This window comes from Capsicum annuum, chromosome 2 (genome assembly GCF_002878395.1).
Source record: "Capsicum annuum cultivar UCD-10X-F1 chromosome 2, UCD10Xv1.1, whole genome shotgun sequence".
Taxonomy (NCBI): Eukaryota; Viridiplantae; Streptophyta; class Magnoliopsida; order Solanales; family Solanaceae; genus Capsicum; species Capsicum annuum.
Genome location: NC_061112.1, coordinates 90,523,246 through 90,595,334, shown reverse-complemented (window position 1 = coordinate 90,595,334; position 72,089 = coordinate 90,523,246). Strand labels below are relative to the sequence as shown.

The 72,089-nt window shown below is 34.3% G+C and overlaps 1 protein-coding gene across 1 annotated transcript; it reads right to left on the bottom strand.

Moving 5' to 3' along the window:
* Positions 1–16,434: 16,434 nt before the first annotated feature.
* LOC107858711 lies at positions 16,435–34,635 on the bottom strand. The gene is made up of 8 exons (XM_016703473.2): positions 34,361–34,635; positions 34,105–34,253; positions 22,198–22,331; positions 20,711–20,852; positions 19,342–19,479; positions 18,691–19,257; positions 18,323–18,502; positions 16,435–16,932 (listed from the first exon to the last, which is right to left on the bottom strand). Exons 1-8 carry the CDS (start codon positions 34,602–34,604, stop codon positions 16,756–16,758), a joined length of 1,731 nt encoding a protein of 576 aa, XP_016558959.2. The 5' UTR covers positions 34,605–34,635; the 3' UTR covers positions 16,435–16,755.
* Between the last annotated feature and the right edge of the window lie 37,454 nt (positions 34,636–72,089).

Genomic DNA, 72,089 nt, shown 5'->3' with positions numbered 1-72,089 from the left:
TTGACTTAGTCAAATAAAAATCCACGACTGTTCATATCCCTTAATTAAATAAAACTGGTGACTTTTCAAATATGTAAATTAAAAAAAATGGATCTAAATACAATATTTTATCTTTTTATTATATTTCTAAAAGAGACAGACTGGTAATCTATTGCAAAATATATTCCACCTGTTAGATAACTTACAACATATGGACAATCTGTTGCAACAGATGGATACATCAGTTTGCTTTTCCATCAGCTGTGGCGTCTATTGCAACTTGCTAGTCATCTATTTATTCAATTTCATCGAGAGCAATAGATTTTTCTAAACACTTCATGGCCAAACTCAATTTTTGCTTTTGGATTGCTTCTTTTTTTTTTCTTTCAATCCTTCAAGCTGGCCTCCAAATTCAATTTTTGCCATCAATCCAAGACCAAAATTTTAATTTGATTGAAGGATGCAAAGAAAAAAAGAGAAGCAATCCAAGAGCAAAAATTGAGTTTGGCCAAGAAGTGTTCAGAAAAATTGATTGCTCTCGATGAAATTGAATAAACAAATGACTAGTAAGTGCAACAGATGCCACGGCTGATGGAAAAGCAAACTGATATATCCATCTGTTGCAACATATTGTCCATATATTGTAAGTTATCTGAAAAGTAGAATATATTTTGCAACAGCTTACCAATCTGTCTCTTTTCGAAATACAATAAAAAGATAAAATGTTTTATTTCGATCCAATATTTTTTAATTTACATATTCAAAAAGACACCGGTTTTATTTAATTAAGAGATATGAACAGTCGTGGCTTTTTGTTTGACTAAGTCCAGTCCCTTCCAATTCAATTATTTTATAAATAGGTCCCTCCGGCCTCCTCTCACTCTCACTCACTCACTCACTCGTTCATTCTACTATACTTACAATACTAATATGGCTGATCCAAATTCGTACAAGAAGGTTCATATCGAGTCTTTGCAGGAACTTCAAAGGCAGTTTGATGAACTCCAGAGGGATTTGACCGACTTCGGAGTAAGGCTGAGGAGGGCCCAGCTGCTGCCGGATGAAAATTGTCAGGTTGACAATAATAATAGTAATAATAATAGTAATAATAATAATAATAATAATAATAATTATGTTATGTTTTTACTTTCTTTTATGTATGTATTTTTCTTTTTTATATCTGATCTACCTATAAGGGATTCAAAAAAATTCATGTATATGTTTGGTTTGATTTGATCGACTTTGAATTTTTAGTTCTTATTCAATATTTAATTATCATTCTATTTATTGTGTATCCTCAAAATATTGACGGTTGGAGGTACGGATTGAGCACTTGTGACAACAGATGGTGGTGAAAAGAGTCATGATGAGAAATTCTCCTAAAAATAGTTTGTTAATAAATAATAAGTAACTAAATAATATTATAATCGTAAAAGGAAGATTATTTAATTTAAAAAAAGTCACAACATTCGATTAATTTAATTAAGATATATGATGATATGATTTTTAAGAAAAAAAGTTAATGAATAGTTGTGACTGTGACTTTTGTCTAAACACATTCAATAAATAAAAATAAAAAATGCTTCTGATGCATCAAATTCCTCATCTGTTACGACTGATGAATCAGTTACAAGAAATCAAAAAAGCTCTTTAAATAGATGGTCGATTTATAGCAACAGATGGTATATTTATTGAAACAGATGGGTTATCTGATGCAACAGATATACAATCTGTTGCCACAACTCAATTAATAAAAATGGTTATTAAAGAAATGGAACGGTTATTGAAAACCAGGTGTTTCGATTTTTAAATTGAGAAAAAGGTTATTTAAATTTAATAAGCTGAAAAGTCATGACTTGTCACAATAATAAAAAAACTCACCAGCTTGATTTAATTAAGTCATTTCTTTTCACAGAAAAGAATCAGGAAATAAATGATAAACGTAATTTAAACCGTAAAAACTCACCAGAAATATTCTTGTTTTTTAATCTTCTTTATTAATTTATATAATTAAAAAGTCAAAAAATTTGGATGTTATGAAGATTATTTATTTTTTAAAATATATATATATATATATATATATATATTATATGTTGCAACAGATATATTATCTGATGCAACAGGTTGTTTATTTGTTACAACGGATGATATATCTATTGTAACAGATGATTTATCTGATGCAACAGATATATAATCTGTTGTCCAACTCAGTGTACAAAAAATAATTCCTGGAAAGAACTAATTATTTTAATAATTATAAAGTTGAAAAGTCATGACTTATCACAATATTGCTTAATTTAATTAAGTCATAACTTTTTATAGTAATCAAGTATATCATTAATAAATTGAGGTGAACAGTTGTGCCTTTAAATCTGCTTTATTAATTTATATAATTAAAAAGTCAGAAAATTTGAATGTCATGAAGATAATTTATTTTTAAGAAAATATATATATATATATATATATATATATATATATATATTATATGTTGCAACAGATATATTATCTAATGCAACAGGTTATCTATTTGTTGAAACGGATGATATATCTGTTGTAACAGATGATTTATCTGATGCAATAGATATATTATCTGTTTTCCAACTCAGTGTAAAAAAATGGTTCATGAAAAGAACTAATTATTTTAATAAAATGGTGTATTCTTACCTAAAATCCGTAGTAAAATCAAGAAATAGATATTAATCTAGCCTCCCAAACTCGCGTAACTTTTACTTTTAAGCTCCCATACTATTTTAGGGTTTAACTCTCAAGAGATGAAAAATAAACAAAATGGGCCAAAAAGAGTGAAAAAGCTACATTTATTACAGATTTTTTGCGACATTTTGGTGCAGATTTTTCTCTAAAGTCAAAACGGACTTCAACGATGTGTCCGAAAATCATTTAGAGTTCGATATACACAAACGAACTATGCAATCATACTAAATTCGATGTTTTAAATGCGTTTGCAATATCAAATTTTCAAAAAAAATATTATTTTCACAAAGTTGACCTCCGAAATCTGAAATTACAACTTTCCAAATCGAGGGTCGAAATGAGATTTAAAAGTTATAAAGTCATACCAAACAAGCTAACACCCTAAAATCGGCATTCCGCATCAGCTGGCGAAGTTGGATTTTTCATCCAAGGTCGTTTCAATCAAATATAGATTTCACACCTATATTTTCAATTTTTCAAATTTTCGATCAATAGGTCAAAATGAGCTCGGGTGCACCAGGAATCGAACCAAAGATCTACTGTAACACCCCAAAAATGGGTTTTGAGATGTCACACGGTGCTCAAGGCTACAAGTAGCCCCCAAGCTAACTTTTAGAGCCTGCTACTACCTCTAAATACTTAACTCAAGATACTGAGGCACCATAATGAAACATATCACATCCTGTCTAACTGAAATATGAAAGAGTACTATGAAAGTAACAAAATACTAAATGTCTAAATATACTGACAATCTAGTCTGACAATAGCCTCTACTACTTAATGAACTAGAGAGTCATTGGGACAGATCCCCAACTGACTCGAACTGAACTGAAAGCAATAAAATATCTATTAGAAATACTGAAATGTATGGAGATAGGTCCTCGAACCATGAGGACTCACCACTGTGGAGATGTATACAAGGTACTCAAAAATCACTGACGAGGTTGGGACTGAGCACCTAAACCTACATTATGAGGAAATGTAGCACACAGACGAGTATGTGGATCAGTATGTGGGAATGTACTGAGTATATGGGGGTGCATGAAATATATATATATATCTATATATATATATATATATATATATATATATATATATATATAACAATAATATCACAAGTTTTTAAATTATACATGTCAATTGTAAATGGCTCATATAGCTCGATGAAAACTAAAATCTGAGATCATACATAATGAATAGCAAAGCATAAAATATGAATATCATGAACCATTACACTTAATTTAAATATCAATGTTCTTCTCTTGTTGTCAAATCAAATGAGCTAAGTGAAATCTGGAACATAGTCTACATAGTAAATTTGCATATAAATTCTTTTAAATCAGTAAATTGTTTTAGGAATGAGGGACATCTATTTGGAAGGTTCTTCTAGCCGACATGTACACCATGGTAGAATCCATGATGTCCCACGACTTTCTCTCGTAAGGTTAGGGCTGTTCTACCCTTGCTATCGGAATAGAACAATCTTATCTCAATGATCACTATCTCAGTTATCCACGTAGAGTGGAAATAAATATCTCAACCTACGGTGGCACATAGTTCTGGGGTATGAAATCGTAGTAACGTACCCAACTCAGTGCTAAATACAACTCCCAATACTATACTAAAAAATCTCAAGAAAATTCACTTTAAAGAAATCTCATATGTCATAAAGAAATCAATTATAAAGCAATCTCTTTCCTAAAGTGGATTTTTAACTCTATGATGACCAAAAGGTCAAATCTTTCTAAATTGTTTCTAAATAGTCAAGACGTGGGTGCATATAGCATATCGAATCTCAAAACATCAATCTCGATGAGGGTTCCATGACCCATATAACAATACTTGATCAAAATATTTCAAGATTCGTGCTTTATATCATAAACATGCATAATTTATATGGAAATCTAGAAATTTCAGCTTTAAGTATAATAATAACATCAAACTCATTGAATTTATCTTCTAGGCATTAAAAAATATCATAATCTCTTGAACAACAACATAGTATATAAATTAATATTTAAAATTCATAGTAAAACATGTAAAATCATGTATCTTCGTAAACACATACAAATTTTGGGCACAAGAACGAAATAAGTGTTCTTGTTCAAACCCCACATACCTTGAAATTGAAGCTTTGGATGAACTCTTAACTTCGAGACTCTATTCGTGAAACTAATGGGTGCTTCTTGTAGCCCTTGTAATGGGGATTCCGAATCTCAATAAATTATTGACAATCTACGGTTGAATCTTAAGATATTTGGACCTTTAGGTTGAAACCCTAATGAATGTTCTTGAGCAATTTTAAATGAAAGTATCAATAGAATGGTGATTTGGGGGCTTGATTTCGTGTTTAAGAGGAAAAAGGGATAGAAAGTACCAACTTTTCCCTTAATAAGATGGAGAAAAGAAGCTAAAAACAGGGCACAAAGGTTGTCCAAAAGGCGGTGCCCACACTAGAGCCTTGGGGAACCAAGGCGGCGCCTTTGCCAAACTGGGTGGCGTCTCACCAGCGCCTTTAGCTACTGGTTTGGCACCCCAAACATTCCCTAAATGGATTCCAAAAATTTTGAAATTCATCCGAGATACATTACGACCTTGCCCCATCACAATGCAATAAAAAAATCAAGAAATGGAGGTCGGTAAGGTCGTAAAACAATTCATCAAATTTTGAAGGCTCAAAAATGAACTAAGTGTTGAACACTTAGCTAAAATTCTAAGTGTTAAGATTCTTTTGAATTGTTTCGAAGACCTTAATGAAGAGGAAAATTTATGGGGTCTTACAATATCTCCCCTTGGAAACATTATTCCTCAAATGTCGTTACATAGTCTAAGAAAGCAGAGAAAACTAAGGATACATAGCTGAAACATCTTGTTGTACTGACTCTACTTTATTCTAAACTTCTGGATACTTCATAGAATGCATAAACTCATAATAAGAATGGATATATAGCTACAACCTTGATTAGAAAGGAACTGCATTAAGAATAATGAATAGTACCTTCGGATTGGTCTGAACTTGCGAAGAAGAGGTGCGGGTATTTGGACCTCATATCTGCTTCGGCTTCCTAAGTAGCTGATAACGCTCAAACTACACCTCTCTAATGAGAATGTAAGCGATCATTGCCAATATAAAACTCAACTAGGTTGGGGTCGAATCTCACAGGGAATATGGTGTAAACGTAAGTCGTTTCCGATTTAATCAACTGATAGTTGGCTATTTCCAGAAAATGGAGGGTTTTTAGTTTAACAAGTAATTGTTAGTCTCTTTGGTTTTAATGTTTGTAATCAGGAGTTTATGAAAAAACCAGAATTATGTTCACTAGGGTTTTTGGTACTTGACAGATGCTATTAATGATTCAGGATTCTCACGGTAGGTAGGACAACAAGTTATCTTTATTGAAGTTATTCTTAAATGTATCTCGACCTCCTTAAGCATTTAATCTCCTAATCCTCTCGGACTTAGGAAATTTATATTCAATACCCAGATTTTACCTTAGGTTAACCAACCTTGTTACAACGCTGATTATTAAACGGAATAATAAAGTTGAAAAGTCATGACTTATCACGATATTACTTAATTTAATTAAGTCATAACTTTTTACAGTAATCAAGAATGTCATTAATAAATTGAGGTGAACAGTTGCGCCTTCAAATCTACTTTATTAATTTATATAATTAAAAAGTCAGAAAACTTGGATGTCATGAAGATAATTTTTAAAAAAAAAATATATAGATTATATGTTGTAACAGATATATCATCTGATGCAACAGGTTATCTATTTGTTGCAATGGATTATATATCTGTTGTCACGGATGATTTGTCTAATGCAACAGATATATATAATCTGTTGTCCAACTCAGTTTAAAAACGGTTCCTGGAAAGAACTAATTATTAATGATAATAAAGCTGAAAAGTCATGACTTATCATAATATTGCTTAATTTAATTAAGTCATAAATTTTTACAGTAATCAAGAATGTCATTCATAAATGGAGGTGAACAGTTGTGATTTTTGCCTATCTTATTCAAGTTCAATCCTCTATAAATAGGTCCCTCCTTGCTCAGTCGTTAGTTCTACTACACACTATTTATTCCTTGCTCTTTTTACACCTTCAACTACTTTCTCTTCAAGGACTTGATAGCTTTTTCCTGTCTCTGGTAAGTTTTTTTCTTGATTTTTGTGTAAATATTCGTTGTATATTACATTACATTCGAATTATTTCTTTTCTTTACTTTTATTTTTACGTGTATTTTGTCAACTTATACATTTTCTAGATATGGCTAATCCTGTGTGAGATGTCGCTATTTTATGAGACGTCATGCAGGAACTGCAGAAGAAGGTTCATGACTTGCATTGGGAGTTGGCCGTCGTAAGAGTAAGGATGTTGCGGGAGATTCGCAGGCTGGGGAAGGCGCTGCTGCTGCCTGTTGAAGATTGGTCGGCTGGTCATACAAATAATAATGATGATAATAATAATTAAGCTTTTTCTTTTCTTTTATCTATGTATTTTTTTTTTGTTTTATAAAAATTTATGTTTGATGCACTTAATTTTTTATTTCTTATTTAATTTTCGTGTTGTCTATTTCTATTTCTTAACGAATGACATGTCTACAATTAAGGAATAATTTGATTCTAGTATCAATAGCAAGAACATATGAGTTATCTGTTAGGTTTGTAACATGAGTTGCATTTTGTTGTTCGAAACAGATTAGTAATCTAGTGAAACAGATTATTTATCTGTTGAAACATATTACTAATCTGGTGCAACAGAATACCCATCTATTCGATTCATATTACGGGCACCTAGAATCATAAACGTGAATCTAATATGAGTCTACTGTTATAACAGAACATTTATCTGGTGCCGCAGTTAATGGATCTGTTTCAACAAATTGCTCTTGTATTGCATTCAGGTTCGCGTGCTAACTATTGTTGAAAAAATAACACACTAGCAGTTACCCAGATTCAACTAAAAAGCATAATCTAACTTACCAAAGTCTCCTCTCAAGTAAATTCCAAAGTTGAAACTGATTTATGAAAAAAAATTGACATAAAAATTTGGTCAAAGAGCAGCAGTTAGGGTAACAACAACAACAACAATGGTCAACAAGAAAAATATGAAGATGATAATGAAGTATAAGATGATGAGAATGAATCAAAAGATGATGAATAAAGCAGCAGGAACAATGAACAACAAATATCGCAAAGAGGAAAATAACAACGGATAAGGAGAGAGAAAAAGGCGTCTTTTTCCCTTCGTTACCCGTTATAAACTAACATTTGGATCAAAGTATAAATTTTAAAAATTGTGGGTTATTTTAAAATTTTCCAAACTTTCTTAATCCATAATTAAGTAATTGTTACCTCTACTCAATTATTAAGGTTTATGTCACATACACCTCATTTTAATTCTCTTTTGTCACCTGTGGCCCAAAGCCCCCAGTTACATAGGCAACTCAAGCCACTTTGGTAATAGTGGTGGGGAAAAAAAACACTTTCTTTACGAGGGAAAAATTATGAAAAAATTTCACAAAAGCACAACTTTAGTTTTAAAATTACTAAAAATCCCTTCAGTTTAAAAAAATTACAAATATCCCAACTTTTATTAATTTAGGTTAAAAATTGAGATACATCCTAAAACACTTTTTTTTTTCAATTTTAACTTTACCAACCCTTCGTACATTAATGGCTACATTAACGTTAAAACTTTGGTCATGATTTTATCCCATAATTTTTTCCTCTTTTTCTTCTTCACATTTTTTAATTAAGGTATTATTTCCCATAAATTCATCTTCACTTTCTTCTTATTATGTTCAATGGTTTTTCTCAAAAATCAAATTAAACAACATCATATCCCTTAGCTCACCCGATTGATCGTTTGAAGTTTCATGTTAAAGATGATGATGTTTTTGGTGCTCGAGTTATGGGTAAAGTTAATATTTCGGTGAAGAAAATTATCCCTGGTGAGGTTATTTTCGACTGATTTTCGTTATCGGTACTTCAAGTAAACCTTCTAATCCAATAATATTTCGCTGTGCGAAGCAAAAAATCAATTGGAACCTTCAACAAAAGATGATACGATGACCAACGGATTTAAAGTCATTCATCTTTTCAAGGAAGAAAAAATCCAACTACACTCACCTTGGAAATACTCTCTAATCATCAAGTTACTGAGGAAAAAATTGTGCATCATTATCTCAAAACAAAAATTTAAGATCTATGGAGACCTTCAGAGCAATTTCTTGTATATGTTATTTTCTATATTTGTTGTTATATGTATCTCTTATTTTTTAAGTTTTAGTGAAATAAACATATTAAAGATACATGTTAGTAAACGTAAAGATATATGTTGTGTACGATTTCTCTTTGTATGTATCTCACACTGTTTTTTATTTTGATTCAAATATTTATACAAAATATACATATTCTGTAAAACAACAGATACATTTTAAGCTTTTTGTATATCTGATTTTGTGTTATTGTACATTTATGTATCTCTTGTTATTTTGGATCTGGATAATTCGGGCTTAGATACATATTTACACATACATGATACTTTTTTTCAATATTTTGTCTGTATAGTTATCTTTTTAATTCTTGTTTAAAGTTTTAGTAAAATCAGCACACTAAAGATACTTGTTAGTAAGGTTAAAGATACATATAGTGTATGAGGGTATGTTATATGTATCTCGCATTATTTATTTATTTTTAATTCAATAATTTTTTTTTTGAATTCAATTATTTAGCCCTCGTACGTTATATCGTTAATCTAAATGTCGGAATAACATAACAACACTAAAATATTCATTGCAATTACTTCAAACAAAATCAAGAAAAAATAATAAAAATGTCGTAGGAATCGTTTATAACTAAAAACGAAATATGAAAGAAATTTTGTTTAAAAATGTGGAATAACAAACAAATTACCTATTTTCGTGGAATTTTATTTAGTTTTTATCATTATTAGTTAGGTTAATTGCTAAATTAAAGAAAATTTAACCGTTACAACCCTTAAATTATGCAAATTAGTTTAAATATTAAATGTATCTGTAGGATGTATTACACGTTAGTTATATGTATCTTCAATGGTAATATGTTAAAAAATTAAGATGTATTTTATTGTATAGAAAAATTAACAAGAGATACCTATATGTACTATCATGAACATTATGTATATTTAACGCTACTAATATGTATCTTTGGTATGTTTATAGCACTAAAACTAAAACATCAAGAGATACGTATATATAAACAACCCAAACGAGATATACGTATCTAATTAGACCAAATATGTATCTCGGCCTACTAAAAATAACAAAAACAAAATTAAGTAAAACAACAATCAATTTTACGTTACATGCATAATTGAATAGTCAAAAGACAAATAACTAATTTTGAAACGTTAAACAAGATACAACTCTTTTTTTTTTGTATCTTTTTGCATAGAAACTGAAGCAATACTCAATGACATTCCATGTCATAACTAAAATAAGAGTACACTTGTCCATCGCTAACAACGATTTCATCGCTCTTATAGCCCTCGTACTTTATATCATTAATTCAAAAAGGCCGTAGGAATCGTTTATAACTGGAAACAAAATATAGAAGAATTTTTGTTTAAAAATGTGGAATAATAAGAGATACATTTATATACACCTAATTTATATACAAAAGTGTTTTGTTACATATATATATATATATATATATATATATATGTATATATGCAAGAGTGTTTTGGAGAATAAGACTCCAAAGTCATTCCTGCTAAGAACTCCTAATTTAAAACAACTGCACCACTCATTCAAGCTAAGTCCTAATAATAAACAACTATATACAAATAAACATTTGCTCGAACACCTACGTTACATTATCCTTACATAAAGTATATCACCAATAAAGGCAGAAAAAAGTTATTTGGTTAGTGTCTTTACTGAGATTCTTGATGTCACTCATCTATTTGTTCATAGGTCGAAAACAACTAGAAATAATACATGAAATTTAGCGTCTATTTGTATCTATTCAACATTCTTCTTTCCTTTTTTTTTAAACGAGAATAATATTAAGGAAAAATAATCTAAAAGAATCTATACGATGTATCTCACGTTAGTTATATGTAATTTCAACGACAGTATGTTAAAAAATTAAGATGTATTTTATCGTACAGAAAAAATTAACAAGAAATATATATATATGTAATCGCGCACAATATGTATCTTTAACACTATTAATATGTACTAGTTTAGGTGTACGTGCTTCGCGCGTGTACCTTACTTTACTGAGTTCAAATGTTACACTAAATAGGATATTTGTTTAAATAATAAAGATGAATACAATAATTAAATTCAACATCTTTTGGAGAATTTATTTAATTAAACCTAACCTTTACTAATAAAAATTTCTCAAAGCCGATCGACATTCATCTACCACCTGTAAACTGCAACAAAACAATACGATGATAGAGACATCAAAACAATATAATTAATAAATCTAACCTTTACACAATAATATCCTCAAAGTCGTCTGACACTCATCTACCACCTTTAAACTACAACAAAATAATACGACAATAAAGATATCAAAATAATACAACTAAACTTTATCTTTACACACAAAAAAATTCTCATAACAGAGATATAAAATAATACAATTAAACATAACCTTTACCTAAAAGAAAATTCTCAAAGCCGAACCGACATTCGTCTACCACCTGTAAATTCATCTACGACATTTAAACCACAATAAAATAATACAATAATGGTCACAAAGTTTCTGTTTTGATGAAAAGAATTCTTGTCTGAGTGAAAATTTTGACATAAAGAATGCTTGAATGAAAACAAAGAAGATATATATATCATTCATTGAATTCTATTATGTTTGACAAAAATAGTGAAGAAGTTGCGGGTTAGAAAACTAAACATCCATCAATCTAGACATGCAATCGAATTAAGTTAGATGAGCATCAATCATATTTTCGCATCTCAATATTTATAGAAGTATTTCCTTAATAGAGTCTTATTTTAAGAATATTTTTGTATGCTATTTTAGGAGTATTTTTCTAATTGATCAATACAAAGAAAAATATTAATTGATTCTCCTTCCATATATTTTAGGAGTCTCATATATTTTAGGAGTCTTAATATAATAAAAATAATTAAATAATAAATTGAAGAAAATTGTGAAAAGACAGTTTTGTCTAAAAGGAAGTTTTTTAATAAAGGGCAAAAAGTTCAAATCACTTTTATAAGGGTCTTCACACTTTTAATATATTATAGATTTTTGGTATGCTGATATCACTAAAATTAAAACGCCCAAGAGATACATATATATACATAACCCAAACCAGAGATACAGGATAATGAGAAAATGTATCTAGTTAGATCAAATATGTATCTCAACCTACTAAAAGTAGCAAAAAACAAAACTACGTAAAACAACAATCAATTTTACGTTAAATGCATAATTGAATAAACAAGAGACAAATAACTACTTTTGAAACGTTAAACAAGATACAAAATTTTTTTGTCAAATCTTTTTTCGCATAAACAAGATATAGATCTTTTTTGTCAGATCAATTGCAAGGAATGCTCAATGGCATACCATGCCATAACTGAAATAATGGTACACTTGTCCTTGTAGATTTGCCCAATCTTAACTTAACTGTTTTTGCAACTTGTAATGATCTTGTTTCCCTTCTTATCAAACAACGACAACGAAAGGCGTTTAGGTGATTATGGTATAATATCATTAATCCAAACGTCAAAATGACACTAAAATATTCATTGTAATTGATGCTAAAATATTCATTGCAATTGATGAAAGAAAATCAACAAATAAAAAAAAAAGAGGTCCTATGAATTTTTTTGGATGAAACGTATGAACTTTCATTGCAATTAATGAAAGAAAATCAACAAATCTAAAAAAAAGAGGTCGTATGAATTTATTTTGATGGAATGTATGAACTTTTTGCAACCTGAAAATCGATTATGGAAAGGTTCTTGTTTAAAATGATGGAATAACAAACTAATCACCGTATATCGTGAGATATTATTTAGTTTTTACCATAATTAATTAGGTTAATTGCTATATTAATGCTAGTTTAGCTGTTACACCCCTTAAAACATGCTAGTTAGTTTAACTAATCCCTTAAAACATGCCAATTAGTTTAACTAATATATGTATCTGTAGGACGTATCTAACTTAAGTTATATGTATCTTTAAAGGCTAAATATTGGAATTTAATAAAATTTTGAAAATAATTAGAATTTTTAGTAAATATTAATAAACATATCATTATATATGTCACTCAACTGACGTTTTTTAACCTTCAAACTTTTTCTAAAATATATCTTTCTTATGTTTGCACACACTGTCTAAATAAGATGTGTAGTGGTAAATACAATGATATTCTGTATTCCACCGACTTAAATGAAATTCTCGATAAATAGAGGAAATGGTGATGATGTTGCCACCTAAGCACTTAACTTTTATGGCGTACGCCACTCGCCAAGATGTCACATTTCAAAGAATTCAAACCATAGTTGTCAAGACTTAAGAAAAACAAATTAGTAATTGCTATAAATATATTATCATGCAGGGAATATTTATTTTATCATATATAGTAAATATTTATTTATAAAAAAGTTAAAAATTTCAAGATTTTCCCTTATATTGTAATTCACCTATCAAGAAACTCTCAAGAGAAATAAGAATTATCTCTCCTCTCTTTTTATTCTTCTTCTTCTTTGTTTTATATTTCATAACACGTTATTAGTATGAGACTTTATCAAATAAAATGAGATTATAAATCTAACGGTAATTTCAAGGTTAGTAACTTATGTATCTTCTGCTACTAATGATATAATTATTATTGAATTTGAGAAAAAATAATTAGTTTGGAACCACTTATGCTTTTAAATTTTTTCATGAAAAACAATGTTGTTAAAACATATAATGATGAATTTAAATCTCATCTCATTAAGAGGGTAAGACATTGGGTTAAAAATTTCAATGCACCATGATGATAAGATGTTGGGTTCAAGTCCCTTTGAGTTATGGTCTAAGACGCTTTTTTATATGGATAAGATATTGAGTTTGAATCTCAATACACTATATTGATAATATTATGATGGCTAAGACAAAATAATGGGTGTTTGTGAAAAGTCATGATACATGTCCCATTGAATATGCTTTATTCTTTGAAGTGAATATGGTAGTAGTGCATAATATGTCTAAAAGAATACAACTGATTGAATTTACGACTATAAGCGTGAAGAGACAATATGATAATAATCATCAAAAGTAATAATATATTCACACACTTATTATGACTATGAGATATGTTAGAGAAAATTTCTCTACAACTATATGTATGCCTCGATTTGCTCTCGAAGTAGCAATATCTTAAAAGAGGCTATAAGCTATCATAATTTGATAGGCTTAAGGCACGATTATTCCATTCCTGAGGAATAAGAAGCTTATTAATGCAAACGTGCACCTGATTGTGATGATATTACAACTCACTTTCGAAAGAGACTGAATAATTGAGAAGAGTTATTTTGAAATCTACTTCTAAAATAGTAAATCTACAATTTATTCATCTAATAGTAAATTTGAAATTTACTAAAGTAAAAGGTACATGTCATGGTAAACTTGGAGTTTGCTAGAATAAAAGTTTATAAATTGACATGAACGATTGCCAAAGATGTTCATACTGAGTATTGAACAAATATTGAAGAATTAGAAAATTCTTTATTAACTTTTAATATTGCGTGTTCTCATGATAAGTTGATTGGACCAACTAATACTGGGTTTGATCCCTCAAAATCTGAAAATATAAAAGGTGAATATGGGCCTGTTCATGTGTCATATGATCTATTAAGATACATCAATATAAGATGATCACATGTAAGTTTATTGTCAATCTGCAGTTTGACATTTATAAAGTTGTTTGCTCAATATAAATTGAGTTAAGAGCATAATTTTTAGATTATTTAATAAAGACAATTCATCTTGATAATGCTGATTTGGTATTGAATACTTCGATAAATAGCTAAATCACTGCTTATGAGAACAAAGCCATATGTGTTGGTATGGAGTATAATATATTGTACACAATAACATTTGTTTGCTTTAGATAAAAAAAATTATGATTAATTTCTCCCTCTCAATTGGTTCAAGATCACAAATCAATTGTTCCATCTAGTAATTTTGATGTGTGGCATTTGATAAATGGATATACCATGATGCATAAAGATGGATTATCTAAAGTAAATTGAGATGTATGTTAGTGAGGTTCTATGTTAGTTTTCCTAACACGAGGGAGAGATAATAAATAATTAAGTAATATATTGTGAATTATCCTCAGATCCTCATTCAAAAGATAGATCTTGTGGATTATGCTGATGTTAGCTACTTATCTGACTCATATAAAGCCCGATCTAAAATAAGTTATATGTTCATATGTGGGATACTGTCATATCTTGAAGATATACAAAGCAGTCTATCATAACTACTTCATCGAACCATGTTGAAATAATAGTTATTCATGAAGCAAGTCAAAAGTGACAAAGTATCCATGATTTTCTTATAACAATAATACAGCATGCACAACACAACTTAAGGGAGGACTCAAGGAGATAGAACGAAGCACATTTCATCAAAGCTTTTCTATACAAACGAGCTACAAAAGAATGGTGATATTAACGTGCAACATATTCGTTCAAGTGAATGTCGTTGATTTATTTACCAAGTCTCCTCCAATTGCAACTTTCAAAAAGATGGTGCACTAGATCGGAATGCAAAGGTTCAAGGATATTCTCATTGAGGGGAGTTAATACGCACTGTACTTTTTTTTCCTTACGAGGTTTTATTTCACTAAATTTTTCTTGTAAGATTTTTATTAAGACAGCCTATATACGTATTGTTAGAGATGTGTACTCTTTTTTTTTCACTAGATTTTTTTCCCATTGAGTTTTTTCTAGTAAGAATTTAGCGAGGCATATTATCTATCAATAAGACATTCAAGGGGGAATGTTATAAATATATTACCATATATAGTGAATATCTACTTTACCATATATAGTGAATGTCTATTTATGGAAAAGTTAGAAATCCAAAGTTAGTTTTCCCTTATAAATAAAGGATTTTCCTTCATTGTAATTCTCCCATCAAGAAACTCTCAAGACAAATAAGAATTACTCTCTCCTCTCTCTATCCTTCTTGTTCTTTGCTCTATATTTCATAACAGTAATCACTTAATCACATCTAATCTAGTTGGACCATAGAGTTAATTGCCTCCAAAGACCTTTTTCTCTCAAAATCTATGAAAAAATATCCTTCAAATCATGCTAACTTAACAGAGAACATGAAAAAATATCCTTGAAATCATGCTAACTTAACAGAGAACAGACACAAATGAAGACGGTGCTCCATACACGGCAAAATAGAAGACAGTCGTTCTTACATAGAGCCAGGTTTCTCAACACATCTAGTCCTAAAAGATAAAACTACAGTCAAATTAATAATGCAATGTAAAGCGATACAGATTGAAAAGATTCATAGATCAAATCCTAATTTGTTAGAACTGAACCGTAGCTAATTGATTGACTAGATACAGGAATATATATAGATAAATAAAGAGCATAAAATTGTAGACATTTGCATACCATTAACTGTATGATGCCTGTAGCCTGTTGGAGCCTATTTAGTAATCTACCGATAATACGATGAAATTAGTTTCAGAATAATAACAAGGTTTGGTCATTTACCAGAAAAACTAGATGTTTAATATCATGAGCCTACAATTTGAGTTTTTAGTATTAGACTCCAGTAGAGAAAAATGACGTATATAATAAAAAATGATGCGCTCAGGAGCTTTGTCCATAATGAATTCTAAATAGTTTGTACTGTTACAAGTGGACCAAGCATGGTCCACAACTCCTGGAGTCAACCTACCGATATACATCCCAGAGGGGAGGTTGACACCTTATTTTTTTCCTTTTCTTCTTTCCTATGGTAACTTCTAATTTTAAGATCAGCTTATGCATACATCCCAAGCATGCAAATTACCAGTTACGACGGTAAAGCCTCTGTAGATCCTTGCAGTGCATGCATGTCCATGGAAACAATGGAGGATCCAAACAATACGAATGAATATAAAGAGTCTCGCAGAGATGACATTTGACTAGTAGGTCCGCTGGTTCTCGACAAGAGCAGTGACAACAGACTGGAGCCCTTGATGACTACATAAACCAAAATAACAATAGAAAAAGTTAGCTTGAAAAACTGAAAAGCAAAATGCAAACACAAAGCATACTCCACAGGGTTCTTCTCTTCTTCATGAATGTTCGGATTGACACGAGTTTTAGCAAAAAAGTTAAACGCACTGACAGATTACTCAAGAGTCGTCTCATGTAGCCGTATCGCATATTGCAATAACTAACAGAAACGTTTTGTTATTCAATTCTACCCAGATAGCCCTAAAGAGCAGCTTTTTAATGTGCCTCTTTGTTACACTTTTTATTTATGGCACACTGTGTGACCTCCCATATTAAGGGCAAATCTCGTTCCATATTTTCATGTGAGATACTTTAATCAGTGTCTTTGGCTTCAACATACATTAACTGGATAGAAATTTTCGACTATAAAATTGTTTTGTTGGTTACTGATTTTTGAAAAGTCTATAGTGCCAAGTGGAACAGCCCTAAGTCGACTCTGGGCAGGTATTTCTATAAGAAACCATGCTTCAACTACAGTGTAAGGGCAACGCTTTAATATTAAATACGAAGAATCAAATGGGCATCAGAAGCGTGGAAGTAAGATACCTACTTTGATCTATAAAATTGATAGCTTGATATAGGCAACAACATATGTCCAAGTCACACTGATTAGACCAAATAGGGAAAATGTTTAGGCCATTCATGGATCCGACTTAAGGCAGTAAGATAGTACATATTACTTCAAGTGTGACCTTCTAAGTTGCTCGGACTCGGGTGCGGGTGTCCGATACGGGTACGGATCTAGAGGTCGGATCCTTCACGGTCAGAATTAAAGATTTGGGGATATGGATCTAGGGATGGATACGGGTGCGGGGATTCGGCGAAAAATAATTTAAATATCTAAAAATGGAGTTATAAAACATAAATTATGAGATATTATGTGGAAAGGTTGAGGAGAAAATATTGTTCAAGAAGAAAATTCTGAAAGGAGATAAAAGGAAAAGCAATAACATAGAAATTTTGTATATACAAGGTATTCCATTTTCTTCAATTTTGCCTTAGCTTTTGTTTTGATTAAGAATTTCTTATATCTGTTCAGACTTTCCCGGGCGATTTTGGTCAAAGCACCCAAATCAGTTAGACCAGATCGGGTACGGATCCCACACCCACACCCATGTCGTGTCGACACAGGTGCGACACCGAAAGTGAAGAGTCCGAGTAACTTAGGTGACTTTTGTTGCACCTGTAGGAAGAGAGGGCAAACAGATGCAGAAAAGGTAGCATTATTATGGTAACATGTGCTCTTCAGCGACAATGATGAGATATAGATATTCATATCAATGTATAGCACAAACAAGCAGGAGATGATGTTCTCCACACTACAGAATAGAATGAAAACTGCCATAGAACTTACATTAGAAGGTAACCTTGGAATTACACCCTCCGGAAGTATATATATGTCCATTTCTGGATTGTGCTCTGGAATAGTTTGAGTGTATATATTTTGATCAGCAGGAATTGCATCATCAACCTTTCTAATGGCAACAAAACTAGCCTTGCACAAAGGGCATGTTGAAACTTTTCTGCTTGATGCCTAGGATGAGGTAATTGTGAAAGGTAAATATCAATTGAAACATAAAAAGAAACATCCAAGAACGAAAAGTTGCAGTTGCATGCATATACGAAATTAGACATCTCATTACATGACATGCCTAAATTGGAAACGAGAACAAAAGGAAACTTCCACCAGACAAAATTGAAAAGACAGATGGAAAGATTTACCATATGATTGGCCCACGTCTGGATGCATGAGAAACAAAAACTATGACCACAGGGAAGCAACCCCCTGGATGAACTAAAATCTGTCCAACATATGACACAGGATAATGCGGTTGATGTAGACACTTTGCAAGTATTATCAGTCTCATTTTGGACCTCATCAACAGCTGGGCAAGGCTCTTGTCGAGTTCCAGTAAGATTAGATGAGGTACTTTCTAAATGTAAACTCTGATCGCCATTATCAAAAAGTCTGTTAACTTCAGTATCCTCAATATCATCCAGGTCTATTTTACTTGGCTCCGACTGATGGCAGCTAAAACCAGATCCATGCCTGTTGTTCACAGAGATTTCTGGCATTTCAACATCCAAGTTGTAAGATTGTGCTGAAGTTTCAAGTTCCTGGCGAGCTCGTATTTGGAAACTCTGTTTCTCTGAACCTGAAATAATCTCCCCGAGATCCCGATTAATGCTCTTCTTCCCCAATCTACGAATTCTGCAAGAAGTTTCAGAAAATTCAGAATTTCTCTTCTTGGATTTAAGGGATGCTGAAGAGGGAAAATTCAGTTCAATCTGCACAGAAAAGAAAAAGGAAAAGAAAGTATCAGCTAAAGTTTCAAAAGTAATGCAATAAATAATAAGTCTTATTGTTATTACCTCTGGCCTATGTGAGCCTTGTAAAGAAGGCTCATCGGAATAATATTTGCTGCTGGAGGGGTGATCCACATTAGTAATATTGGCATTTGATTTCTTCCTTGGTCTATCCTTGTGTTTACCCATCTCCGGAAACAAATTCTGCAACCAGTAGCATACAACCAAGAAATGAAACTTTGTTTGTAGTTCTTTTATAGAGGCGTGTTTCAGCACAACATTTAGCAGTATAAATATATCCAATACCTAGGAGTCATGGTGAAGTTTGGACAAACACTTCTGTTAAAAAATATTGTAAAATTGGGAATGCAAATTTAAGAGTTGATATGCACACTTGATTTAAACTGAATCAGTGTGTTGTTACGCTTAATTACCGAAAATTCAGGATCTAGTTCAATGAGATTCTTCAAATATTTTAATTAAATTTGATTTGGCAACCCATCTTTCAGCTCATTTTACTGAAAGAAGAAAGATAACTTTTTTGTCCACAAATCAATCAACAAACTCAACACCAAACTTGAACCTTGTATGAGTCGTTCGAAATAGATGGAACAAAGAAAAGTTAAAACATCTCCATTCAGAAACACAAATCTATTTTACCCTGAAAATACCAAAGCAACAGAATGATGTAATCTGCCAGATAAAGGCCAAAATTTGATGCTCTGAGCAAGAAAGCCATTAAGATGGTAGATAAACAGTGGATATTGAGTCAAATTATAAAGGCAATGAGAAATGAAAAGCAAGAAAAAAGTAAGGAAAAATAGTTTTATTTTCAGAGAATTGAGCAGAAAGGAAAAAAATGAAGAGCAACATAGAGTTAGTTGTTCCAGGTGGCTGCTACCCCACGAATGCAAAGATACTTGTAAGGAGTTAGTACACAATTAATGAAAAATGTAGAGTTGATACCACTAGACAGATTTCCTTTTTGATATTAAATAGCCCTTTGTTATAAACTGGTTGAGTTGTTGCTATCCCTGCCTACATTACTTGATCACTTCACTTGTTAATTCTCACCCGTATCACTGAAAGAGACCCATGTTTAACAACACATTGAGACATGTATTCAAATCGAAGGGCACAAAATCTTTCAAACTCAGCAAATACTGAAGTGAGGTTGGAACATGATCAACTTCTGACCTACACTACGCTAACTCTTTGGATAAATGACCTACAAAAGTTAGACATAGGATGAAGTTTGCATGCAAAAATTCGATACATAAATCCTGGAAGAACCGGGTAATGTGAATCATTAGTGAACCCGAAGACACATCTTTGAGCTTGAACTGTTTAAAAAAAAAAAAATTTGAACTACCTCTTTAAAGTGCAAGACCTATTTTTGAAAATGATAAAGAGCATTGACCAAAAGTGATTGCACCTCTTTTAACAAGGTTGAATCCGTCCAAGAGTTGAAATCCTCTTCAGATTCAATATGAATAGCTGGTCTTTTGGAGTGATTCAGTTGTATAGTTTCTGTAAAAAGTGTATTATCCAACACTAGCGGCCCCACTTCTTGCCCACTGCAAATAATTGAATTTCAAGGTATAAGATTCCAGCTGCAGAATCGGAGACATAATCGATTGTAAGCAAGCTATAAACCCAACTTTTAAATGAGCAATACAGTAGCCATCAGACAGGCATATTCACAAAGAACGAAATTGCTACATTCTGCTGAGAAATCAAATAACAACAATAACATACCCAGTGTAATCCCACAAGGTGGATCTCACAAAGTGGGGTCTGGAGATGATAAATCAAACGCTGGTCAGTAAATTCTAAGACATCTCTGCCTGTGACTTGTGAGTTGTGTACTTCAGAAGTAGAAATAAGAATGATTGTGATGCAAACTAAATCTGTTGTCATGACAAGAATGAAATAAAAAATACTGTAGCTAGAGGATAATGTAGTTGTGCAGATGCATTCTCTTCAGAATTTTTGTAAGAGCAAAAGACATTAATTAGCTAAATTTGTCTTTTATTGATTCACAGTCATTAGAGACTATACCAGTGTAGTCTCACAAATTGGGATATGGGGAGGGGTAGAGTGTACTCAAACCTTAACCTTACCTCAGAGGTAGAGAGGTTGTTTCTGATAGACCTTCAGCTCAATGAAAAATAGTCCAAAACAGTCCCGAAAAAGAAGTAACAACAGTAACAAAAAATAATAACAAAAGCAACAGATATTAACAGAACAGAAACTACAACAAAACAAAAATCGAGGTACAAGGAGTAACAGACAGTAACAGAAATCGAAGGACAAGAAACTACAAGAGCAATATTACAACGAATAACATGAATGGGCAGCAACACAACCACTGCTTTCCTAAACGGTGATATTTATGTCAGTAGGCATCTAGAAGCATAAAGATCTCATCAAGCAAACAGCATCAGCAGAACAGGCACAAAATTGTCCAACAGTAATTTTAGAGTTCCGAGAAGAAATGAAAACATTCTCTATAAAAAATTTATTTTATCTAGTTCTCTTCAACTGAAATGGACTGCATTGTTATGAGGATCACCTTTACACGACAAGCACCACAAAGGTCAAACTCTAGCTATGCAAACCAAGAGGACCTACGAAAACCATTGCAATAACCAGTAAGCCAGTATTTAAACTCCCTCCATTTCATTTGTTTGGTATAGTTTGACTTGGAACGAAGTTTAATAAAGAACAAACGACTTTTGAAACTTAAGGTCTTAAATATCCCCAACATTTGTGTGGCTATAGAACTTTTGAAACTTATGGTATTAAACATTGTCATAAAGTTAGTATGGCTACAAAAGCTAGTCATTAAGGAAATATAGGAATGTGTCAACAGACTAATAAGGAAATAGTGCCAGATAAAGTCGAAAGGAGGGAGTATACCATTGAAATGTGTAGGGAGCCTCTGGAAGATGTTTCCCTTCCTTAATACAATCTTCAATCCACTTATGGTTGATTATCGACTTTTTAAACTTTTTGGCAAGCTCATATTTTTTCCCTTCAAATCTCCAACACACCTAACCAACAGGAGCAGCATACACATTAGCACCACATTAACGTTAAACATTACCAGGAGGAATGGCTCTCACGTTATGGCACCATTTAGCAGAAACACAACTTATTAAAAAAGAAATTGACAGTTAAGTACTCAAAGGACCGACAATTGAATGTGGGGCAGCAGAAATTTAGTGATACTTCTTATACTCCAATTGGCAGAACATTCAACCCTGTGGAGAAGAAAATAAGAACAATTCTCTGCATAATTTCAGTAGATAGCTATCTGTTGCATCTTGCAAGGTGAACAAAACCACCAAAGCTCCAGGTTTAGCACAAAAAATCAACCTAGAGGGATTATACTTGTAACTAGATTTATTTTAAAGATGGATCACCTCACATAATTCGACTACCATATTATTTTGTTGTAGTTAATGTCCTGTTACTATCTGTTGTTTTTGTTACTATGTGCTGATTAATGTACTTCTGTCACTTCTTTTTCTAGACTGCTTTGGACTATTTGGTCTTGAGGCGAGTGTCTAATGGAAACGACCTCTCTACCTCTGTGGTACGTTAAGTGATGCATACACACCACCCTCCCTAGACCCAGAGCCTGATCTAGGATTTAAAGTTTATGCGTTCCTATGGGCAAAATAAATTTAATATAGTGCCTGATGATGTTAGAACCCCTAACCAAGAAGCCTACAAAGCTTTAGCAATCTCCTCTGCCACTAGATCAATAACACACTTCATTAATGGGTTCCCAACTTATGATTCTTATATATTTACTAGATTTCTCAATAAAAATACAAGATTCGCACGAAAATTACTGGGTTCCCGAAAACCCCAGTTATCCCCCTAAATCGGCTCCTGCCTAGACCACACTTTGTGGGCAAGTTATCAAAGGCTTGCTTAAGCCCTAAAGCAAGGCTCACAAAACGTGTTGAGCACTTCACCTCGCTTTATGTGCACTTTACTGTTGTCATCAAGTTTCTAAGGCATACTTTTCCTTGCCAATGAGTCTCTCTAACGAAGAGGCAACACTAAGCAATTGATAATTCACTTTATCGTAATTGTTTTTCAATTTATTTATTCATATATTTGTTATTCATGCTTATAATTATTAGCCTTGCACTAAACATAAATATTTGATTTTTTTCGCCCTTTGCGCTTTTATTCATCAAAGCCCATACTTTTATTTGTGCTTTAAGCCCTGTTAAATCCTTAATTTTGATAACTGGCAAATTCATAGTTTGGGACCTGTTTCCTGAAGTTTTTGCTGTGATGACAAGGCTTCTACGCATTAGAGAACAAGTTGGGCTCACCTGTCGCTGTCTCAGTCAACAGTCAAGCTGACACATAGTACAAAAGCTAGTGAAAAGTTGTTGCCACCTTTATGCCTCAACCAATGAGATTGCTCCTAGTTTTTCTTGTATCATAACGTATAATACTCATCTTCCTCAACAAGAAGACCAACACTTCCATATTCTCACTATTAAATATCCTCCTAAAGTGCAATCAAAGGTTGTAGCTGTAACAAGGAACGGATTGCTCATAGAGTTGTATTTTATTTCTTTGTTGCAATTGAGTCTTTGTAATATTATTCTTAAAAGTCTGCCCACATTAGCTTATGATTGTAGTAGGTGTTTGTGGTGTAACCAACTCTTTGTAATCATCTAGAGTTGTGATTGTTCAAGCTAAACTTAGCTTGTGGAGTCCAGTTAGAGTTAGATGGAAGGTGAAGCAATAAAGTTGTTGCTTGAGTTTCTTTATGACAGAAGTATTGCTAGGAAACAAAGGATTAGGAGGTTAATCCTTGGAGTCTGTATTCAAGAGGTTGCTTGGATATAGTAGAGTTTAGAAATCTCGGAGGCAGGTCGTGGTTTTTCTCCTTTGAGCAAGGAGTTTCCACGTAAAAACCTTGTGTCCTTTACTTTATGTACTCCTGCACTGCTTACTTACTTATATCTCCTAGTTTTTGTAGTGTGATTGCATCAATGAACAATTCCCCAAGTCGAGGAGCATCCCGCCTCAACCCTTTATTTGGTATCAGAGCGGGTCTTCCATAATAAGGCTACCACCTTGGAAGGATCCTGAGAAATGGAGGTTCCACCAAAACCAGTTCTGGAGGCTTCACAAGCTACTCACACTTCTGAAGAAAGTGAAACAGTTAGCATTGTAAAAAGGATTCTCAAAGCCTTGGAAGGATCTGGAGCTTTGTCTAAAAAGGGGAAGCAGAGGGTCTCTATGAAGTGCAACTGGATAGCTGAGGCTGACAAGATTGCTAGTCAGGTGCTTGCCGCTTGGAGGAATGACTCATCAAGTAACTAAAATAAGACTAAGCAAAAATAAAAGATTCCCATCATGGCAATAGAAGAAAAGGTGCAAGTCTCTAGTTCATTCCTTGCCTTGATGGCAGATACAGATAAAAGTGAAGATAAACCTACTACCCTTCTTGACATTAAAAAAAATTTGAAGGACTACTCCCTAAGTAAGCTAAGATCTATTGCTTCTGTGTAGATTGATTCTCTGGATAATCTTGTTAAGGACAAAGAGAGTTTGAAGGAAACCTTGAAAAATATGAGGAAGAAGTGATCGAGTTGAGTGTTCAAATGGCTGAGCTCATCAATAAGAAGACAAAGCTGGAAGAAGATCTAAAAAAGTGTGAAGATAAAATGATGGAGCTATGTATGCAAGCAAGTGAGCATAAAGCAACCTACAAGACACTCTCCTGTGAGAACAACCTTCTGAATAAGAGGCTAGAAGAAATTATCAAGCACGATGTTAAAAGTAAAGGTAAAGGGAGTAGAATGCAGTTTCAGCTAGAAGAAGAACTAACAAATGTCAAGGCTGAACTGATTGCTTCACTTGATAGAAACATAGTGTGTGAAAATGAACTGGTTCGGGTGAAGACTGAACTTGAGAAAGCTTACAAGTGGACTACATCCTCACAAACACTGACTGTCTCCATCTGCCAAGAATCCAGTAACAACAGAGGCTTGGGATACAACGGGCAAGAAGATGGACCCAACTCTTCAATCAGACATGCAAGGAGCAAAGATGATGTTTCAGGCATCCATTGTGGAAAGTATGGTCACTCCAAAGGTACAAGTCCCTTCAAAACCACAACTTCAAAAAAGGGGAGGAATCAAAGATTGTCGGACAAGAAAAAAGCTCATTTTTCCTCTATCACCAACTCATGAATAATAACTATGGTTGCTCAAAGCTCATGATTGAAGATTTGAAGATAATCTCTTATTGAATGCCCTCAAAGGAGACATGTCTCCTTAGTTATAAAATCAAAGATGAGAGCGTGATTAATGCTGATGGTAATGTGGCATAAGCAAAAAAGGACAATTTAAAACACTGAAGGAATTGTCTTTGGTACATCCCTGATAAAGAAAAATAGGGAGTTGGTCGAGTACCACTTAAAAAAAGGAGATGGATGAAGTTACATGAATACACGACCTTCATGATCCTCCACTCATGGCTATGAATTGGTGAGCAGGTATCCAAGTTAGAGAATGTCTAACTTGTCTAATTCAGTCGCATATCCTTGCAGATATACACCGTGGCATGGGAGGAAAAATATGATAGGATTTTTGAGACAGCACTAACTCAATTGATTTCTATCATCGCCTAGGGACCAGGTTCCTAATCAGGTTAGTACCACTTACTACTTCTAAAATAATGATCATTATTTAAATATTCAATGACTGTGCCACATCACTTTCCCGCCTTCTTAAAAGCTGTCTCTTGTACTTTAAACTCAACAAACGCATCCATCTGACCGGACACGTCACATCAGAAGCTTCGCATTCGTCAATCTCAACCATTCCCTTATGCCATATATAAAGTCCAAAATCAGATCTTCTCTCTAACTTTTCAAGAAAAACAATACAAACAAAACTCTGTAATATTAAATCTCTTTGGTTCCCTAACCGTTCAAAGATTTTGCTTCCCTCATTACTCTCAGATAATCCATCTCCAAAAAAGGCATTTGACAATTGATTCTATCATAAGTAAAGAGGTAGGAGCTCAAAGCCAGACAACCTCAAGCACGAAACCTTCCAAATGGGAACTTATCTCGCCAGTCTTGTTCACCAGTTGGCATAATGTCTCATTTGAAGGTACTAATGATGTTGATATAGTACTTTCACCCACTCACAATTTATCAAGAAATAGTAGAAGTTGTATATGAAGTGGTATGCGAGAAAGGAGCAACACGGTTAAAGTTGAAATAGGTGCTAAGAGAGATGCAGACACTGAAGACTCAAAGGACGATACTGAGAGCATGACCAAAGATAGTGAGGATAGTGAGATTAAGAGGATGTTTGAAAGACTAAGTGACTATAAGGATGAGTCACTTAATGTTGATCTTGAGAAATGCTTTACTGATGCAGGAGAGAATGAAAGACGAAAAAGGGATGCATCTCTGAAGAAAGATGAGGGGTTGTCAGCTATGAAACCAATTTCCACTATTACTGGTAAAACAAAAGGATCAGACAAATTGCTGACAAGGAATCAAGCTCAGGCTCAAGCTTGTCTAAAGCGCAAGTGATAAGAATTGGGTTACGTTGATAAACAAGAAAAATAATGCGGAAGCAAAAACCCTAAAATTAAAGACAAGAAATTAAAGATAGATGATATTTGAGAATAAATCCCCAATTTTGAGATGAAGTGCTAAGAATCCTAATTGATCTTAGTATTCAAAATTAGTAGATTAAGACTAATTATGATACCAATAGAGTCAATTCAAGAACTTAGATCCAAAGGTGATCTAGACCCCTATTTTGAAGAAATTAAAGACAACAATTATTCTAAGACTAATCACCTTTTTTAATTAACTTTAAGAGAAACCAAAGATATCAAGTTAAGAATTAATCTTACCTCCTAAAGAATCGTTCTTATAAGTTTGCAAGATAAATCCCAAGTAGCCACACACAAAGGTGTAAATAAGAGAAACTCTCAATTAATAATAATATTGTCTGATTGAAAATAACAAAATTCATCCCTATGTATATAGGAAAAACCCCTATCCCAAATAGCATGGGATTCGAATTCTATTTTTATGGAAATAAATAAATCTAGGAAACTTTAAACTAGGAAATAATATCAAAAATAAATCCCTAACAAAATAAGGAAAAGTTCCCAAATTTAATCAAAACTCATATGGCCCAATCTTCTTCCATTTGGACTTGGACTTGAATCGTGAAATAGGTATAGCACTTAGCCCATGCTTCTCCATGATTCTCGGGCTCGTTCTTAGGTTTTTCTTTCATCATAAGTTCTTGATTCACATTGAAGCCCGTCCATTTTAATGCAAGTGGGCTAGATTGGATGCTATCATTTCCGTCTTCTTGAAAACAATTCGTCCTTGAATTGGAATCTCGCAAAATCAAGAAGACATACAATAGTAAACAACATTCATTACTTTAAAGCAACAATAGTAGGAACAAAACAAGATAGTGACCATGTGTCCACTTAACTCAATTAATCCTTGCATGTATAAATACACCTTTATAAAGCATGTGGACATCATCATCCCAATACAAAATTCTCTTCCTTGTATGAGCACAACAATATTCACGGGGAATGATATGTGCCTCCCCAATTTAGCTCTATCAATAAAGTACTCCACTGGGCTTGTTAAAGACGTCATAAGCTCCATAAATATGTATCAAATTTAACACTTTTATGATACAGCCAAGCACCATTAATTACACTTCTCAAAGATTTTTCCACATATGCATAGGAATTTTCAAGAAGGTTAGAAGAACCTTTCAGTCTCAAAATAAAATCTCCACCAAATTCTAAGTAATTGCTCAAATTCTCCAACAAGGAATCATGAATAGGTTCAACAAAGTGTATTTGATCACGGATAACAAAATATTCACATATTTCCTCATCACTAGTAGCAAACATCTTTTTAACCTTACAATCACCGAGACTTGAAGAGTTGGGTCTTATCTTGGTCTTATATAGCAAAGAAATAATAACACTTCGTGTTTTCTTGCTCATTGGCGTTAGATCTACATCTGCCTTGTTGGACTTCTTTTCATGAATCTCATTTTGGACAAGTCCAAAATAATTCTTTTTACCTATATCCTTCTCATGAACAAACACTTGCTCAATGGGACATGTAGTATTAAGTTCAACCACCTTAGTATTAAGTTCATCCAATAAAGGCTTTTCAATGCAAACTTTTCTATGAGTACCTATAAGAGAGTCAAAGCAACTAAAAGAAGAAGTAGGAAGATTAGAGTTAGAATAAAAAATAAACTCACTCAAACTCCCTTGTTTTTCTTTCTCGACCTCATTATTATCCCTCTCTTTAATACTCTCATGATCATCTCTCTTTTCTTTTCTCTTGATCTTACTTGACATCCCATTCTCTTCACATAACACAACCTTTCTTCTTTCCTCTCTTGGAATATCATATGCACTCCCTTACTCCTATCATTCTTTCTCTCTCAAAATTTTTCATTGCTTCTTTCACACATTTCTGATCTTCATAAACTTGGGATGGAGTTAAAGGTACAAGTTTATATTTTCTTTTGTTTAGCTCAAGAGAAACGTTATTCTTCCCCCCATCATAAATTGCATTCCTATCAAACTGTCAGGGACGCCCAAGCTTGATATAACAATCTTGCATTAGAATTACATCACAAGGAACGTTATCAGAGTACCTTCCAATGGAGAAAGAAACCATGCATTGCTTAGTAGCCTTAAGTTCACCAAAATCATTGTGTTTGATACATGTAAGTTCTAACTTCTCCACCGCGTATGAACTTATCACATTAGCATCACTTGCGAAATCAATAATCATAGAACAAATATTATCCTTTATCCCACACCTTGTATGAAAAATACTTCTCTTCCTTAGATCAGCTATATTCACAGATGGGTTTTGCGTGACCTCTAATGCATCGAATCGAGCAAAAATCTTTCTAAGTGTCTTGTCTATGTCATTGATTTAAGTCCCAGCATCAATATCTTTTCCGATTTGAGACATCTCAAAAATAACATGAACGAAAACAATGATCTCTCAATTTTGACTTTTTTTTCCCGTTCTATTGATCTCACTCTCTTGTCCTTTTCCACTCAAATTACAACATTTGGCTGATTCCCTTAGGATTTATATATTAACCCTATTAGTAGCAATCCATTTAGAAGTAAGATATAGAGAGAAAAAGAAATTACCAACTCCCAGACGAATTGGGTTTGATGAGACAAGAAAAAAGGACCAATTTAAGAAGAAAAAAAATTCTCAATTTCCCCACTTCTTGATTTTCCTTCTTGATGTTGGAAAATAAGAAACACAATAAATTTGGAATTCTTGATTTGCAAGCAACTTTTTTTTTCTTTTTAATCTAGGCAGAGGATTAGGGCCAGTTCGGGTCGCTAGTGTAGGGAATTACTTGGTGGGGGTTTTATTCTTGTCATGATTCCGTGTTCCGTGTTCCATGTTGTATTACGAATCTGTGTGCTTTCCCCTGCTTTCCTCTGCTTTATATTACTTATGGGTGCCGTATTTATGTTATGTAATCTGCTTCTGTGCTGCACTATGTGTTTGTGTGGTATCTCGTGCCTTGAGCCGGGGTCTATCGGAAACAGCCTTTCTACTTCATCAGAGGTAGAGGTATGGACTGCGTACATCTTACCCCCCCCAGACCCCACTAGGTGGGAATACACTGGGTTTGTTGTTGTTGTTGTAATCTATTAAAAGGGGAAAAAAAGTAAAGAGATTTTTTTAAGGGGGCTACGAAACTCCCAAGAATTATCAAGAACGGAACCTTGATAGAACCGCTTTAATACCACTTGATAAGAATCAGGTTACGTTGATAAACAAGAAAAATAATGCGGAAGCAAAAACCCTAAGATTAAAGACAAGAAATTAAAGATAGATGAAATTTGAGAATAAATCCCCAATTTCGAGATGATGTGCTAAGAACCCTAATTGATCTTACTATTCAAAATTAGTAGATTAAGACTAATTATGATACCAATAGAGTCAATTTAAGAACTTAGATCCAAAGGTGATCTAGACCCCTATTTTGAAGAAATTAAAGACAACAATTATTCTAAGACTAATCACCTTTTTTAATTAACTTTAACAAAAACCAAAGATATTAAGTTAAGAATTAATCTTACCTCCTAAAGAATCGTTCTTATAAGTTTGCAAGATAAATCCCAAGTAGCCACACACAAAGGTATAAATAAGAGAAATTCTCAATTAATAATAATATTGTCTGATTGAAAATAACAAAATCCATCCCTATATATATAGCAGAAAAACCTATCCCAAATAGCATAGGATTCGAATTCTACTTTTATGGAAATAAATAAATCTAGAAAACTTTAAAACTAGGAAATTTTAAACTAGGAAAATAATATCAAAAATAAATCCCTAACAAAATAAGGAAAAGTTCCCAAATTTAATCAAAACTCATATGGCCCAGTCTACTTCCGTTTGGACTTGGACTTGAATCCTGAAATATGTATAGCACTTAGCCCATGCTTCTCCGAGCACGTTCTTAGGTTATTCTTCCATCATAAGTTATTCTTGATTAACATTGAAGCCCGTCAATTTTAATGCAAGTGGGCTAGACTGGATGCTATCAGCTAGGAACAAGGTTCTTAAGGATCAGGAAATTCTGCGTGGAAGAGTATTTGACCCTGCTGCAGCTGATACACTGGAAATAAGAGAGTTGCTTGACATAGTGCAATTTCATAATTGGGAGCACTTATTTGAATCTGGTGTGTCGTACGTGTGTAAGGAAAAATTAAGAATGTTTTATAATAAATTGGAAATTTCTGATGATGGCCTCTACCTAACCTCTCAAGTGAATGGTGTGGCTGTAGAATTGGATGAAGAGTGTTTAATGGTGTGGCTGTAGAATTGGATGAAGAGACACTTTGAGATCCTTGATGTTCCAACTGTAGGAATTAGATCCATTAAGAGAGAGAAAAAGTCTGCTAAATTTCTATTTTTGTGCAGTGTTGTTGATACCTTCAACACTTAGATTCAAGAAAAGAGTTTTCAAATGAGAACTTCAATTGTTGCTTGAGCTTGTGACAAGGGCATTAATTCCCAGGTCTGACACGGGAAGTACTCTGACATTGTTCCCAAAGGAGACATTGTTTAAGTTCAAGAAGGTTAACCTACCAACCATTGTTATTGAGCATATGAACATTGTCATCAATGTTAAAGCTGGAAAGCATTGGCTATCCTATGGCTTCTGGATGAATAGGGTGTTTGCTTACTTCAACATTGAGTGTGGGAAGGTGAAAGCTGACTTAGTGAAGGGAGTGTTTGGTATCTCAACTCTTGAGGAAAACAGATGCATTCTCAGGATGAGTGATGGAAAATATAAGTCTTTGGCAGCTGACCTCATGAATGTACAGAAACGAATGAAGGAGAAGATAGAGACTCTCACTGCTTCACTTGCTTTACGAGATGTAGAGATAGTTACGTTGAAGGCAGCTTCTGAAAAAGAGAAGTCAAGTAGGAACAATCTCAGAGATGGGTGTGTGTGCTGAACGTGTTGCCCCGCAGAAAAGGGTGGAGAAACCAGAAACTAAGATTTCTTTTTGCATAAAGCTCCTCCCTGAAATCATATCCTACCTGGTTTCCTTCTTCCTCTTTTTTTCCTTAGTTGTCTCCATAAGTCCTGTTATATCTAACTCCTATCCTTATTTTTGAGATGTCACTTGCACTGTGAAACATTGTCCTCTTTTGTCCCTATTTTTATCTCTGGTGAATAATTGGCACAGCTATTTGAATATTTTATGGTCACTATTTTTGTGAATAGTTTATGGTACTAACTTATATATGAATGAATGAAATCTCATTTTGTGTTGTTATTTTTCCTACTTATATCCAATCATCTCTTGCTCATGTAAGTGTTGCTTCAATGGCCATGAATTAACGTGTATGACTTATCTATGCCTGGTTTACTGCCTATCCTTTTCGATGACATCAAAAGAGGGAAAGTATGAGTAGATAAATATGATATGTGTATGTGTAGATATGTGTAGCTTGACAGGTGTGGGGCTGTGTGTATGAATTAGGGCATATAGTTTGGGTTGATAAAGGAACGAGTTCTCTCATTCAGGGAGAACTTAATGCTCATTGATAGGGGAATAAGGTGAAGAATGCATGTGTTCTTATAGGCATCAGCGATACAGGGAATTGATTGGGCAAGCTCGTTTGGCATGTGGTCTTGTGGCTTATGCTATGTTGCTGAGGTATAGGCCGTGCTTTGTGGAAGTTGATTGAAGATGCTGAGTATGTTTATCTGTTTGTATGAGTTTGTCATCAAAAAGGAAAAAATTGTTAAGTCCTTAGTTTTGATGATTGACAAATTCATAGTTTGGGACTTGTTCCCTGAAGTTTTTGTTGTGATGACAAAGGCTTCTACAAATTAGGGAATAGGTTGGGCTCACCTGTCATTGTCACCGTCAACAGTTTAGCTGACACATAGTACAAAAGTTGGTGAAAAGTTGCTACCACCTTTATGCCTCAACCAATGAGATTGCTCCTAGTTTTTCTTGTATCATAATATATAATGCTCATCTTCCTCAACAAGAAGAACAACACTTCCATATTCTCACAATTAAATATCTTCCCAAAGTGCAAATCAAAGGTTGTAGCTGCAACAAGGAACAGATTGCTCATAGAGTTGTATTTTTCTTTCTTTGTTGCAACTGAGTCTTTGTAATATTATTCTTAAAAGTCTGCCTACGTTAGCTTATGATTTTAGTAGGTGTTTGTGGTGTAACCATCTCTTTGTAATAATCTAGAGTTAGGTGATTGTTCAAGCTAGAGTCAGCTTGTGGAGTCCAGTTAGAGTTAGCTGGAAGGTAAAGCAGTAGAGTTATTGCTTGAGTTTCCTTGTGATAGAGGTGTTGCTAGGAAATAAAGGATTAGGAGGTTAATCCTTGGAGTTTGTATTCAACAGGTTGCTTGGATATAGTGGAGTTTAGAAGTCCTGGAGGCAGGTCGTGGTTTTTCTCCCTTGAGCAAGAAGTTTCCACTTAAAAACCTTGTGTCCTTTACTTTACTGTACTCCTGCACTGCTTACTTTACTTATATCTCCTACTTCTTGTTGTGCGAGTGCAGCAGGGAACAGTTCCCTGAGTCGAGGAGCATCTCACCCCAACCCTTCAAGCCCCAACAGACCTTTGAGCTTTTTTGCGCTTTTTGCTTTTGATAAAACTGTTTGTGGGATTATAGTGGGTGTGGTGGTGGTGGTGGTGGTTTAGCTCACATATAGTGAAGGCCCAAATCAAGCAATAATAACCACTGAGATTAATCTCAGGACACCATGATTGTATTTGTAGTTTCTTGCCCATTAGACCATTCATTTTCCCTTCAACACCTTTTTTGGGGATTTAAGTGTTGCAATTTATTGAACCAAAATGCTATCTGGTCTTCTACTATTAATAAAATATGGAATATTTTAATACTCCCTCTGTTTCAATTGTTTGTCTTACTCTCTTTGTTAGTTTATTTCATAAAAAATGTCTCTTTCCCTTTTTTCGGCAACTCTTTAGTTCTAACTTTCCATAAGACATGTATCTTTAGTTTAAGATGACATGATTCAAAAGTATTATTTATTTTCTTAAACTCCGCATCAAGTCAAAATCAACAAATGAATTGAAACGGAGTGAGTAGTTTCTTCAATTCTTTGCAAAGTCCAATAGAACAACTACCTATTTACATAACAAAGAGAGTAAATAATGAAATTTTCTGGTTACTAATTGAACTCAGCTTGTAAAATCCTGACATACCAAATGAGTGATGGACTGATTCATTGAACCAACATAACTTGCACCGCACTTATCTATCAACTTGATGAGATTAAAGCGCTCGGTACCGTGGTATCCACTGACTGTAGCTATCACCGATTCCATGCCTCGGATGGGTAAACGCCTTCGCTCTGAGGACCAAAATGAATATGAATTTCAAAAATATGGTGAAAGGCCTAAATTGAACCCTATATAGCAGATAAATGTTGTTCCGAAGAGTACAGAAGGTGATTTTTACCTTTGTTATGCAGTCGATTTGCATCCTCGTGTTCCATGGAAGCTCTCAAAGGTAAATACGCCCTTTCCCGGGAAGGGGAAATTTTTGAATTTGTCGATTTGCAAGCGTGGTTTTGAATAAAAGAGTGAAAATAGTTTCGGGTCGGGTCGGGTCGGGCTTCCAATATTAGAAGCCTCCTTTTGAGTTTTTTTTTCCCTTTCTTTTCTTCCCTTGCTGTTGTTTTTTGTTTTCTCAATAGTGCCATTTTAGCCTAACAACGTATCGAATATAAAATTATGTAACATTGAGCATGGGATCAGCTAAATTAGACATTTAAATGTATTGTGGTCTGAATTGTGACATCTTGAATATTATTGAGAATAATGTGGATGTCATGTCAATGTAATGTGGCATATAATTAATGTTGGTGTATTTTATTATTAAAATAAAAATATTAAAATACATGACAATTAGTAGACATAAAGTGAAGAAAGTGATATTATTATTCTTGTAACTCACATTGGTTAGTGAATATACATTGTGATAGAAGGTGATCATTAGCTTTTAGTAACTTTTGTAATCTTTACTCATTATTCTACCTAATAATGCTTTGTAACTCTTGTAACATCTACCTCATTCATGTACCCACTTTGCTACACCACATTCTTCATGTTTAATACTACGAAGAATTCATCACCTATAAATAGTGGTGTTTCTTCCTTTGTATTGTAGAAGAGGAAGTATGAAATATATGGAATAATATTATAGTATATAGTGGTGAAATAGAGACATAAGCCTACAACTACATTTGCTATAATAAAGAGAGTTTTAATATGTTAAAGGAAAGTGTTTTTGTGGTGGCGCTTTGGACTCTTCAACTAATCCGGAGTTGCTTAAGTTGTACATCATTTATGGGGTGTTGTATCCTGGAGGGGACAAGTCAAGATATATACTGCTGGATCGGTGTAAATTATGCCGCAATGGACTTGAATCTCCTTAAAGAGAGCAAGATATATGCACATCATCCATATTATTTTATTTTCTTCACTTATTTGAATTTTCAATTGTAATTTAATTATTGGGGCATATTACACCAATAATTTTAAATAGATCCATGTTTTATTACAGTTCAAAAATCATGAATATCAAGATGAGAGATCTCAATATCACTAGTCTCTTCAAGAGATTGAGGGGGGGAGATTAGAGTAAAGTATTTTTCTACTTGCTCAACTCAAGTGAAGGAAAGGTAAAAGAACTTTTCTACTTCTTGGGGAAGAAAGGTAAAAAATCTTCTACCTAATATATATCTATATCTATAGCTATAATATATTAAAGGTGTAAAGACCCTTAGAAAAGTGATTCAAACTTTTTGCCCTTCATTAAAACACTCTGTAATAGACAAAATCGTCTTTTCACCTATTTCCTTCAATTATTATATTATTAAATCAAGCACTCCTAAAAAATATATGGAAAAACCCTGATAAAATAAATATATGGAAAGATTAAGAATCCTAAACTACATAAAACATATGAATCCTAAAATATATGAATATAAATTAACAGTCCTAATTAAATTCTTTTTACCTTTTTCAACGTTTTCTTATTGCAACCTCGTGACTTCTCACTAGTCACCTACATATCGTACCACAAATAAATATTAGCAAAAATTACATATATAACGACATGTTTACTAGTATTTACTAAAGATTCCAACTTTTTCCAAAATCTCATAAAATGTCAATATTTGACCATTGAGGATACAAGTTAATTAACTCAGATACATATTACGGATACATATTTTAATTAAACTAACTAGCAAGTTTTAAGGGAAGTAACGGATCACTTAGCATTAAAACAACAATTAATCTAACTAATTATGGTAAAAATAAAATAAAATCCCATGATTTATGACAATTAGTTTGTTATTCCACCTTTCTAATAAAAAATCTTTTACATAATCTGTTTTGAAATAACAAAAACTTCATACTGCATGTTTCGAAGATTCAGACGATCAATTTTTTCTGATTTGTTAATTTTCTTTGTTTATTTGAAATAAATATTTCAGTGTTGTTACGTCATTCCTGTGTTTGGGTTAACGAAATCAACTATATGGGCTATAAGAGCGATGGAACTGTGATCAGTGAACATGTAACTTATGAAAAATTAATTTCAACAATTGCCGGAGAACTGAAAATAGATGAAACCAGAAAAAAATTGAGGTTCGTTACATTGTTGAAGGAAATGGTTGTTCGTTGTTGATTCGTTTGATTGACTGCATAAGTTAGATGATATCTTTAATTAAAAAATCATGCAAAGCAACTTGTTTCTGCCAATTTTGATTATGTGCTGCAGTATTGCTATTGAGTTTTTTTATTCTGTTTTTATGTTGTACTAGATACATAATAACAAAAGATGTATCGTCATATATTAATATGTATCTTATTCAATTATTGATCTTTCAAATACCTTCATTTTTCCTATAAACATTGTTAAAGTAGATTTTCATTACTATATGCATTTCGGATTATGCGATATCTATGATGATTTATTACAGTCTATCATATACATTGACTACCCAAATTAGAATAATTGTTTAAGCTAAAGATCATGCAATGTTAACTTGTTTCTGTCTAATTTTGCTGATTTTCTGGCAGTAAAGCTATTTGGGATGTTTTAGCTGAATGTATTTTGTATTAGATACATAATAACAAAATATGTATCTTTCTTTATGAACATGTATCTTGTTCATTTGTTGCTCTTTCAGTTACTTGCATTTTTCCTTTAATCACATTAGATACATAAAGAATTTAATTTACATCTCTTTCAGTTTTAATCATTACAATTGCCTGCTCTAACATATATTTCATTTGATTTCATTTTGAACAACATGTATTCTATTTGTATGTATCTATTATAAGAAAACATATTTTAATATATAATGATAGTAACCAACAAATTTTTACATTTTTATGTATCTATAACCATTTTTTGTTAATCGGAATACATGTTTGACTCTAACTTGCATAACAAATTAAAGCAAAATTTATATTACTAAATCTTAATAATATTGACAAATGATACAAATTTTGTAAACTTATATCTATAAATTTATAGGAGATACATCCTATAAGAATGTATCTCTTTTCAATCATTTACTATGACAGAACTACCAATATACTATTTAATAGCATTGTTAGTTCAATATATCTTAATTTCTATTTAATGTGTTACAACAAAATACATAATAAAACCAAATATAACTAATTAACAAAGGAACAAAAAAACTATTTATTTCGGTAACTGTCTTTCTTAAACAATTTTAAAAAATAATAATATCATCAATTAAAATGTCGAATCAAATAGATAAAAAATCCACAACAAGTTGAGAAACTATTCATTATTATTCATCAGTCAACTACATTGTCACTCCTCTTTTGGAAAGAAGTTGCAAGTATGCCCGTTGTGACCTTCATAACCACATTTTCCTCAATAATTACTGCTCGATGTCATTGTTTCACTTGATTTCTTGTGCCTATTTTTCTTTGGCCTTCCAGCTAGACATTTGTATTTTGGTGGTAACACAACTTCGTCCATAACTTCTTGTGGCACAATCCAATCCTTTTTATCGGGCATTGAAAACATTGATTCTTCTTCATATGTCTTCCTTAATGTTTCAGGATAGTAAAACTTAGAGCAATAAGGCTTCATATTAAGTACATGCTTGCTTCTTAAATTGCATGAACTTACAAATCTAAGAGGGTGAGGTGGAATTTCCGTTATAACGTTACTCAGTCCCTAAAAATAAAAAAAAGTAGAATAAATAAAATAAATTGAGATGCAACAAATCTACATTAAGACAATACAATATATACAAAAACTCTAAGAACATCATAATTTAGATACAAAATAATATAAAATGTATGTTTAAGCTTAAAAACATGTATCTTAGAAGAAAAAACATGTATTTTTTATAATACGACTTTCAATAAAATTTAAACAACACTAGATACATGTCAAAGTATTAATAGTAACTCACAGATACAAGTTAACACAACATGTATCTATGTAGTGATAAACTTGTATCTTTTGTAATATGACTTTCAATAAAATTTAAACAACACTATATACATTTCAAAGCATTAACAATAACTTACAGATACTAGTTAACACAACATGTATTTATGAACTTATAAATTTTTATCCTTTTTAATACGACTTTCAATAAAATTTAAACAACACTAAGTACATTTCAAAGTATTAACAGTAACTCACAGATACTAGTTAACACAACATGTATCTACGAACTTATAAACTTGTATCTTTTGTAATACAATTTTCAACAAAATTAAAACAACACTAGATACATATCAAAGCAGTAACGGTAACTCACAGATATAAATTAACACAACATGTATCTATTTACTTATAAACTTGTATCTTTTGCTATATTAATTTCAATAACACATAAAAAACATAAGATACATATAAAATTGACAACAAAGAATCAGATAAACAATGAATTTCTAAACGTATCATCCATGTCCAAATATGTATCTTGGCCTAATATTTATTAGATCTAAATATGCCAATAACTTTGAAAGAACATACTTTCTTAAAATGCTGAAAGTTCATTATTTCTCATCAAATCAAAGTTCCAACGTAAATCACTGCCTGGCAGTACAACTCATTAGGAGAAATCTCTTTAGTATTAACAACTCCCCCTGTTCTTGACATGTCCCCTGCTAACCCATACTGCAAAAGAACTGTGCAAAAAGTAGGTTATCATCACTTTCACTTTATCCTTTCACATTGTTTAAGTTTTTTCCAGTTTTCACTTGAAAAATGAGGAGATAGTAAATGACCATCACTCTCCCAAGTATAGAAGCAAGAAGCAACAACTACGGTAAACCCACTAGAACAGTTCCAAGGTTGTAGATTGCCCTATGAAAATCAAATTGCAGTTGGATTACTGTACGAAACTGCAAGTTCATAAAAATTGATAAATGGCATGTGAGCATAAACAAAAATTAGATAAACAATATTTTTCAGGATTCTACTGAACTACTGAACCTAAATGATTTTACAGCTTATTCATATATTCAAAATAATATCAAAAGAAGAAGTAAACATCAACAACAACATACCCAATATATTCCCGATTCTCTATTCATAATGCTAATTCAAAACAATATAGCCTAAACAAACGATAATCAAAGAAATTGTATAACAAAAAATTGAAAAATCACTTTGTAAACCCAATCGCAAAATTATTTTTTGAAAAAAAAAAGCGTAAAATAAGAATAGAAGAAATTGAAGTTGATTTTAGGGAGAAAATTTACCTTAATTTAAAGGTTTGAATTAGAGAGAGAAATTGTATAGAAACTGCTGCTTGAATTAAGGCGTATAAAGAGGAGAAATGAGTTAACTTTGGTAAAGTTACGTCTAAAGAAAATGAGGTTTTAACTTGTATCTCAACTTTACCAAAAAATTGTATGTTGGAATTTAAGTAGAATTTTAGAAGTGGGGGGATTTTTAGTAGTTTAGAAACATAAATTGTTTATTTAGGTAGTTATTCCTAAATATTACCCATTAGTAATTTCAATTTAGTTCCACAAAACTCTCAATCGCCATTTGAAAACACTACATATAATTGATGTTAACATACCTCCTTGATCAGATGGCGTTGGGAGTCTGACTCGGGCAAATTGGAAGAGCCATAAGTTGGTGCTTTAGACATTGCCTTTTTTCTTTTTGTTTGTTCAAATTTATCTTTAAAATAAGTTCGTCTATTTTTAATTATTGTAGCTTTAAATTAGGCTTAACAAAATTGAAGATCCTTTAACTTCTAAGATGATTTTTTCATAATCTTTTATTATTTGTATTTTCCTTCATAAGTAAATCATTATTGATTGATTCTTTAATATGTTTGTTAAGATAAAGAAAGATTTATGTAAAACATGTGGACAAAACTTCGTATCGATTACAAGTGAAGTTAAGGTATGTTTTTTCTATTCTAAATTTTATTTTTTTATTCATATTAGTTCTACTTCTCATTAAGGCGTAATTCATGTTAATACTCTTTTGTCAAAATCATACTTACATTAAAAAAAAAACTATTGAGATAAAAATAAAGTTTTGAAGATGTGATTTGAACTTTTTGCCTTCATTAAAAAATTTCGTAATAGATAAAATAGTCTTTTTACTTTTTTTCTCATTTAATTTAATGATTTTTTAATTAAAAAATTGCACACAAAAAAGGAAAAAGAAGAAAAAGAGGTTATTGTAAATGTCCTATGTTATAAGTAGGGGCGTACATAGGTCGAGTTGGTTTGGTTTTTTATTAAAATATAACCAAACCAATAATGTCGATTTTCTAAATCTATAAATCAAATCAAACCAATATACAATCGGTTTTTTTTATTTCAATTTTAGTCGGTTTTCTCGATTTTTTGGTTTCTCAGATTTTCTTACAATTATAATGTGATTGAAGAAAAAAATTAAATGTTTTCACTAAAACAATAAAAAACAATGGTCATATAGTAGTTTCAATTAAAATTAAGTTGGCAAATTATCAAGACGTCTAAACTATTATCTCTCAAAGTAATATTATGTGGGTACCTAGTGGTTTAATTTCTAAGTCACTAGCCACAGTAGCTTGTCTGAAAGTTCTCTTCGCATAAAATGTGAGCATACAAAAGAATGAAGAATTGGAGACAACTTATTAAAAACTTAACTCCATAAAGTAATTAACTATTACATAATTCCATAAAAAAAAAAAAGAGAAAGAAGAGAAACAGACCTAAATCACAACTTGATGAACGAGGAGAATGAGAAAAGTAAGATGAAAGTAAAATGAGAAAATAATGAGAACTCTCTGAAAACTTAGAAAGTAAAATATAAACTGAAGAAATTGAAGAGTTTTAGTTTTTTATATTAATATTGGGCTTTGTATTAATTTGTTACTAATGGATAAATATTATAATTAATGGCCCAAGAATATATATCTATTTTTTGAATATTAAAAAGTAATAAAAGTAATTAGAAAGTAGATTATAAGTAATATTTTTTTACGTATAAACAATTAAAAGTATATATGTATTATGTCGGTTCGGTTTGGGTTCGGTTTGATTTTATTTTTGCTAATACCAAACCAAACCAAGAATAATCAATTTTTTTTTGTCAAGACCAAACCAATCAAATCAAACCATAAGTCAATTTTTTCCTCGGTTTGGTTTGATTCATCAGTTCGGTTTGACTTAACGGTTCGGTTTGTACACCCCTAATTATAAGTAGTGATTTAATATCCTTTTTCTAGAAGAAGTCAAGTTGTTGTTGGTTCAAAAGAAAAAAATAATAATAGAACAATAGTCTTAGTAGGATTCAAAGGAAAAAAGTAATAATAGAATTATAGCCTAAGTAGGAAACTTATTAAGTGTGGAATAGTATTTAGTATTCCTTTTACACATATGAATTTTGTTTGTCTATGTATCACAATTTTTTCTTATTCCACCATTGTTTTTGTCTTAAGGTATGTATTCGTTATATAATTTTTAAAAATTAATTATTTTAATTTAATCTCCATTAAGTATTATTTAAACTTTGATTTACTATTATATGGAGTATAATTGCTATTATATTTAGTTTCTAATTAAGTGAAGCACCCACAAAGAAAGTTGAATTTTTTAAATACATGAAAGTAACAATTTATCAAAATTACGTTTGTTGTGAATTCTTTTTTTCCATCTTAGGATTATTATTTATTAGCTCATTAGGATTTGTATGGCATTAATCTTAGTTCACATACACGATACATGCACAATGGGCATCAAAGTTATTATGAACGATTTTAATTTTATGATAAGCACAATATTAGGTCGTTTCAAATAGTAATATTAATGAGATAGACTAAAAAATAATTTCTTAATATATCTATATCTATAATCTATATCTATAATTTATAATCTATAATCTATATCTATAATTTATAATCTATAATCTATAATCTATATCTATAATCTATCGATAATCTATAATCTATAATATATTAAAAATATGAAGGGGCTTAGAAATATTGTTTGAATTTTTTGCGCTCAATTAAAAGTCTTTGCTTTAGATAAAATCATCTTTTTACTATTTTTTTCATATTTAATGAGTTAAAAAATGTTACAAGTGCATAATTATTATTGGAATAAATCACATGTCATTATTAATTTGCATATGACTTGATGTCTTTAAATTTAGCTCTAACATATTATTAAAGAAAGGATAAAAAATGTTGAGTAGCCATTTTTTTTGGTTTCCCAAGCTATCCCCACAACCGGCAGTCGTGAGACTAATCCTCCGTTCCTCTGTCAGCACACTAAGTGGTAGGTAACTGGCCACAAAGTTTGCTCCATTCGCCAGAGGCGGGGATCAAACCCCCGACCTCTTGTTTAAGGGACATGACGCTGAACCACCATGACAACTCTAGTGGTTGTTGAGTAGCCATTTGACATTAAATATTTGGGTGAGATAAATTTCAATCTAGGAATGAAAAATACTTAAATCATGTGATGAACTTTTTCCTAACATGTCACATTATGGCGAAAAAGAAAAATTGTGAAATATATTTTAATAATTGTATGAGTCATGCAACTTCTTTTGATTCAAATATATGAAAGTGGTGTGAAAAAAAAAAAGGATTTTACTAGCCTAATAAAATATGAGATATGTGGCTAGTTGCACTTGGCCTGAAATTGTGTAAAAGTACTTAAGCATGTTATACAAGCAAATCAGGTATATTTACTTGAAAAAAAAGTTGATGCTTGTTTTATTGAAATAAATCTTGTTGTACTTAAAAGTGTTTTTGATGCAAAATGAAAAAAATAATGCTATTTGTTGAATTGGAAAAATAAATTATTATTTGTTAAGTCTATTGTGGAGGTTGAGCTAATTATTTTAGGTTCAACTAGTGAAAAAGTGAATCAATCAATCACTTTATTTTGAGAAATTAATTTATTTAATTTTGAGTTATTGTGATAGCACCAATATTATTGATAAACTTTAAAGTTGTTATTACAATAGTAAATTCAGATCCGTGAGAATAAAATAATATTGTGATATTATATTTGACAAGTGGTACCACTAACATGAGTATGCCAAATTATGTGATTATCTTGCAGATGAACTAAGCAAGGCTTTAGCAAGATAAAGGGTCTGAATCACATCGAGGGGAAGAATGAATGCTATAGAAAAATCATGAGTCGTATATAAGGAAACCCAACCTGGATACTAGAGATCCTATAACTAAGTTCAATTGGAAGAACGGATCATATAATGACTTGGTGTGGGATGCACTATAGTTTAATCTTTCCTATAATGTGAGTGCATTTTGTTCCTATAATAATTTGTGAAGGTTGATTCTAAGAACTCTTAATGAAATTTCGTATCTCGTATGAGTGGGGTATTAAAATTACAAGACTACCATTGACAGATTTCACCTATGTGAGTGTGGAAATAGGTCGCTTCCTACGAGAATTAGGTTTATTCTAAAAAATGCTTATGAAAAATCGGGATAGCATATGGCCTTAACGTGCTGGCCATTAAAGCTTATGTCAACAACTTGATTATTGTGTGTAGGCAGTGATACTTATTCCCTTATGCAATCATAATTCATGTTTGAGATCAATACTGACTTCTGGAGTAAAGTTTACTATTTTACTAAGTGAAGGTTCAATGCAGAGCACGCCTTCATTATGCACAATAGTGTCCCTTTAGTTAAATTGGTAATAACTCTTTTATTTTAATATTATAATGAGTGGAAGAACGTTGATGCATTTTATTATTAAAATAAAATATTAAAGTGCATGACAATTACTAGGCATAAAGCGGAGAAAGTGGTGTCATTATTCTTGTAACTCATATTGATTAGTGGGTATAAATTGTGATGGAAGGTGGTCATTAGTTTTTAAGAACTCTTGTAACATCTACTTATTATTCTACCCAATAATTCTTGTAACTCTTGTAACATCTACCCATTCATGTACCTATTTTACTACACCACATTCTTCCTATTCAATACTAGGAAGAATTTCTTACCTATAGATAGTGGTATTTCTTCCTTTGTGTTGTAGAAGAGGAATATGAAATGTGTGTAATTATATTGTAGTATATAGTAGTGAAAGAGAGACAAAGAAAATATTCTAAGTCAACAACTACATTCACTATAATAAAGAGAGTTTTAATATGTTGAAGGAATGTGTTTTTGTGGTGGAGCTTTGGACTCTTCAACTAATTCAAAGTTGCTTGAGTTGTACATCGTTGATGGACTGTTGTATCCTGGAGGGGATAAGTCAAGAGATATACTGCTAGATCGATGTAAATTATGCTACGGTGTGCTTGAATCTCCTTAAAGAGAGCGATATATCCGCGCCTCAGCCAAGAAGAAGATTATTTTATTTTCTTCACTTATGTATTTCAACTATAATTTAATTATTGTGTTACATTACACCAACAATTAGACCAATTAATTATATGTGAGATTTGAGGAGACTGTTGAAAAACTTTGTATTATTGCCACAAGATCACAAGTAAATCACTAGGCACTTATATTAATATAGAAGAACGGTAGAAACACCAACCTTGTTCTATTGACTGACTTGATAAGTGAAAACTAGATCTTCTAAGTCTTGATATTGCTCTCAATTTATTTCTTCTCAAAGATGGAGTAGAAAAGAAGATAAACGTTATATCTTACTTAGGACCAATCCTTATATAATTATCTAAGTGCCTTTTCACTTGAAAAGTTACGCTTTTAGAAAAGGTGCCTTTTTTCGGAAAGGTGTCTTTTTAGGAAAAGTGTATTTCAGATACCTTTTCTATACGTTCTTATCAAACTTTAAAAAAGGTTTAGGGATTTCCTATAATTCCAATTTAACTCATACTAATAGATATTTACTTTTAGACCCAAAAAGCTTTAATACTTTATTATATCATAAATTGGGTTTCTTTATGGATAACATATCTATGTATAGTATATTAATAAGTGAGTCTACAAAATAAAAATTACTAACAATCTCTCACTTGGACCACATATATTTCTGAATAATCATACATAGATGAAATTTTAGTGCGCACAAACTTTTATTATCTTGATTTAAATATCTCAAAACAATCTAGTCCATTGATACTACCAATATAGGATCAAAGCATCTTCATTCCATATATTCGAAATCAAACCCATCAATGGTAACAAATATCAGCAACACCAATGATATAGATTAGATATGAAAATTACAAGTAAAATGGTCTAAGTCATGTCTATTTTTAAATTGAAATACCCTAGATTTTGGCCCTTGAAAAATTCTTGAGCTTTGAGTTCACTGTCCTTGTAACGACTCATAATATGAGTCGTATGGTGTGGGTACAGGTTAGGTAACCCTAGTCATTAGGTGACTAGTAGATGGTGGTTGGGTTTTTGGTCTTGGAAATGACTTAGGGGTATGAGTCGTTAGTGGTGGTGATGAGCCGTTAGGATGATCCTTAACCAAATTAGAAACTTAGTAGCTTGGCTTGTCTTTGAGTACGAGTAGCTCACTAAGAGAGGTCAGTATAGATTACGAGTGGTAGGGTTGAGTCGCATATTGTCCAGTGTCCAATCTTTTGGGTTCTGTCTTAGATATGACTAGATCATATGATTCATATAATCAGGTCACGAGTGGGATTATGGAGTCATATGGTGGACAGTGTATAGGTGTCCAACTCACTGTCTTGGTGATGACTCAAGGGTATGAGTCGTATGTTGTGGTCACGAGTCAAGGGGTGGACTCGTAACCATATGCGACCTTTTTACAATTTTTAAGTTGGGGCATTCTTGACATTTTCAACTTTAAGTCCCTTTGATACCACGACTTAAAACATCTTTTGGGACTTCATTAACACATTATTCCTATTAAAACACTCTCAAATTCATAGTTCAAGCAAAAGCTAGGGTTTGATCAAGCTAATCAATTAAGACTTTCAAGAGCGATTTCTCTCTATGCTTCTTGGTGTCTAAGGAAAGTTACTCCTCCCTCATTGTTATTTTATAAAGAACTCATGTTTTAATGTATAGTTTTCATGGTATTATTATGGTTTTGAAATAAAGGTTGGGGTTTTTGGTTGTTCATGGATGAATATTATTTCTCATGGTTTAATTATGGTTTTTCCTTATTTTAATTATGGTTTTGAACATATGGTTGCATGGGTATGGTGGTTGAAATTGATAATGGTAAATTTTTGTAAACTTGTGACTCTTTAAGTGGTTATAACCCCAACCTTATTTGTAAAATTAGTTAGTAGATATGAAAAAGGTGGGAATTTGAATTAGGGGTACAACAAAATCCCCAATCTCAGGCCAGTAGGGCCCAATCAGCTCCATCCTATCTTCTCTGCAGATTTTGTGGTTAATTACATTAGGGTTACTGTGATGAATGATAGGACAAGTGCTTCAACTGTGGTCAGCTAAGGCACATGCTTAGAAACTATTCAGTGGATAAGGCTGCTTTTGGGGAAAATAAAGTTTTGATTGCCTCATTATTATCTTCGGCACCAAAGGGTGTACCATCTGGCTCCGACACTAGTCTAAACCAACTCTATGCTCTCACTACCCGTGATTAGTCCGTGGTATCTCCTGATGTCATTACTAGTACGTTGAAACTCTTTTTCTGTGATGTGTACTATTTACTTAATTCGGGGTCCACCCTTTCATATGTGACCCTATTTGTGGCTATGAATTTTGGCTTCGGTCCCGAGTGTATTTCAGACCCTTTTTCTATTTCTACCCCGATGGGTGACTTTGTGGTTACCAAGAAAGTTTATAGGGGTTGTGTGGTATCTGTGGGTGATCAAGAGACTTTGGTGGATCTGTTTGAGTTAGACATAGTTGACTTTGATGCCATATTGGGGATGAATTAGTTACACTTGTGCTATGTTTTTCTATATTGTTGAACCCATAAGGTCATCTTCAAATTCCCTAATGAGCCAGTTATTAAGTAGGAGGGTGGTTCCCTAGCTCCTAAAGGGAGCTTCATATTATATTTTAGAGCCTGGAAATTAATTTCCAAGGGTGTCTTTATCAGCAGGTCCAAGTTAAAGATTCTAACTCAGACGGTTCTTTTTTACATTTCGTCCTGGTGGTGAATGAATTCTCTGAGGTCTTTCTTGACGACCTTCCTGGTGTCACTCCCAATAGGGAGATTGATTTTTAGATTGATCTTATTTCGGACACTCGTCCTATTTTTATTCTCCCATATAGAATGGCTTCGACTGAGTTTTAAGAGCTTAAGGAGCAACTAAAGGATTTTTTAAACAAGGGTTTCATATGTCCTAGGGTGTCTCTATGGGGTGCACCGGTGTTGTTTTTGCGTAAGAAAGATGGTTCTCTTTGGATGTTTATTGATTACCGATAATTAAATAAGGTAACGGTAAATAATAAGTACCCCCTTCCAAGGATAAATGATTTGTTTGATCAACTTCAAGGTGCTAAGTTTTTCTCCAACATTGATCTTCAATCCAGGTATTATTACCTAAAGATTAGGGTGGTGGATATTCCTAAGACTGCCTTCCATACCCGATATGGGCAGTTTGAGTTTCTGGTTATGTCTTTTGGGTTGACCAATGCACTAGTGGCATTCATGGATTTAATGAATAAAGTCTTTCATTATTTTTTGATTTTTTTTGTCATTGTATTCATAGACGATATTCTTATGTACTCGAAGAGTGGGGTGGATCATGTTGATCATCTCTGCATTGTATTGCAGACCCTGATGGATCAACAATTATATGCCAAATTTTTGAAATATGAATTTTGTTTCAACGCTGTTATTTTTCTAGGCCATGTCATTTCTAGTGAAGGGATCATAGTGGATTCGCATAAAGTTGTAGTGGTTAAGAGATGGCCTAGACTACGACTCCAACAAATATTTGGAGCTTCTTAGGTTTAGCTAGTTACTACAAGAGGTTTATAGAAAGTTTTTCAACTATAGCTGCCCCGTTGACTAAGTCAACTCAAAGAGAAGATAAAGTTCTTGTAGTTTGATACTTAAGAGAGTAATTTTAGGAAGCTGAAGAATAAGCTGACTTCAGCATTGACCTTGACTTTGCCTGAAGGCACGGATGGTTTTGTAGTCTATTGTGATGCATCCCGTGTGGAGCTTTGTTGTGTTTTGATGCAGCATGGAAAGGTGATAGCTTATGCCTCTAGATAGTTGAAGGTGCATGAGAAGAATGATCTAACTTATGAATTGGAGTTATTTGTTGTGGTGTTTGTGTTGAAAATCTGGCGTCACTATTTGTATAGAGTTCATATGGATATCTTTTCAGATTATAAGAGCCTGCAATATGTGTTTACCTAAAAAAAGTTTAACCTCAGGCAAAGGATATAGCTTAAGCTGCTCAAGGATTATGACATGAGTCTTTACTACCATCTAGGTAAAGCTAACGTGGCTGCTGATGCTCTTAGTAGGTTATCCATGGGGAGTCTAGCTCATGTGGATGAGGGAAAGAGAGAACTAGTGAAAGATGTTCACTATTTGGCTAACCTTAGAGTTTGACTGTTGGACTCTGAAGATGGTGGTGTATTTGTTCAGGAGTGGTAAAGTTATCCCTGGGTGCTGAGGTAAAAGAGAAACAAGTGTTAGATCCTATCTTGATGAGGATCAAGGGTGATGTGAGTGGGCAGAAAGTAATGTCTTTTGAGGTTAGAGGTGATGGTACCTTGAGGTACCAAGGAAGGTTATGCATTCGAGATGTAGATAGATTGTGAGAGGGGATCTTGGCTGAGGTGCATGACTCGCGCTATGCTATTCATCCTGACTCGATGAAAATATATCATGAATTTAAGGAGATGTATTAGTGGAACAATATGAAGTGGGATGTGGCTAGTTTTGTGGGTAAGTGCATGATGTAACAACAAGTGAAAGTTGAGCACATGAGTCCCAAAAGGTTATATCAAGAAATTGAGTTGCCTGTGTGAAAGTGGGAAGTGATCAATATAGATTTCATTTCTGGTTTTCCTCGGTCTCGGAATCAGTTTGATTCAATTTGGGATATTGTGGATAGGATGACTAAGTCTGCTCACTTTTTACCAGTGAGGACTAATTTTTCAGCAGAAGATTATGCAAGGTTGTATCTCTAAGAAATTGTGAAGTTGCATGGGGTACCTATTTCTATTATCTCGGATCATGGTACGCAGTTTTCATCGCACTTTTAGTAGTTATTTCAGAAAGGTTTAGGGACCAAGGTAAGTCTTAGTACTGCTTTCTACCCGCAGTCGGATGAGCAACAGGAAAGAACTATACAGACGTTGGAAGATTTTCTTAGAGCTTGCGTGATTGACTATTGGTAGTTGGGTTGAGCATTTTCCTCTTATAGAGTTTATGTATAATAATAGCTACCACTCTAACATTGGGATGGCTTTGTTTGAGGCCTTGTATAGTAGGAGGTGTAGGTCTCCTATTGGGTGGTTCGATGCTGGTGGGGCAGAGATATTTGGTTCAAATTTGGTTAACCAAGCCATGAAGGAGGTGAAGGTGATTCACGATATGCTTAAAGTTGCCTAAAGTCGCCAAAATTCCTATGGAGATGTGAGGCATAGGAAGTTAGAGTTTAAGGTTAGAGATAGGGTGTTCTTAAAGATGTCTCCCATGAAAGGAGTGATGCGCTTTGGGAAGAAGGGAAAGCTTAGTCACCGATATGTTGGTCCGTACTTGGTTTTGAGAAGGGTTGGAAATGATGCGTATGATTTGGATTTGCCTTCTAGTTTGAGCTTCATTCACCCGGTGTTCTATGTTTCTATGTTAAGAAAGTGTGTGGGTGATTCATCGTCAATTGTTCCTATCAAGGATATTAATATTTTAGATTACCTATCTTATGAGGAGGTCCCTATTAATATCTTGGATCACTAGGTTCGTCGGTTGTAGATCAAGGACGTAGCTTCGGTAAAGGTTCTATGGAGGAATCATAAGGTCGAAGAGGCAACTTGGTAAGCGAAAGAGGACATAAAGTCCAAATATCCATTCCTATTTATTGTTCCAAAAATCGTGCTTAAGTTATGTGTTGTTCCTAACATCTTTGTTTTCTATCTTTGTTAAAGGTAGATTGTGAATTCCTTGGCAATCTGTTTTCTATCTTAAAGGTAAGAGTAGAGGTGTTTGGGGGTTTAATCGTGCTAGTCACTGCCTTTTCCCATCATTCGAGGATAAATGATCCAAGTGGGGGAGAATTTTAACACCCTGGATTTTGACCCTTGGAAAATTCTTGAGCTTTGAGCTCACTGTCCTAGTAACGAATCATCATACGAGTTATATGGTACGGGTACAGTTCAGGGGACCCTAGTCGTTAGGTGACTAGTAGATGGTGGTTAGGTTTTTGGTCTTGGTAATGACTTAGGGGTATGAGTCTTAGGGGTGGTGACGAATCATTTGGATGATCCTTAACCAAATTAGAAACTTAGTAGCTTGAATTGGCTCTTAGTATGAGTGGCTCACTAAGAGAGGTGAGGATAGATTACGAGTGGTGGGGTTGATTCGTATGTTGTCTAGTGTTCAATCCCTTGGGTTCTTTCTTGGATATGACTAGACCATATGATTCATATGGTCAGGTCAAGAGTGGGATTATGGAGTTGTATGGTGGACAGTGTATGGGTGTCCAACTCATTATCTTGGTAACAACTCAAGAGTACGAGTTGTATATTGTGGTCACGGGTCAAGGGGTCGACTTGTAACCATATATGACCTTTTTATAATTTTTAAGTTTAGGGTATTCTGGACATTTTTCACTTTAAGTCCCTTTGGTTCCACAACTTAAAACATCTTTTGGGGCTTCATTAACACATTATTCCCATTAAAACACTCTCAAATTCCCTCCCAAACTCCCGGTTCAAGCAAAAGCTAGGGTTTGATCAAGCTAATCAATTAAGGCTTTCAAGGGCGATTTCTCTCTGTACTTCTTAGTGTCTAAGGCATGTTACTCCTCCCTCATTGTTATTTTATAAGAAGCTCATGTTTTTATGTATGGTTTTCATGGTATTATTATGGTTTTGAAATAAAGGTTGGGGTTTTTTGTTGTTCATGGATGAATATTGTTTCTCATAGTTTAATTATACTTTTTCCATGTTTTAATTATGGTTTTGAACACGTGGTTGCATGGGTATGGTGGTTGAACTTGATAATGTTAAATTGATTTAAACTTGTGACTCTTTAAGTAGTTATAATCCCAACCTTGTTTGTAAAATTGGTTCATAGATATGAAAAATATGGGAATTTGAATTAGGGGTACAACAGAATCCCCAAAGTGTTTGGTTGGACTATTTCTTGAAACTAATGCATGGAACAAAATAGTTAAGGCTATTTTTGAAAACCTTGTGGGGTACATAGGAATCCCTCAATTGATTTTAATGATGGAGTCTGCGGGGTACAAAGGAATCCCCTAAGTGTTGGTTGGTGACATTGCTTGCAAGCTATAGTCGGTATGACGATACCAACTTATATTGACTTAATAATTAACTCCTGAAATTGGTGGCTAGGTTATTTGCTAAAGGTTCTAATTGGGCAATAATAGGGGTTGTGATAGCTATCCATGAAGGTGTGGGTCCGAAGGACAAACACTAAAAACTCGTGATTGCCGTCATGAGGTTTGGTCTTGATGACCTGTGTGCATGGTTCACACTATTGATATGATTGTATCTTGGTTTGATATAGGGTCAGGGCATTCCTTGGTTCCTTGATGCCCTTGGTTCATACGGATAGCACGCGCCGAAGCCCTTTCAGCAGGGGAAGCTGAACCCATATAATCCGTAGGTGGATTTTTATGATGGTTAAGCTACATAATCTAGGTTAAGATTTTAAATACAAGCTAAACCTTGTTCTCTATCTCGTCACGATTATATATATGTATGTATGTGATTGGATATAGTCATTTGATTTGGTTTTGAATGACGACATTATTTTATTTTTATCCCTGAGTTATATGCTAGCGTTACTACGCTAACCATCTTTGGGCGCTTTATCCCCAAGCAATGCAGGAACCGACCATACTACCAGTCCTCCTACTCAGTGACTTGGATTCGAGGACAATTTGATTCAGATTGAATTGGTGAGCTTCCATGCTCTGGAAGACCCCATTTCATGCTATGGACTTCTTTTCATTATTGTTATTTTTTTGGTTTTGGTTTTGGCTATGGTCGGGGACATGTCTCGACCGATATTCTTTGATTCTGTTTAAAGGCTTTGTCAGACTACTATGGGCATGAGCAGTGTCGGTGTTAGTGCTAGCATTGGTCTTGATATTGGCATTGGGATTTGTAACACACCGAATTTTGTACCCCGACACTACACGGTGCTTATGACCCCGAAAGACCACAAGCTAACCCATGACTGATATCTATAACTGAGCACTAAATAATATACTTTAAAATTGCAGAAAATGGCGGTAACTTTCCATATGGTTCAATACTTAAATAAAACTGAATAAAGTATAATAATACCAAAACTAAAACAACTGTCTGAAAATACTCTAGTCTGAAAATGCCTGTAAACTGTCTGAATAAGGAGTTAATGGGACAATCCCCCAACTAACTCCATCTACTGAAATGCTAAATCTAATGCAATAATAAAATAAGGAACATCCTCGAATGATGAGGACTCACTGCTAAGTCTACTGCTGCTGCTGGCTGAATCTGAACTGCTAAGGGTGCTCTGGATCCCGTTCTTTTGAACCTATGGTATAAGACACAATAGCGCAAGAGAAAAATATTCGTCAGTACATGAGAATGTATTGGTCTACTAGACGAGGTAAGGCTGAATGCAAGGGTTTACATTCATGGACAATACTGACTAAATATCATGAGACTACTGAATGAGGATACATGCATGAGTCCATAAACTATAACTGAAATCGTAGTAACACTGAATACTGAATCCTAATAACTGGATTTCTGATGTCTGAGTCTACTAATACTGATATCTGATTGACTGAAGCTGAGATCAATCTAATCTAGCAGCTGATCTCTGAATCTGCATATAATGAAAATGATTGACTTAATCTGAGATCAGTCCTATCTAGCGGTTGATCTCTGGATCTATAGAACTATCTAAGTTCTTTACTGATCTGAGTGACTGTATTTGATAGTCCTGATTTCCATAATACTAATCTGAGTTCTATTTTGAAGACCGAGATTGAAAATGAGACTGTGAAAAGTAGTCATCTAACCGACTTGCCCCAAATCTGAACTAGTGGGGTCCAACCTGTAACCCTAGCTGGAAGGGTGTCAGTATCGTGGTACGGGTAAAGACAACTGTTATGGAGTCAGTCCTGTACTAGTGGGTGATCCTTGAGTATGCCAGTCCTATCTAACGGGTGACATCTCATAACCTACGTTGGCTACGTAGTTTTGGAACTTAGGGATTGCTTCTATGGATCTCAGTCCTATCTAATGAGTGAGCCTTCATCCCTAGGATCGCTCGGTGCTGAGTCCTACTCCTAACTGAATGACACTGAACTTTCCTACTTCATATTAGGCTTGACTGAGCTGTTACTGATAGTACTGCTTAACTGAACTAAACTGAGTTACTGAGTTCCGTTGACTGACGACATACTACTGAATTATGTTAACTGACTGAATGCTACTAAGTTCTGAATTAATTTACTGAGCTGGACTGGACTGATTCTGAGACTACTGAGTTTTCCTAAGTTCTATAATTGACTGAGTTCTACTGATTGTGGCATGGCTGAGATTATCTTGAAAATTGACACTGACTCTAGGTAGAAGCTAAATTATCGGGTATTAAATACCCCCAGGACTCGATAGCATAAGCAAGAATAAAACATGGAAAGTTTTGAATAACATGACAATATTCTATCATTTACAATACAATCAAAGAGGCATCTCTTCAAGCACTTAAAAGTCATAAACTTATGCTTGGATAGGAATGCATACAAATGTCTCATAATTTATTCAATAAAGCCTTTCAACAAACACTTAGCATGCATTAACCTGCACATAAAATAGACTATATGTTTACATGCTATAATGACACTACTTCATTCACATGGGCATTTAATCAAACATATGGGAAGCATTCTTTGGTTATACAACAATTACCACATCTAAGTATCATGGCTATATCAATAAACTTGCAACTTGAAGGGTTTATCAAAACATTATGCCAATCATCACATACTAGGTTTAAATCTTGAAACTCATAATCTAAACATGAATTAAAACCCAACAACCACATAAACATGAATTTCAATTCATATAAATCATAAAAACTCATAAAAATATAATCTTTGAGTTTACAAAAGGATTCTTGAACTTCATGGGTGGAAGGGACCCATAAATTAACATCTAAGATACCTGAAAATCTAGATTCTTGAAGTTCTTGAAGACTCTTGGAGAGATTCTTGAGATTGCTTTTGAAACTTGGGGGCTAGGGTTTTCTATCTTTGAGAGAGAGAGAGATTTATTTCTTGAGAGATGTGAGTAAACAATGGGATAATAGGTCTTTTAGGGGTTTAATGTCGTGTATAGACTGATTTGGGGTTTTAGGAATTTACAAACAACCCCTGAAATTAAATAATAGAATTTGAAAATCCCGATTTCTCATGCTGGCACGACGCGGTGAAATCGCACAAGCTCACTGGAAACTAGACAATTGGGAAACTAGTTGGTGGCGAGACGTGGTAGAAATTGCATTGCGACCTTGGTTGCGAACTGGAAAGGCACCGTGATGCAGTGGAATTGCGTTGGTCCACTGGAAATTAACAACTCTGAAATTGAGCCTTGGTGCGATGCGCCATAATCGCGGGGGCTCACTGAATTTCGACGATTGCCATTTTGGCTGACTCCGTGACGCGCTAAAGTACCAGGTGGTACACTGTTTTACTAAAATGGCTCTAACTCTTCGCCCGAGTGTCGGATATGGGAAAATTTGGTATCGATGGAAAGCTTATTCAATTTTCCACATGATGAAAAGTCAAAATCTTGAAAATACCATACTAAATAAAAAGGTATTCATCTATGAAGCAAGATCTTTGATGTTCTAGGGATTATTCGAAGCTAGGTAGAAGTATGGGGTATTACAGGATTGGTATTGGTTGGATATTTGGTTGTGGTTATTTGGTTATGGTTATAGGATTACTTTATTGTCTTTGTATTAATATTATTTTATCTTATTATATGTTCGAAATTCATATGACATAGAGTGTAGGGTGGTTAACGGTGGGGTATTGGGGGTGGTCTCCGGTCCTGGTTGGACTTGAGATACCCGATATAACTAGGCCCTTGTTTGGGTCATGTCATAAATGATCCTATTTTATGACTTTAATAGTTCAAAATCTTATTCCTTATGAAAAACTGCAATAACAAGTTAATATCTTTATTTTCTAGAGTTATCAATAAACACACAAAATTCATAGAATTCATAAAACTTGAATCTGTACAGAAAATAAACTTTAACATATCAATAGCATAAATAAAATAACTAACACCCACTTAAAATGGCTCATCATCAAATTTTACAACACTCATATGAGCCACACACCCATGAAACACTTAAGGTGGCCAACCTTTCGTGAGCGGATTCGCACTCATCGAGTTTGTACTAATATGCTTAATTGATACAAGATAACTCCGAACTCTTTTTTCTACAACCAAAAACTTAATGTCTAAGTGCTTTGACTTAGATGAACTTCGATTGTTCTTCGAATATAACTCACCGACTTATTACCACATTTTATTTCAGTGATAAGATTTCTTAACCATATTCCATTATTTGATGCTTCATAATAGGCTACAAATTTGGATTTCATAGTAGAAGAAGCCATTAATGTTTGTTTCACATTTTCTTAAGAAACAACTTCTTGAGTCAATATGAAAATATAATTTGACGTAGATATCCTACTATCAGGACATCCAGAAAAATTTTAATCAAAATATTCTACGATCTCTAATTGATCCAACTTCTAATAAGTGAGTATGTAAACTTTAGTTCTGTGAAGATACCACATAATCCATTTTTATCTTTTCAATGATCTATTCTGGGATTACTTAAATACCACCCAACACTCATTTTGCACGCAATATATGAACGCATACAAACTTGTGCATACATAAGATTTCCTACTGCTAATGCATATTGAATTTTATCCATTTTTTCTTTATGTCCAAATTTGAACATTGACGCAAACTGAACTTATGACTTTTTGTCATGGGTGTATCTCCTAGTGCACAATTTTACATGTCAAATCTACTCAGCACCTATCATGACCTGAGGCTACCCCCTAGTCATGACAACGGTGCTTACGATCCTGAGAGACCACAAGCTAACCCTTGAGCCGGTATCAGCTATAAACACTAAATAAAACTGATAATAAAGGGACATGTGCAGAATTTAACTAAAGAACGCCATAAGGTTTTTAAATGCAGAAACATGTGATTTAAATCATAGTTTAGAAAATGCCTGAAAACAATACTGAAAACACTATCAATAACAACTGATAAACTGACTAACTGTCTAAAAGTATCTGAAAGCCTCTAATTGACTGAGAAGTTGATGGGACAAGCCCCCAACTAACTCTGATTGACTACTGAACTGAAATACTCAAATATACATAAATGGTCCTCAATATATGATAACTCACCACTGCTGCTGCTGCTGTTGATGCGCTAGAATATTTAAGTACGGTTGGGAACCTGAGCGTCCGAATCTATGATATAAGACATCATAGCACAAGAAATAAGTATGCGATCAGTACTTTGAATGTACTGGTATGCTAGATGAGGTTAGGCTGATATGCATGCTTTATGTGCATAAGTAATAACTAACTAAATGAATAGCATGGGGTAACTAAATAATTGATATGAATGGGTCTATGCTGAAAAATCTGAGAATGAATGGCCAAGAATATAACATGATTCTAAATAGTCAGTAAAATAAAATACTGAAACTTGATAACTGAATAACTCATAACTATATACTATGGTCAATGAAAACCTGAACTGAATCATACTGAATACTGTACTGAGACTGTGGGATGTATCATCTAGCCAAATGCCCCAATCTGAGCTAATCAGGGTCCAACCTGTGACCCCAGTTGGAAGGGATTCGGTACCGTGCCACGGGTACTGACAATGGCTGTATGGATCCACTAAACTGGTGCCCCAAAGGACTAAAGAGTCACCCTAATCTGGTAGAAGTACTCATGAGATTCGAGTCAACCCTAAACTGACAGGAAGTCATCTCAACCTATGCTGGCTACTTAGTTCTGTAACTCAGGGATTACTACTAAGGGCCATACCCTAACCTGGAAGGAATGCCCCCATCCCTGGGTTCACTCAATGCTGAATCCTACTCCCAGCTGAACTGACACTGATCACTATACTGGACTAAGCTTAACTGAACCCACAACTGACCGTATTAACTGACCAAATGATAGTGTTTATAGTATAATGAAATTATTCTATAGATAATGAAAATAGGTAAACAACTAAATTTTGGGTATTCATAACCCCCAGGACTTGATAACAGTAACAATAGGACATACTAAAACTTTGAAAACCATAATAAGTAGTCATTGTTTAAAGTCAATCATTTAGGCATTTCATCAAACACTTGGAATTCATGGGCTTAAGCATGGGAAAAGTTTAAACATGTAATAATAGCATAATTGCAGCACTAAAATCATGGATTAAGATTTAACAAGCAAATAAGCACCATTCAAACTTATAAAGGCTAATTCCAACAAAACCTCATGATTAACATAATTTGAAATCCAAGTTCATAATAGCTTCATAAAGATAACTCACAATAACAAGTAAAAATCATAACTTTAATCTTGAAAATGGGTTATTGGACTCCATGGGTGAAAAAGTATCCATGAATGAACATCTAACATACCTTAAAAACTTCAATCCTTGAAAGGGAACACAATTTCTTAAGCTTCCTTAGAGATTCTTGAATTTGGGAACTTGTTTTCTTGATTTTTCTTGAAAGGAAGAGAGTTTAATTTGATGAACTAGGGAAGAGATTAGGGTTTATTTGAGAGTAAAATTGGAAATTTTAGGCATAATATGCCTTAACTGAAGCCAAATCCCATGTTAATACGGATTTGGGCAATGGGAAAAGATAAGACTGCCCTTCTGCAATTTAAATTCGGAACTGGAATGCAGAATTGAGCTTCACCGCGATGTGATGGTCTCTTCATCGCTATACCTATAGCGACGTGGTGAGGTTCTGGAATTGATATCCAAATGTTCCTCAACCCTCGTCTGAAAAATTTAAAACTTTTCCAAAATATGCTACTTACACCCCTGAATATGAATTAACTCAAAAATTTAAGTCTTGAGATTGGGAAGGTCACTATAAAAATCATCGAAGTTAAGAGGCCAAAATAAAACTTAGTCTCCAACACTTAGCTAAATTTTTAGGTTCTAAGCCTCTTATGCATGTACTATGAGCTGAGCTGATTTAAGTCTAATATAGGATATTACAATATCTCCCCCTTAGGAACATTCGTCCTCGAATAAGACTGATTAAGTTGAGAATACTGAGGGACTGAGATTACTTGCTAAACATGCATAGCTGAAACATGATTACATGACCGAACTGATTTGTGAATGCATGAAATGACATAAAGATGATATAGATGGAACTGAGAATAGAAGAAAGGTAATAAAAGGGAAACTGTTACCTTAAGCCGAGTGTGGGTTTGCAGAGAAAAGATGAGGATACCTGGTTCGCATATCTTCTTCTACTTCCCAAGTGTCTCCCTCAATAGAATGGTTCTGCCAAAGAACTTTGACCAAGGGATCTTTTTTGTTCCTCAGTCTACAAATCTGAAGATCCAGGATCTCAATTGGGATCTCTTCGTAGGGAAGGCTGTTCTGAACATCTACTTTTTTCTAAGGGCACTATAACAACTGGGTCTCTAATACATTTCTTCAACAGGGATACAACACTGGATGCACTGATGCAGGCAACTCAAGATCGTAAGCTATTTTCCAAAACAACTCAAGATCCTGTAAGAGCCTACATATCGGGGACTAAGCTTCCCCTTCTTTCCAAATCTCTTTACTCCCTTCATGGGAGATATCTTCAAATATACCAAATCTTCAACCTCAAACTCAAGATCTCTTCTCCTTACATCTGTGTAGGATTTTTGTCGGCTTTGGGCTATATTAATCCTCTCCCTGATCAACTGAATTTTCTTCAAGGTATCAAACACTAAATCTAGCCCTATCAACACAGTCTCACCTACCTCAAACCAACTAATAGGAGATATACATCTCCTCCCATAAAGTACCTCAAATGGAGCTATCTGAATACTGGAGTGATAACTGTTATTATAGGCAAAATCAATCAATGGCAAGTGATCATCCCAACTACCCTTAAAGTCGATAATGCATGCTCTCAACATGTACTCTAGGGTCTGAATGGTCCTTTCTACCTGACCATTTATCTGAGGGTGAAAGGTTGTACTGAGACAAACTTGGGTACCAAGACCTTTCTGAAAAGCTTTCCAAAAGTGAGGTAAATTGAGTACCTCTATATGAAATAATAGACAGCGGGACTCCATGTAACCTAACCAACTCTTTAATATAGAGCTTGGTGTAATTCTCGGCTGAATAGGAAGTATGAACTGGCAAGAAATAGGCTGGTTTGGTCATTCTGTCTACAATAATCCAAATCAAGTTATGTTGACGACGCGAACGGGGCAACCCTATCATAAAATCCATGTTCACCTCTTCCCACTTCCAAGTGGGAATGCTGAACTCTTGCAAAGTGCTATTAGGCTTTTGGTGTTCAACCTTAACCTGCTGATAATTTGAGCACTTAGCTATGAACTCTACAATATCCCTCTTGATTCCACTCTACCAATAGATTTCTCACAAATCATGGTACATCTTAGTTGTCCTTAGTGAATAGAGTCACGTGCACCATGCACTTCTACAAGGATTCACTATCTCAGCCCATCAACACACGACACACACATCCTATCTTGACACCACAACACACTATCTCCCCCTTGGGGGAAAACCTCTACTTTTTGATCTCTGAGTGACTTCTTCAACTTAACTTAACTGGAATCCTGATTTTGCTTTTCTTTCACTTCTCCAACCAAGAAAGATTCCAAACTATTCTAAACCTATACACTACCCTTAACTGAATACACCAACTAAACACCTAATATAGTAAGCTAATGAACTTCCCTAAATAACTTCTTCTTCTTATCTTTTACATGAGTAACACTACCCATAGATAATCTACTAAGGGCATCTGCCACTATATTGGCCTTGCCCGAATGATACAATACACCCATGTTATAATCTTTCAACAACTCTAACCATTTCTCTAACAAAGATTTAAATCTTTCTGCGAAAACACATACTGCAAGCTTTTGTGATCCGTGAACACATGTACATGTACCCTATAAAGATAGTGCCACTAAATTTTTAAAGCAAAAAAAAACAACTGCTAACTCAAGATCATGGGTAGGATAATTCTTTTCATGGGGGTTAAGCTGTCTAGAGGCGTAGTCTATGACCTTACCTCTCTACATCAAAACACAACCCAAACCAACTCTAAAAGCATCACAGTAAACAACAAACCCATCTAAACTATCTAGCAAGGTCAATACTGGGGCTGAGGTGAGTCGAGTATTCAACTCCTAAAAACTCTTTCCATAAGAATATGACAACTGAAACTTGACTTTCTTTTGAGTCAATCTAGATATGGGGGATGTAATAGATGAAAACCCTTCAACAAACCATCGGTAATAGTTAGCCAAACCCAAGAAACTCTTGATATCTGAAGTAGAAATGGGTTTGGTCTAGTTTCACACTACTTTGGTCTTTTGAGGATCAACTCTAATGGTATTACCAGAAATAATATAACCAAGGAAAGCTACTGATATTAGCCAAAATTGGCACTTATTGAACTTTGTGAACAACTAATGGGCTCTAAGAGTCTGTAATATGATTCTGAGGTAGTCTGTGTGATCATTTTCATTATGGGAATAGACAAGAATATCATCAATAAAGACTATAATGAACATATCTAAGTACTGCTTGAACACTCTGTTTATCAAGTCCATGAAAGTTCATCAAGTCTGAGTTTTGAAAGCTATTTTTCAGAATGTCACATTCTCTAAATCTGAGTTGATAATAGCTGGATCTGAGGTCTATCTTAGAGAAATAACTTGCACTCTGAAGTTGGTTGAACAAGTCATTAATTCTGGGGAGTGGATACTTATTCTTAATTGTGACTTCGTTCAACTGACGGTAATCGATACACATTCTAAGAAACCATTTTTCTTTCACACGAAAAGGACTGGAGCGCCTTATAAGGAAACAATGGGCCTGATGAAACCTTTATTTAAGATATCTTTCAACTGTTCCTTCAATTTTACTAAGATCGTCTTGTGCCATTCTAAAGGGTGGAGTAGAGATAGGCTGGGTATCTGGAAGAAGGACTATTTTGAAGTCAATCTCCCTTTTGGGAGAAACTCAGGGAATATTATTGGGGAACACATTTGGAAATTACATTACTACTAAGACTGACTCAAGACTCGGAGTTTCTTATAATACCCCAAAATTTCCTAGCTAATTTCGTCCCAAGAATGTCTAGTATTAGCTTCTAAATTGAATGATGATTATTCCATAAGGAATTTTCAAGATTTTCACTTTTTGTCATGTGGGAAATTCAATAAGATTTCCATCAATATAATATCGCCCAAATCCAATAATCGGGTCAGAAGTTACGACTATTTCAAGTTTTTATTGTAAAATAATTCCATATTAGTTAGTGGCATGTCGCGCCACAAAAGAAAATGGAATTTGTCAAAATTAAGTGAGCCTCCATGATTATGGCGCATCACACCAGGGCTTAAATTTAGAATTGTCCTTTTTCAGTGTCTCAACATGATGTCTTTGAGTCGCGCCAAACTTCCAGGTCATAAAGGAAGTGGCAACGCGATAGCTCTGCGTCTCACCATTGCCCAGTTTCCCAATTGTCAAATTCCAGTGACACGGCGTGATAGTGCCACATCGCGCCAAGGGTGCAGTTTGAGAAATTTTTATAATTTTAAAAAACGCATCTAAGGGTTAAAAGGGTCAATTTCCCACCCCTATTTAAACCTACTAACACATTATTTAGCCATTTTTTTACCCAAAATATACTAGTTTCTCTCAAGTTTCTCTCAAGAAATAGCTAGGGTTTCTATTAGGGATTCAAATTCAAGAAGGTCTCACTGTCAATCTTCACGAAATCATGAACTAAGGTATGTACAATGTCCATTCATGGATTCCTTTCATCCATGAAACCCAAGAATTCTCTTTTAAATTACCTATTATGATATTTATGTGGTGAATTGATTATGTTCATGTTGTTACTGTTGTGTGACTGCTAAGAATGAATATTTACCACGTTTTCATGAAACCATGTTAGTTTAGGGTTGAAATCCATGCAATGAAGTTAAATTGTGGAATCATAATATATTTGATTTATGATCATACCTATGGCTTAAATAGAGCATGGAAGGTGTTTGATAAAATGGCTAGTGTAGTGGAAATCATGTATAATGACTCAATTATGTCTGAAATGCTAAATGCATGCAGTCTATTCATGTTTAACATGACTTACATATTATTGATTATGAATTATGCTTGCTTGATGGAATGTTCATGATACTAGAAATACGTAAGAAAACCATGGTTATGTTCTCTCTTGTTCATTATTAAATTGAGGTAATCAAGTGCCTCATGAAATACTCCCCAACTATTGTATGATGAATTGTGAACTCTAGTCATATGTTCAATAGTGTCAAGTCATGTTAGTTTCATCCTATCGTGTCCTGGGGGTACTTGTACCCAATATCTTAGTTGTGTGCCTAGAGCCATGTCATGTTTCCACGATATTCTCAATCAAGCCATGTTCAGTAGACTTCAGTCAGTCCCACAACTCAAGAAATCTCAGTAATTTTATGAACTTAGTTAGACTAATAGGATTCAGTAGTATTCCGTCAGTCAATGGAATCTAGTAAACTCAGTAACTCAGTTCAGTTAATCATGTTCAGAGTCTATTCATATAGGAGTAGGAATTAGCACCAAGTGAACCCAAGGATGGGAACACACACCGTCAGATAAGGGTGTGATTCTTAGAAGTCATCCTTGAATTCTAGAACTATGTACCCAATATAGGTTGAGATATCAATGCTGTCCGATGAGGGTTGATGAGGTGGATAAACACTGTCAAATAAGGGTCCCACCATTCTCATTTAGGGGACACTATCAGATGAGGGTCACCCACAGCTTGTCCTTACCAGTAACGCAGTATTGACACCCTTCCAATTGGGGTTACAGATTGGACCCCAACTTTGCTATAATAGCTTATCAGGGGTATGTCAGTTAGATAACTACTTCCCACAGTTTCAAAATTAGTCTTAGTAAAATAACTCATATAGTTCTTTAGATTTCAAGACTATCAGATACAGTCAACTCAGATATAGTATGGAACTCAGCTAGTTCCCTCAGGTTCTAAACTGCCAAATGCAATCACCTATGTTATCAGATATATCAGTAAACTCATGATATCAGTACTCAGACTTATTAATTATGTTTTCATGATCTCACCTACAATTATTATGTATTCATGCATGAATTCTCACGTTCATGTTAGTCAACCAATTAGTATTGTTCATACATATGAACCCCATGCATTCAGCCTACCTCATATGTATACCAGTACATTGAAAGTTCTGACGCATTTGTGCTATGGTGTCTTATACCATAGGTTCAGAAGCATGAGCTCCAGAGCACTAGTAGCATTCCAGTCTTAGCAGTCAGAGTTAGATGTAAGTCCTCATCATCCGAGGACAGGACCATTACTTTATGTTATTATTTATTTTAACTCAGTTTTGCTAGTCGGAGTTAGTTGGGGACATGTCCTATCAACTCCTTATTCAGATAATTTAGTCAGTTAGAGGCTTTTTAGACTATTATGTTAAGACAGTTATTTCAGTTGTTTTGGGTACTTCATACCTCAACAGATGTTATGATTTATCAGTCATGTTATAGTTTTAAATCTTATGCCTTTTCGGTTCATGTTTCTGTTATATAATATATTATGCAGTGTACAGGTACAGATATCAGTCATGGGTTAGCTTGTGGTCCTTTAGGGCATGAGCATCGTGTAGCATTTCGGGTACAAAATTCGGGGTGTTACAAACTTAGTATCAGAGCCAGGTTTAATAGAGTCCTAGGAAGTCTAAAAGTCGTGTCTATTAGAGTCTTGTACATGGGTGTATTGTGTGCCACATTTACGTACATAAGGATGTGAGATGTTTTAGGAACAATTTCCCTTCTTTCAGTATTCATGTCATACCAGTAAGCATAATCTTAAGTTAATCTCCCAATCTAATCCGTTTCTCTTTTTTACTACAGAACATGCCTCCCAAAAGAAAAAACGGGAATCAGTCAGCCCCTCAGAACCAAAGAACCTTTGGGCTAACATGTTTCTCTTCTGGAGTTCAGGGCCACATTTACTACTCTTTCTTAGTCAGTTGCTGCTCAAAATGAGTGACCAGCTATCGTTCTGGCCAACCCAGTGGCCAATTCAGCTGCAGCTAGGATTCGAGACTTTACCCGAATGAATTCTCTATCTTTCCTTGGGTCTAAGTCAGATGAGGACCCTTAGGAATTAATTGATCATATTCATAAGGTTGCAGATATCATGGGGGTGACTACTGTTGAAAGTGCTGAGCTAGCTGCATATGAGTTACAAGATGTGGCTCATACTTAGTTCAAATAGTGGAAGTCAGAGTGGTCTGATGATGCAGGGCCTATAGAGTGGGAGGAGTTTGTCACTGTATTCATAGATAGATTCTTTCCCTAAGAGCTTAGAGAAGCTAAGGTGTTAGAATTCATCAACCTTAGACAGGGCAACATGATGGTGAAAGAGTATTCTCTTAAGTTTACTCAATTATCCAGATATGCCCCTCATGTGGTTGCAGACAGCAGGGCTAAGATGAGTAAGTTCGTGTTAGGGGTGAATGATAGTGTGGTTAATGAGTGCAGATCTACCATTAGTGACATGACTTTAGCCAGGCTTATGACTCATGCTTAGCAGATACAGGAGCAGAAGATTAAGTAGAGGGAGAAGTAGAATAAGAGAGCTAGAATAAGTAACTTCAATTTCAGTCAGCCTAGGTCAGAGGGAGGAAATCATTCTTAGTTTCATCCTAAGTTATTAGTTCCAGCTCTTTCTTCAGCTAGTGATCCAGCTCCTAAGTTCAGGGATGGTAATATAGATAAGGCGCCAGGTTCTAAGTCTCAGGGCAGTGTTAGCAGTGCTCGAACTAATCACTTTTGTCAGACTTGTGGTAAAAACCACAAGGGCACTTGCAGAGCTGGTAGCAATGCCTTTTTTGGGTGTGGTAAGCCAGGCCACAGAGTCAGAGACTGCCCTCAGTCAGGTTATCAGAGTCATATCCACTCTTTTCAGTCTGGTTACCTGAATCAGCAGGGTGCCACCTTCAGTGCTACTAGTGGGCAACGCCTAAATTATCTTTATGCTCTTCAGACTCGACAGGATCAGGAAAATTCTCCTGATATAGTTACTAGTACATTACAGATCTTTCAGGTGCATGTTTACGCTTTGCTAGATCTAGGAGCTTCTTTGTCTTTCATTACTCCTTACATAGCAGACAATTTCAGAGTTAATTTTGAAATTCTAGCAGAGCCCTTTTCAGTCTTTACCCCAGTGGGTAAAACCATCATAGCCCGGCGGGTATACAAGAACTGCCCGATTATGATATTTCAGAAAATCACTTCAGCAAGCTTAGTTGAATTAGAGATGACCGATTTTGATGTCATTCTCGACATGGATTGGCTTCATTCCTGATATGCCACAGTCGACTGTAGAAACAAAATTATCCAGTTATAGTTCCCAAATGAACCTATCCTAGAGTGGAAGGTTAGTGTATCCGCATTCAGAGGTCATCTTATTTCCTACCTTTGGGCAAGGAAAATGATATCTAAGGGATATGCCTATCATTTTGTTCATTTTAAGGACTCTAGTTTCTAAACTCCCAGTCTTGATTCAGTCCCAGTAGTGAATGAACATTCAGATGTCTTTTCCGAAAATCTTCCAGGAATGCCTCCTAAAAGGGAAATAAACTTTGATATTGATCTTCTTCCAGATACTCAGCCTATATCTAATCCACCACATATAATGGCACTAGTAAAACTCAAAGAACTAAAAGAGCAGTTGAAGGATCTCTTAGATAAGGGGTTTATTAGACCCAGTGTTTCCCTATGGGTTGCACAAGTCTTATTCGTGTGCATGAAAGATGGTTCTCTCAGAATGTGTATTGATTACCATCAGCTCAATAATGTTACAGTCAAGAACAAGTATCCTCTTCCCAGAATCAATGACTTGTTTAACCAACTTTAGGGTACCAGCTATTTCTCTAAGATAGATCTCAGATCAGGCTACCAGCAGCTCAGAGTCAGAGAATGTGACATTCCAAAAATAGCTTTTCGTACTTAGTATGGTCACTTTAAATTCTTAGTCATATCCTTTGGTCTTACCAATGCCCCGACAACTTTCATGGACTTGATGAACCGTGTGTTCAAGTAGTACTTAGACATATTCATCATAGTCTTCATAGATTATATTCTGGTCTATTATTGTAGTGAGTGTGATCATGCAGACCATCTCAGAATTGTACTTCAGACCCTCAGAATTCATCAGTTGTTTACCAAATTTAGTAAGTGCAAATTTTGGCTAAGGTCAGTAGCATTCCTTGGTCATATCATTTCCGGTGATGGCATTAGAGTAGATCCTCAAAAGATTGAAGTAGTAAGTAACTGGCCTCACCCCATCTCTCCATCAGATATTAGGAGTTTCTTGGGTTTGGATGGCTATTATAGAAGGTTTATTGAGGGATTTTCTTCTATTGCATCCCCTATGTCCAGATTGACTCAGAAGAAAGTTAAGTTTCAGTGGTCAGATTCTTATGAGAAGAGTTTTCAGGAGTTGAAGACTCGACTCACCTCAATTCCAGTCTTAGCTCTTCTAGATGGTTCAGATGGGTTCGTAGTTTATTATGATGCATCCAAAGTAGGTTTGGGTTGTGTCCTTATGCAACATAGTAAGGTCATAGCCTACATCTCCAGACAGCTTAAACCCCATGAGAAAAATTATCCTACTCATGATCTTGAGTTCACAGTCGTAGTTTTTGCCTTAAAGATTTGGTGGCATTATCTGTACGGTGTTCATGTAGATGTGTTCATAGATCATAAGAGTCTCCAGTATGTCTTTTCTCAGAAAGATCTCAATCTTCATCAGATAAGGTGGTTAGAGCTCTTGAAAGATTATGACATGAGTGTCCTTTATCATCCGGCCAAGGCCAACGTAGTGGCCGACGCTCTCAGTAGACTGTCCATGGGTAGTGTTGCTCATGTTGTGGACAATAAGAAGAAGTTAGCTCAGGAAGTTCATCAGCTTGCCAGACTAGGCATTCACTTAGTCGATACAGAAGAGGGTGATATATGGGTTCAGAGTAGTTTAGAATCATCTCTAGTTTCTAAGGTAAAAGATAAGCAAGATAGAGATCACAGTTTATTCAAGTTGAAAGAGTCGACCAAGGATCAGAAGATAGAGGTTTTCTCCTAAAGGGGGGATGGTGTCCTTCATTGTCAGGGTCATCTCTGTGTTCTAGGTATAGATGACTTAAGGAAATGAATTCTTGCAGAAGTGCATAGTGCGTGCTACTATATTCATCCAGGGGCCACAAAGATGTACCGCGACTTGCAGAAGATCTATTGGTGGAGTAGGATAAAGAGAGATATTTCAGAGTTGGTGGCTAAGTGCTCTACATATCAACAGGTCAAGATAGAGCATCAGAAGCCTAGTAGGTCTATACAGTAGTTTAATATTCCTACTTGGAAGTGGGAAGAAGAGAACATGGACTTCGTGATGGGTTTGCCTCAAACTCGTCATCAATATGATTTAGTTTGGGTCATTGTAGAAGAATAACCAAGTCAGCCCACTTTCTTCTAGTTTATACCTCCTATTCAGCCAAGGATTATGCCAAACTCTATATTAGAGAGTTGGTCAGATTGCATAGTATTCCATTGTCTATTATCTCAGACAGAGGTACCCAATTCACCTTTTATTTCTGGAAAGCATTTCAAAAGGGTCTTGGTACATAAATTCATCTTAGTACAGCCTTTCATCCTCAGATAGATGGTGAAGCATAAAGGACCATTTAGACCCTAGAAGATATGCTAAGGGTGTGTGCAATTGATTTCAAGGGTATTTGGGATGACCACTTGCCTTTGATTGAGTTGGCATACAACAATAGCTATCATTCCAGTATTTAGATGGCTCCATTCGAAGCTCTCTATGGTAGGAGATACAGATCTCTAGTTGGTTGATTCAAAATTAGTGTGGCCTCAGTCATAGGTCCTGACTTAGTATTCGATGCCTTAGAAAAAGTCGAGATAATCAGAGAAAGACTCTGGGCTGCTCAGAGCCAACAAAAGTCTTATGCATACGTCCGTAGAAAGGGTCTCAAGTTTAAGATTGATGATTATGCCTATCTAAAGATCTCTCTCATGAAGGGAGTGATGCGATTTGGCAAGAAAGAAAAGCTCAGTCCTCGATATATTGGTCCCTTCAAAATTCTTAGTTATCTTGGCAAGGTAGCTTATAAGCTCAAATTTCCTTCAGATCTAGCCTCAGTTCATCCAGTCTTCCATGTTTCTTTGCTCAAGAAGTGTATAGGTGACCCAACAGTTGTAGTCCTTATTCAGAGCATAGATGTTCAGAACAACCTCTCTTATGAAGAGATTCCAGTCAAAATCCTAGACTATCAAACTTGTAGACTGAGGAACAAAGAAGTCCCTCTAGGCAAAGTTCTTTGGCGAAATCAGTCCATTGAGGGAGATACTTGGAAAGCAGAAGCAAACATGCGTACTAAGTATCCTCACCTCTTCTCTGCCAACTCTGTTTTAGCTCAAGGTAACAGTTCTCCTTAAGCTTATCAGCTCCATGTTCAGATCTCAGTTACAAACTTGATATCCAGTTCATGCTCATAATTCCACGATAAACTTGGTATTAAATACCATTGCATATTCAGTCAAGCATTCATGTATCAGTTCACTTATTTAATTATGCATCAGACATGCATTCTCATTGTGAGAAACTTAGTTCATAAGAACACTCAGTCATGTATTCATGAATCAGTTATACATGTATTAGATATGTATAAACTCAGCTATCAGTCATGCATCAGATATGCATATTCAGTATGATATGTGCAACTCTTCAGTCATGTCAGTCATGAAGTCATATTTCAGTTGTACGTATTTAGCATATACTTCAGCTCATCATTTTTCCCATCTCAATTAGTCTCATTCGAGGACAAATGTTCCCAAGGGGGAGATATTGTAATACCCTAAAGTTTCCAAGATAATTTCATCACAAGAATGTCTAGTATTAGCTTCTAAATTAAATGATGATTATTCCATGAGGAATTTTCAAGGTTTTCACTTTTTTTCACCTGGGAAATTCAATAAACTTTCCATCGATATAAGATTTGCCCAAATTCGATAATCGGGTCAGAAGTTATGACTATTTCAAGTTTCCATCGTAAAACAACGCCATATTAGTCAATGGCGCATCACTCTAGGGCCTTCAAAATTATGGTACGATTAAGGCGCATCACGCCAGGGCTCAAATTCCAGTGAGCCTTCGCGATTATAGTGCATCGCGCTAGGGCTCGAATTTAGAACTGTCCTTTTATCAGTGTCTCAGCGCAATGTCTCCGCGTTACGCCAAACTTCCAGGTCACAAAGGAAGTGGAAGCGCGATGGCTCAGCATCGTGTCATTTCCTGATTTCACAATTGTCAAATTCCAGTGACACGGCGCGATAGCGCGCGTTGCGCCAAGGGTCCAGTTCGAAAAATTCTTACAATTTTAAAAGACGCGTCCAAGGGTTAAAAAAGGGTCAATTTCCCACCCCTATTTAAACCCAATAACACATGATTTAGCCATTCTTCACCTAAAATATACTAGTTTCTCTCAAGTTTCTCTAAAGAACAAGCTAGGGTTTTTTTTGGGGATTCAAATTCAAGAAGGTTTCACCATCAATCTTCACGAAATCATGAACTAAGGTATGCACAACGTTCATTCATGGATTACCTTCATCTATGAAGCCCAAAAATCCTTTTTTAAATTACCTATTATGATATTTGTGGTGAATTGATTATGTTCATGTTGTTATGGTTGTGTGACTGCCAAGAATGAATATTTACCATATTTTCATAAAATCATGTTAGTTTAGGGTTGAAATCCATGCAATGAAGTTAGATTGTGGAATCATAATATATTTGATTTATGATCATACCTATGCCTTAAATGGAGCATGCAAGGTGTTTGATAAAATGCCTAGTGTAGTAGAAATCATGTATAATGACTCAATTGTGTCTTAAATGCTAAATGCAAGCAGTCTATTCATGTTTAACATGACTTACAAATTATTGATTATGAAGTATGCTTGCTTGATGGAATGTTCATGATACTAGAAGTATGTAAGAAAACCATGATTATGTGCTCTCTTGTTCATGTATTAAATTGAGGTAATCAAGTGCCTCATGAAATGCTCCCCAACGATTGTATGATGAATTGTGGACTCTAGTCATGTGTTCAATAGTGTCAAGTCATGTCAGTTTCATCCTATCGTGTCCTGGGGGTACTTGTACCCGACATCTTAGCTGTGTTCATGATATTCTCAATCAAGCCATGTTCAGTAGACTTCAGTCAGTCTCACGACTCAGGATATCTCAATAATTTTATGAACTCAGTCAGACTAATAGGATTCAGTACTATTCCATCAGTCAATGAAATCCAGTAAATTCAGTAACTCAATTCAGTTAATCATGTTCAGAGTCTATTTAGATGGGAGTAGAAATTAGCACCGAGTGAACCCAAGGATGGGAACACACACCGTCAGATGAGGGTGATTCTTAGAAGTCATCTTTGCATTCCAGAACTATGTAGCCAACATAGGTTGAGATATCAACGTTGTCCGATGAGGGTTGATGAGGTGGATAAACACTGTCAAATGAGGGTTCCACCATTCTCATTTAGGGGACACTATCAGATGAGGGTCACCCACAACTTGTTCTTACTAAGGCACGGTATTGACACCCTTCCAATTGGGGTTACAGATTGGACCCCAACTTAGCTATAATAGCTTATCAGGGGTATATCGGTTAGATAACTACTTCCTACAGTTTCAAAATCAGTCTCAGTAAAAGAACTCAGATAGTTCTTCAAATTTCAGGACTGTTAGGTACAGTCAACTCAGATACAGTACGGAACTCAGCTAGTTCCCTCAGGTTCTGGACTATTAGATACAGTTACCCATGTTATCAGATATATCATTAAACTCATGTTATCAGTACTCAGACTCATTAATCATGTTTTCATGATCTCACTTACAGTTATTATGTATTCATGCATGCATTCTCACGTTTATGTTAGTCAGCCAGTTAGTATTGTTTATGCATATGAACCCATGCATTCAGCCTACCTCACATGCATACCAGTACATTCAAAGTACTGATGTATTTGCTCTATGGTGTCTTATACCATAGGTTCAGAAGTACGAGCTCCAGAGCACCAGTAACATTCCAGTCTCAGTAGTCAGAGTTAGAAGTAAGTC

Bases quoted from the DNA above. Each gene is read 5' to 3' on its own strand.
- LOC107858711 (XM_016703473.2), bottom strand. From the start codon at position 34,604: ATGGCACTATTGAGAAAACAAAAAACAACAGCAAGGGAAGAAAAGAAA. The intron at 19,480-20,710 runs GTGCAATCACTT...TACTGGTTGCAG, and splicing joins ATTCAACCTTGTTAAAAGAG to AATTTGTTTCCGGAGATGGG. The intron at 16,933-18,322 runs GTAAGTTCTATG...TGGTTTATGTAG, and splicing joins TTCCAAGGTTACCTTCTAAT to TCATCAAGGGCTCCAGTCTG.